The 72,089-nt window shown below is 34.5% G+C and overlaps 3 protein-coding genes and 1 long non-coding RNA gene across 6 annotated transcripts; all 4 read left to right on the top strand.

Moving 5' to 3' along the window:
• The first annotated feature begins 22,613 nt into the window (after nt 1–22,613).
• Nucleotides 22,614–35,320, top strand: LOC139884677 (uncharacterized). 3 transcript variants are annotated; one of them, XR_011771932.1, is made up of 4 exons: nt 22,614–23,142; nt 23,408–23,472; nt 33,431–33,472; nt 34,400–35,320. It is a non-coding gene; the product is annotated as an uncharacterized lncRNA (long non-coding RNA). The 3 variants fall into 3 exon arrangements; XR_011771930.1 differs by having other exon boundaries at nt 33,431–35,320; XR_011771931.1 differs by having other exon boundaries at nt 22,614–23,133; nt 33,431–35,320.
• A 3,798-nt stretch (nt 35,321–39,118) lies between these two features.
• Nucleotides 39,119–40,859, top strand: LOC139847636 (uncharacterized). Its single transcript, XM_071837352.1, has 5 exons — nt 39,119–39,298; nt 39,373–39,516; nt 39,857–40,258; nt 40,486–40,743; nt 40,842–40,859. Exons 1-5 carry the CDS (start codon nt 39,119–39,121, stop codon nt 40,857–40,859), a joined length of 1,002 nt encoding a protein of 333 aa, XP_071693453.1.
• A 2,264-nt stretch (nt 40,860–43,123) lies between these two features.
• On the top strand, nt 43,124–44,035 carry LOC139847641 (uncharacterized). Its single transcript, XM_071837363.1, has 2 exons — nt 43,124–43,705; nt 43,784–44,035. Exons 1-2 carry the CDS (start codon nt 43,124–43,126, stop codon nt 44,033–44,035), a joined length of 834 nt encoding a protein of 277 aa, XP_071693464.1.
• Nucleotides 44,036–66,331: 22,296 nt separating this feature from the next.
• LOC139847650 (uncharacterized) lies at nt 66,332–67,264 on the top strand. Its single transcript, XM_071837374.1, has one exon. It carries the CDS (start codon nt 66,332–66,334, stop codon nt 67,262–67,264), a length of 933 nt encoding a protein of 310 aa, XP_071693475.1.
• The last annotated feature ends 4,825 nt before the right edge of the window (nt 67,265–72,089 follow it).

Below are 72,089 nucleotides of genomic sequence, written 5' to 3' on the forward strand. Positions count from 1 at the left end.
TAAAAAAGTAAATCCTGAGGGCTGTTATTCGGGTACTAGTGTTGGGTCAGCTCACTTCAACTTAAATGGGCCCAACTTTCATGTTGATAAATCTGGCCCAGTACCTCGTGATAATCCAGCAAAGGTGCTTAGTGTTGATGGGCCTATTAATCAAAATAAGTTTAATGTCATTAGGTCGGCCGATCCAAGAGATAATGTGGTGATAGAGGATCTCGGTGATACCGATTGCTCATCGGATGAAGAAGAATGTAAAAGTCCAGTTAAGAACTACGGTGGTGACGGGGTGGAGAAGGCTAAGATTTCCGGTGATACATCCTCGTTGAATGTTATGGATACCGCTAACAACTATTTGCCTAAAAAAGCAAGTAAAGGGGTTGTTTATGCTTCTGATTCGTCCAATTGCTGCTGGAATTCCATCGGCAACTGGAAAGCTTCATCGAAAATTTTACATGCGAAAAAATCGACTAGGAAAGGGAAAGGCGTTGAGGATCCAAGTGGGATTAATTGTGTGACATGTGGTAGTAGAAGATCGAAACTGAGTAAGAAGCCATCGTCGTCTAGGAATAGCAAGAAGAAGGAGGTGAGCCAATTGATATCAGAAAACAGTATTGGAGTTGAGGAATTCGGCACCAATCTTGGTCTAAAATGGACCAAGAAAGATATGTAAGTGTCTTCTTTCTCTGTTTGTATCTTCTTTTTATTTATGAAGATTATTTCCTTAAACATTCGTGGGTTTGGGTCCGGGAAAGAAAGTAAGTTTGGTGATGTTAAAAGCTTATGTTTGGTCGAAAGGCCCTCTATTCTAGCATTTCAAGAAACTAAATGTCATAACCTTGTCGACAATTGGATATTCGGGCTTTGGGGTTCTAATGATTGTGGGTATGTTCAAAAAGAAATGATTGGTAAGTCGGGGGGACAATTAATAATTTGGGATAAAAACATCTTCGAGGTTTATAGTGAGCTAATTGGTGACTTTTTTATTGCTATACGGGGGAAATGGAAACAGTCGGGAAATGAATCGATTATTGTCAATGTGTACGGTCCGCATGATGACGCCAATAAATGTAAGTTTTAGGATTCGCTTGACAAGATCTTGTGTATTGATGGTGTGTCGTGGGTCATTTGTGGGGACTTTAATGAGGTTAGAGAAAAGTCGGAAAGATTGAATTGTGAATTTTTTTATAATCGGGCTAGGAGGTTTAACGAGTTTATTGATAGAAATAGTTTAGTGGACATTCCTTTGGGTGGGAGGAAATTTACTAGGGTTAGTGATGATGGGTTGAAAATGAGTAAACTAGATAGATTCTTGGTTTCGGACGACTTTCTTAGCTTTTGGACCGATCTAAAAGTGGTGGCTTTAGATAGAACTGTATCGGATCATTGTCCTATTATGATGTCGGATGGTGAAGTGGATTTTGGGCCTAAACCGTTTAAAATCTTTGATGATTGGTTCGTGGTTGAGGGTATTGACAAGGTTATTGCCGATTCTTGGTCTGGTCCAATGGGGGGTAACCGGAAGGATTGCGTTTTTCGTAACAAGTTAAAAAGATTAAAAGGAGACCTTAAAGAATGGAGTAAAGTTCACTTTGGCAAGCTTGATTGTGAGATTGAGTCGGTTAAAAAGGTGGTAACGGATCTTGAAATGAAAGCAGAAGTAGGTAGTTTAAAGGATGAAGAGCGGACTAAATGGCTAAACTCGAGAAAAACATGGATGGAAAAGGAAAAAATCAAGACAGGGATGCTAAAACAGAAAGCTCGTGTTCGTTGGATGATCGATGGAGACGAAAACTCAAAATATTTTCATAATTCCTTAAAGAGGAAATATAATAAAAACAACATCCGGGGGATTAATGTTAATGGGTCTTGGTGTGAAAATCCTAATACAATCAAAGAAGTTGCTTTCAACCATTTTAAGAGCATATTCGAGGTACATAATTCGGATGGACCAAGCCTTGAAGGGCTGTTTTCTGAATTGATTACATCAGCGGACAACGAGCTCTTAGAAGCTCCTTTCACGGAAGGGGAAATTTGGGAATCGGTCAAATGTTGTGGTAGTTCGAAGGCCCCGGGACCGGATGGGTTCAACTTTGGTTTTTTCAAAAAGTTTTGGTCCATAATCAAAGATGATTTGGTAGGTGCTATCAACTGGTTTTGGGTTTTTGGCGAGTTTTCAAAGGGTTGCAATGCCTCTTTTGTTTCCCTTATTCCGAAGAAATCGGACCCGCTGAGTTTTAGTGATTATCGCCCGATTAGTCTTATTTGCAGTTATTATAAAATTATCTCGAAGATGTTGTCTTTGAGAATTTGTAAAGTGGTACCTAGTCTTGTAGGGAAGGAACAGAGTGCGTTTCTTGGGGGTAGATATATTCTAGACGGTGCGTTAGTTGCAAATGAAGTGGTCGAAGATCTTAAACGAAACAAAAAGCACGGCCTAATTTTTAAGGTAGACTTCGAGAAAGCCTTTGATTCGCTTAATTGGGATTATCTTCTTGAAGTGATGAAATGTATGGGGTTCGGTACCAAATGGTGTAAGTGGATTTCCTCGTGTCTTAAATCGGCTACAATCTCCATTCTCATAAACGGGTCTCCGACAAGTGAGTTTAATCTTAAAAGGGGCGTTCGCCAAGGTGATCCCTTATCACCTTTCCTTTTTATTATTGCAGCGGAGGGACTTAATATCCTAACGAAAAAGGCGGTTGAGAGAGGGATGTATAAAGGGGTGGAGGTGGGTAAAGATAAAGTCGTCATTTCTCATTTGCAATATGCGGACGATACGATTTTTTTTGGCGAATGGAGTAGACGTAATGCGCGAAATTTAATGTACTTGTTGGAATGTTTTGAACGGGCTTCGGGGTTGAAGGTTAATTATAATAAAAGTCAATTATTTGGGATAGGCATTAGTAATGATAACGTGGAAGCTCTTGCGTCTTGGTGTTCATGTCTTGCAGGTCGGTTGCCTTTCATGTATTTGGGTATTCCCGTGGGTAATAAGATGAAGAAATTGAATGATTGGTCCCCGGTGATCGAGAAATTTAACAAGAGGTTAGCGGACTGGAGAGCAAAAATGATTTCATTCGGTGGACGGTTAACTTTAGTTAAGTCGGTTCTCTCTAGCCTACCTCTCTATTACTTCTCGCTCTTTCGTGCCCCTACTTGTGTGCTAAATTCTCTCGAGAGTGTGAGACGGAAATTTTTTTGGGGCGGGACGGGTTCTAACTCTAAAATGTCATGGGTTAAGTGGGAAAAAATCCTTCTTCCTCACGAAGAAGGAGGTTTAAATATCATGTCCTTAAAAAGTAAAAATTTAGCTCTTCTTTGTAAGTGGTGGTGGAGGTTTAAAACCGAAACTAACACTTTGTGGGTCGCCGTAATACGTAGCATTTATGGTTCTAATGGAGGTCTTGTGCTTGGAAACGGGCTTGTCCGAAAACCAAACGCTAGCCTTTGGAATTCTATTTGTGTTGCAGGAAAACATGTGGACGGGTTAGGGATTTCTTTCTCTAAGTCTTTCATACGCTTGCTCGGGGACGGGAAAAGCACCTCTTTTTGGAATGACATTTGGGTGGGGAACGCAAGCCTCAAAGACAAATTCAAAAGATTATACAGGCTCGAGATTGACAAAGATATCAACATCAGTAACAAAACCGAAGAATTTAAGGGAGATGGGCTCGGCAATTGGGCCTATCCACCTATGGGACGAACGAATAGTGAACTAACTGAATTGCGAGATACTGTTCGGAACTTGCAGCTGATCGAAGATAAAAAAGACTGTTGGAGCTGGAATCTCAATTCGAAGGGTACATATATGGTCAAGGACTGTTCGGTTCTAGTGGACAAAGTCATCCTACCACGTGCGGTTAATTCAATTGAGTCGTTGCGAAATGGTTTGGTTCCAAAAAAAGTAGAGGTGTTTATTTGGCGGGCGAGATTAGGTCGTATACCGGTAAGGTTCGAGTTAGATAAACGGGGCATCGATTTGAACAGCGTGAGATGTCCGATTTGTGATGGTGACATTGAGACGGTGGAACATATACTTTTTTCTTGTCAAATGGCCAAAGACATATGGGCGAAAGTCCTTAAATGGTGGGGGTATAATTCGGCTTTATTCGGGTATGAGGATATTTTTAATGGTACCTTCGGCTACGTAGCACATGATCACAAAAGGAACCAATGGCAAGCGGTTTGTTGGGTGGTTTGTTACATTATATGGAAGAATCGAAATGCAAAGGTGTTCAAGAATAAGCTCGAGACGGTCCCATCTTTATTTAGCGAGGTTCAAGTTCTTTCATACGATTGGATTTCACGACGTTGCAAGGGTCATATTATGGATTGGCTTCAATGGTTCTCACAACCTTAGTTTCTCTCTTTTGTTAGTTGCAATCTTTGCAATTAGCTTAGGGCGGTGTAATTTGTTTTCTCTATTTCTTTCGTGATGTATTGTGTTGTTAAGGTTGCCCAGTCAACCATGTACTATTCGTGATTGTTTAATATAAGTCCTTCTTGCTTTTCAAAAAAAAAAAAAAAAGGAAGCTTATATCGGTCGCTCAATTGGATGAGGAAGGTAACACGGTTACTTTTGAAAAATCGCCAATGAAAGGTGGTTAAGTGTAGTCGTGTTGTGGCACGTGGACATAAAACGGGAACACTTTATATGGTTGTGGTGTTTGATGGAGACAATGTGGTTGCTACGGTTGATGTTGGAGCGAACTTTACTCCGTGGCATTGAAAACTCGGGCATATGAGTGAGAAATGTATGAAGATGCTTGTTACGTGTGACGATCGCTCCAAATCCATATGGACGAACACGTCATTCATCGATTTCATTGCGAGGTATTTGACCTCTATATGATACGTTTTGTAAACATTGCATTCTTTTGAAAAGGCACACCATAAATGAATATTTAAATCAAAGGTTTTCGACATCTGATGATTTCTACATATAGACAATCACCGTAAATAATAGTTTACAATAGTACTTCCGTTGACAATGCAGTCAAAATAAGATACATGGTGATGATTTGGTGAATGCAACGTTTCCTTGAAAAATATGCCATGTAAGACTCCATGCACATAGCTTGCCTAACATATAAGCAAACAGCGGAAGACTTCTAGGGAACCTGAGAATAAACATGCTAACAAGTGTCAACACAAAGGTTGGTGAGTTCATAGTTTTAATGTTTTGCATAATCTGTACATAAAGGTGGATCACAAGATTTCAGTTGTTTCATCCAGAAACGTTTATCAAAATATTCTACAAGATTGAGCACCCTGGTAACTAAACTTTAACGTTATAATAAGTACCCCTGTTTTAACATACATGCAACTAATATGTACAATACACGCAATCCAACGTGTACTAAACTCAAATAGCATACGTCTGTTTTATAGTTCAGGCTAGGGTTTCTATACCTGGAACAGACGGGGATGTCAAGCCTTATGGATCCATATACCACTATTCGCGCCCACCGGTTCTTATAACCGGTAGCTACTAGTTACCAAAGCTAAGGGATTTTCGGTTCAAACTCAGTGTAGAATTAAGTATGTACTTGTATCCATTGCGTTTAAAATAAAGTGCATGTATTCTCGGCCCAAAAATATAGATTGCAAAAGCAATTAAAAAGGGAGCAAATGAAACTCACCTTAGCAGCACGTAAAGTCGTTCACCGAAATGTGACTGAAACTCGGAATACCAAATAACCGTAGATCTCAACCTAGAGAACATATGTTGGTCAATAAATGTCTATCAAGCTAGGTCAGGTCATAGTGTATCACAATCCTAATGCTCGAGATTGACATACAAAAGTTATCAAAAGTCATTTCAAAAAGTCAATTTGACTCGATACTATAGTTGAATGATCATGTCAATCGAAACATTTTAACATTTCACATAGTTTCCCAATTCTTGTAAAATTAAACTATAGTTTTTATAAGGCTTTTAAAATATGATAAAACAATCAGTTTTGACAATTGCTCAACAAGACGAGACGTGACTTGTATAAAAATTCACTTACTCGATTAGTAATATTTGAAAATTCAATTTATCAATCTTATAAACAAGTTGTTTAAATATCTATAACAACCCTCACTTTTTGACTTCTGAAATTACTGAAATAACCCTAGGGTTTACTGTCTGACTATACGTATTAATTATTTAAGGTTTGTTATATACACAATCAATTTAAAGTTGACCAAATAATAAACTTTTATTCGACACTCACTGCTAATTAAAATTTATGCATTTCAGTAATATTATGTTGACTAAAAATAAAGTATAAACTAGTACATCCTTATGTTGACTAATTATAAACTAGTACCACCTTTTGTTGACTAAAAATTATAAAACAAAATAAAATCATTAATTAGAACATCCTTATGTTGACTAACACTCTAATACTTGCACTATATAAACTCCTAGTTTCTCATTCACAAATCACACCAAAATCCTCTCTAAAAAAAAACAATCTCTCCCTCTTCCTCTCTTGTGGTATTCGGATCTTCAAGCTTGTTCTTCGTGTTCTTCAAGAATCTTCAAGGAGTTCTTCAAGATTTTCAAGGCTTTGATCTTCCATCTTCATCGTGTTCATCTTTTCTTTGTTAATTATCTTGAATCTTCAAAGGTATAACATAAACCCTAAACTATTTACATAAACTTTAATCTTTGTTAATTCATATTCATATTATAAACTTGTTATCCATAAACACACCTAGATTTATATATACATATATACATGTAAAAAAAATATATATATATATATATTTATATATATATATATACATATATACATATATATATAAATTATATATACATATACATATTAAAACCTTAAACCCTAATACTACTTATACTAGTACTTAACATGTATAGACTATTACTATTACTAGCACCTATAACCTACTACTTATATTGTAGCACAAAAACATTTTGGGATATGTATTAGAGATGTATAGATCCTCGAACTTTCTTGACGAATGGTTTCTACGAGATTCTAGGCAGAGGGTTTGGATTTCCGATTTAAAGGGTCCTATGGCTCAAGCCCCTAGATCTAAATTAGCCATTCGAAGGGAAAGGGGTGATTGGAAGCTTATCTAATACGGCAAGTATCCTAAAATGAAAAACACTCATAAAAGTAGAAACTCTCTAGTCAGAGAAACTTAGTAAAATAAGAAACTTTCTAAAGATGGAAACTTTATAAAAATAGTAACTTACTAGGAATAGAAACTTAGTAAAACAAACTATACTTAAACACATACTTAAACTTAAACATGGGCAAAACACTTAACTACTCTTAAATGTCAATAGGTTGACTTTCCTGCTCACTCGTTCAACTCTTTATTCCGAGGAATAACTCTCTCTCTACTTACTAAGGTGACTTTCATAGCCCCACTCTTATTGCTATAGAACTTTTTATACTTACTGGGGTGAGACACATGCTGCTTTTATACTTTAAACAACTTAGACACAAGTACGAACCTAAACTGTACTATGACTAGCTTATGCTACTAAGACCCCACAGTGATATTTTTTAATTGCTTTCAGGATAAGGCATTCTTAATTATTGGGGGTAGGCCTATCGGGATTAACTTCCCCGATACATTTGATCGTGATGTCTTTGTATTACTTAATAATGATTTAAACATGGTGATAAGGTACTGCCAACTTATCATCGGGGCAACAAAACAAACGTTTAGTCTAAAATATCACGAATCAGTACTACTTTTGGATCTGCGAGATCTACTTTTTGATCCTGCGGGAGATCAACTTTACAACTAAATCTTGTGGTCTAAAACAACGATAACTACTTTTGTTAAACCTATGAACTTCACTCAACCTTTTTGGTTGACACTTTAGCATGTTTTGTCTCAGGTGTCGTTTGATTCAAGCTTTCTTATCTACTACTTATGTGATGCTACTTGGACTTAGGATCAAGAGATATCGCATTTATTACTTCTGCATATGAACAATTACTTTATCGTTATTTCCATTATTGTAATGACATTTCATTTTCCGCTGCGTACTCAATAAAGTTAAATTTTCTCATTTAGTATTGTTCTCGTATTATAATATGTTGGTTTATTTGATATTAGTAACGTTTCTTCCAGACCCTATTGGGAGGACATTACAGATTGGTATCAGAGCATAACCAGGCTGTTATAGAGAACCAGGATTGCATTTTTATGTGTGCCTTACTTGCTAGCTAGGGTGCCTTAGCAATCTAGGAAACTATAACCTTTCCTGCCTTAGACTTAAAGCACTTAGGATTGCCTTATAATCTTAACAATCATGCTTTACCAAACTTGACTTAAAGATTCTAATCAAAGTCTCTTTCCTAATGTAGGACTACAACTTTCCTTGACCATAGTGCCTTTAATTATTGCCTTTAACTGTTAAATGCTACACTATATTTTAGAAACTTTACTTATCTTAGAATGCCGAGCTATTCTAAGAACTCTGCTCACTTTCCTGAGTACTATCCAATTACACCACCGCATCTAAACGCGACACAATGATTTCAGAAATTCTTGACATTCATAAGTCATCTATCATGGTTATGTGTATTACATATGTATTACATGAAATATTATCCATGATTTTGAAATTCTTATAATTGTTACTACTCACACTCAAATGTATATAACTCTCTGTTATATCACGTACCTATATGCCTTATGCCTTTATGCATCGGTTTGCGAATTGAAAAATATCATTGGGTTATCACAGTATACGAATTGAAAGTCTTTAATCAAAAGATTATTAGATTACATACTTATCACTTTATGATCTCGACACGTCATACTGCCATTATTAAAGTAAAGACACATTATATCTTATTATATCTTATCGTATCTATCCTAATAGATTTTGTCTAACACTTTTCCTAAATTCCCTCCTTAAATTACGGAAATCTTTTTGCTATATACACGTATTCGAGGAGACGAATATATCATCCAGTATTCAAAACTAATCTCATATCAAAAACCCTAATTCCAAACACATAATATGGATTCCTCGAACTCTTCGAGCTCCAATGGCAGTGTAACCGGAATGAACCAACCAATCAGCCATCATCTATTTTGGATGAATTGGGGATGGGTTCGTAGTAAACTTAATCAATGGAGACAAGAAGAAGGTGATCCCTTCCACCAACCGAATTCATCTCTTGGTGAAGAACCTGAAGCACTTACTGGCAAACCCGTTCGGAACACTATTTTCACCCTCATTTCCAGGATATCCAGTCACGAATATATAATATCTAAAATTTTTGATCTTATTCATCCACTTGTCCGAACCGCCAATCATCCCGGAATAATAGAAGAAGTCAACGAGCTTCGCACTCGAGTAGTGGCTCTGGAGAATATGGTGCGAAACCTACGAACACCAGCAGCATAACCAGTACCACCAGTACCATCGGCATCACCACCAACATCACCAGCTTCACCAACGAAAACATCCGCATTCCACGCCTCAACATCACACTCAGTACCTCAAACATCAACATCATACGCCCCATAGATACCAAGGAATATTAGTAATAATGAGTTAAGATGTATTGACTCATTCTTCCTGAAGAATTACATATGTATACTTTATATATATGGATTGGAACAATAATAAATCTTTTCATACTAAGCTATTACGTGTGAATCTTAACTAGTATGTACTACTTGATTAATTCATATCATTAGTATGCTATGATGTACATCCTTCGTTAATGACTTAACAATCGTTAATCACTGCTTCAACACAATAAACTCCATTTCATAATAAACCAAGTGTATTACTCAAATACATGATTGATTGTATACTTTCATTTTCGATGTACTCGAAACTTTCTAGAAAACATCATTCGTGCCTTATGAATTTCACAAGAATTCCACGAGCACCAACATCATATACTGAGGTATATCAATAACAATGAACGATGAAGTATTGATTCATAACTTCATTAGCGAAATATTTCGCGACAATTATGAAATCTCTAAGGTTTTGGAGATTATTTATTCTCGTTTCAACCGCAAATCAAATGAGTTTAATATTATATTAACTCATTAAATCTATATTATATCTGAAGAATACATATATGAACGTATATCTTCTCTTTTGTACAAACTGTTAATTGTGAAAATATTTTAATGGGTAGGTAATACCCGAGAAATATTTATATCTCACATTAATATGTTACATTGTACATTCTTCAAATTCTGAGTCAATAATCAGTAACTATACTACTTACATCCACATATGTATCCGCGCACCAAAGAACAACCATTTTCATTCAAATCAAATTACATATTCTGAATTTGACATATCAGAATTCAAGTAAAGCTATAGCAGATGTTATCTTCCTAAAGATCACTACATTCATGAATTATATTCATTCGTATTCTATGATGAATTATCACATCAAACCACCAAAATTATCATTCATTACTTTTGAAATCAACAACGCCAATTCGTCAACCATTAGATCTATTGACGATTACAATCAGCGTTTAATCATCTAAAAATAAAATTTCTTGAAACCATCTCGGGTTGTCAATCAATGATTCAGATTCGTTAACCTTGAGAATGCTGACGAAGCAGCAAATGCTATAGATGTTCTTAAGGGCTAACAGTTTGATAATAAAGAATGGTACGTTGGAAAAGCCCAAAAGAAAATCTGGAACTGAAAAATGGATTGAGCTAACCATGGAGGAGACCAAGGACAAACACAAGGGCCAAACCCTATATTCAAAGAATCCAGGAAATTCTGAATCCGGTGAAATCTTTAGAGAATATCTTGCTCCAAAGTCATGTTAAAAGCTTGCGAAAAATTTTTCTTTATCAACTTTCGAACTTAGAAATTCCAAAATATCATCATAAATATCCTCTATATTTCGGAAGATATCTTCATAACGATTCATGTCCGCAATTAAGTATCCCTTTGCGATATCTTTATAAAGGAAACTGTTTTAGTTTCTATATTCTGTAAAATTCGAGTTTAAATTATAAATGCTTTGAAGAAGTGTTGGCAATTGAAGCATGAGTTAGTATAATATAAAGACCTCAGGCCAACGTGATTATATTACAGTAAGTCATGCTAAGTTTTTAATGGAAGATGATGATTCATAGATTTTATAATCATCATTTGCCATGTTACACGACTCTTACATTCTGTTTAACCTCTAAACATATCAAGAAAATATTTTTCTTGATGATTCGGTCTTTTCCGGATATTCTGGTAATATGAAAAATCAAATCGTGCTATTACCTTTCCTTTCTACTTTATATATTATGATCATTCGAAACTTCATACCTATGAATTCTGGACCATTACTCGCTTGACTTGAAGTCGGGAAGAAGAAACAAAAGCATAAAGCTCCGACATATAAGGGAAAATATAAAGCCCGATAACGACTCCGAAATTACAAACCGTGTATATCAATACGTATAGCAATATAAAGACACGGGATAATTAAAAACACTATAACCCCAAGAGCATAGAAGAAGTAAACAGATTCCTCTGGCGGTAAAAGAAAAAGAAGAATGACTGCATAGATGGTCAATATAATAACCAGGATCAGAACTGGATTTAGCATTTTCTTAATCTTTTGGAAGTTTGAATTGAGAAAGAAAGTATATAAGTGGTGAAGATAATGAAACGGAAGAAGCTAATTTATAGCAAAATTCCAAACACATCAATCGAGGCAAATCACCGCATTTAATCAAACAAATCTCAAAATTTCGTAAATACCGGAGAATCAAATCTTATAGATTACGAAGATTTCCTTTAATTCCTTGAATTCCGGAAATCAATCGTGACTACGTCAAAAGTTAAGGCAAACATTTAATTTTCTCATTTCACTCTTTTATGATAGCTTCGTTTATACTCTTCCTATAAACGAATCGTTTTATCCATATTATTCAATAGTGATAAAACTTTATTTTTCAACTTATATTCATCATTAAAATATTCTTGTTGTAAACAATGAAGATCTCTATCAAATTTCATGACTGTGATTTTCACGAACTCCTCTCTGTTTGTCTGCCCTAATATTGTGGCATAAAATGCTCAAGGTTTTAAATGAGCTCAATACCATTCATAACACATTTCATGTATCCAATTTACTGAAATGACTTGTATAACATCATCATTTTGAATGATCTTCGCATTAATGATAAAATGCACTTCGTTGAAGAACCTATAGAAATCATGGAAGGAGAGGTCAAACAAACGCGTAAAAGCAACATACCTATCATTAAAGTCTGTTGGAATTTGCGTAGAGGCCCCGAATATACCTGGGAACGCAAAGACCATATGAAACGGAAATATCCCCATCTCTTCTCAACTGCTGATGCATCCGAGAAGTCTACCTAAAACTTCGGGACGAAGTTTTTATTAACGGGGAGGTACTATAACAACCCTCACTTTTTGACTTCTGAAATTACTGAAATAACCCTAGGGTTTACTGTCTGACTATACGTATTAATTATTTAAGGTTTGTTATATACACAATCAATTTAAAGTTGACCAAATAATAAACTTTTATTCGACACTCACTGCTAATTAAAATTTATGCATTTCAGTAATATTATTTATAACTATTAATCTATAAGTAATAAATAAAAAGTGTCATTTATATAAATAATAAAACAATTGGGAACTAAATAAAAATAAATACAAGTCATGAATTAGTAAAAAGAAAATAATACTTATCATGTAGTAAATGTAATAATAATAATAATAATAATAATAATAATAATAATAATAATAATAATAATAATAATAATAATAATAATAATAATAGTAATAATAATGAGACTAAAGAATCTTAAACAATTACATCCTTATGTTGACTAAAAATAAAGTATAAACTAGTACATCCTTATGTTGACTAATTATAAACTAGTACCACCTTTTGTTGACTAAAAATTATAAAACAAAATAAAATCATTAATTAGAACATTCTTATGTTGACTAACACTCTAATACTTGCACTATATAAACTCCTAGTTTCTCATTCACAAATCACACCAAAATCCTCTCTAAAAAAAAATAATCTCTCCCTCTCCCTCTCTTGTGGTATTCGGATCTTCAAGCTTGTTCTTCGTGTTCTTCAAGAATCTTCAAGGAGTTCTTCAAGATTTTCAAGGCTTTGATCTTCCATCTTCATCGTGTTCATCTTTTCTTTGTTAATTATCTTGAATCTTCAAAGGTATAACATAAACCCTAAACTATTTACATAAACTTTAATCTTTGTTAATTCATATTCATATTATAAACTTGTTATCCATAAACACACCTAGATTTATATATACATATATACATGTAAAATATATATATATATATATATTTTTATATATATATATATACATATATATATAAATTATATATACATATACATATTAAAACCTTAAACCCTAATACTACTTATACTAGTACTTAACATGTATAGACTATTACTATTACTAGCACCTATAACCTACTACTTATATTGTAGCACAAAAACATTTTGGGATATGTATTAGAGATGTATAGATCCTCGAACTTTCTTGACGAATGGTTTCTACGAGATTCTAGGCAGAGGGTTTGGATTTTCGATTTAAAGGGTCCTATGGCTCAAGCCCCTAGATCTAAATTAGCCATTCGAAGGGAAAGGGGTGATTGGAAGCTTATCTAATACGGCAAGTATCCTAAAATGAAAAACACTCATAAAAGTAGAAACTCTCTAGTCAGAGAAACTTAGTAAAATAAGAAACTTTCTAAAGATGGAAACTTTATAAAAATAGTAACTTACTAGGAATAGAAACTTAGTAAAACAAACTATACTTAAACACATACTTAAACTTAAACATGGGCAAAACACTTAACTACTCTTAAATGTCAATAGGTTGACTTTCCTGCTCACTCGTTCAACTCTTTATTCCGAGGAATAACTCTCTCTCTACTTACTAAGGTGACTTTCATAGCCCCACTCTTATTGCTATAGAACTTTTTATACTTACTGGGGTGAGACACATGCTGCTTTTATACTTTAAACAACTTAGACACAAGTACGAACCTAAACTGTACTATGACTAGCTTATGCTACTAAGACCCCACAGTGATATTTTTTAATTGCTTTCAGGATAAGGCATTCTTAATTATTGGGGGTAGGCCTATCGGGATTAACTTCCCCGATACATTTGACCGTGATGTCTTTGTATTACTTAATAATGATTTAAACATGGTGATAAGGTACTGCCAACTTATCATCGGGGCAACAAAACAAACGTTTAGTCTAAAATATCACGAATCAGTACTACTTTTGGAACTGCGAGATCTACTTTTTGATCCTGCGGGAGATCAACTTTACAACTAAATCTTGTGGTCTAAAACAACGATAACTACTTTTGTTAAACCTATGAACTTCACTCAACCTTTTTGGTTGACACTTTAGCATGTTTTGTCTCAGGTGTCGTTTGATTCAAGCTTTTTTATCTACTACTTATGTGATGCTACTTGGACTTAGGATCAAGAGATATCGCATTTATTACTTCTGCATATGAACAATTACTTTATCGTTATTTCCATTATTGTAATGACATTTCATTTTCCGCTGCGTACTCAATAAAGTTAAATTTTCTCATTTAGTATTGTTCTCGTATTATAATATGTTGGTTTATTTGATATTAGTAACGTTTCTTCCAGACCCTATTGGGAGGACATTACAATATCAATTGCAGATTCAAAAGCAATTTCAATTAATGTTAATCATAATTCAGTTGACCATATCTTTAAATTCGTTCATCGAAATTACGCAATTTCTAAATGAAAAGTTATTGATTTTTCGCCAGCTTTCCAAAAACATGCATATCATATACCTTTTATCAGTAATATATGTATTTAATTCGTGATTCATCATAAACTGTTTAACGAGGAAATTTAGTATACAAGCATGCATAAATATATATACTCAAGCACTAGAAATGGATACACAATTAATATATAAAAGATAAGATATGAATACTCACGTATCAATATTGTGATTTAATATTGTAGGAAAGTACGTAGACGTAACAGAGATGATAAACACTAGGTTTGATTTGCAAACAATACCCACGAACATTACCCATAACCTCCATAGCTATAACCCATAGTTTCCTTAGCTCTATCCCGTTCGAAAACCCATTTTTGAAAGTGACACGCTCATAACCTCGTCGTAGTATTTTATGTATACTACTAATTAATAATACTAATAATAATAAGATTAATAATAATATTATTCTTAATAATAATAATAATAATAATAATTTAAATAAATAAATAACTTACGGAGTAATATATAATAGAGTGAAGTGAACGAAACGCAAATTCGATCGAATTTATAGCACTTGAGCCACCAACTTTACCCATGCGATCGCATGGGATTCATGGGCTCTAGCCATGCGATCGCATGGCTCATGGATCCAGCTCACACTCGATTGTTTTGTAGTTCGTCGACATATTATTATATTTATATATAATATATATAATTTATATAATTAATTATATATTATATTAAATTCACGTGCATAGTTGACTTGTAATTTTTGGTCCGATGACTCGTACGCTGTTACTCGACTTATGTCCCGGTTCCGATTTCTCGAATGCATTTTCGTACGCTTAGAAAACTAGTACTTTTCGTTACGCGATGTGTACCTTTATCAAAAATTAAACTTAATCATTGATAAACTATGTCACTCGAAGTGTAGCATTAATCAATTAAGTGTTTTGGTTATTTGCTTCTATAAATCATCGTCTCGTAGTATATACATATACATATATACATTTTCATTTTGAAATAGTGTTTTACTGTAGCAAAGTTTTTTTACTGTAGCAAATAGTGATTCTCGAAAACACTGTAGATTTTCAGGTACTGTAGCAATTCGAAAATACTGTAGCAAATTAGTGTTTTACTGGTTCATCTTAAACGTTTTAGTTAACTTATCTAAATATCAATCGAATCAATAATCGAATGTTACTATCGTTTACTAAATAACTTGAAATCATATATATATATATATATATATATATATATATATATATATATATATATATGCACATTAAGTTTTATATATATTGTTCGTGAATCTTTGAGAACAGTCAAAGAATAATTGATTACATGAATATAGTTCCAAAACTTTGAGACTTAACATTACAGATTTCGCTTATCGTGTCGAAAACATTAAATCATTTAAAGATAAAGTTTAAATTTAGTCAGAAATTTCCGGGTCGTCACATTACGAGTGGGAGAATTTCGGATTTGAAAAAGGTAGCGCTTGGGTTTTGCGAACCATGTGTATATGGGAAGCAAAAAAAGGCGACTTTTGGGAAATCGGGGAATGCACCCAAGTTGGAGACATTGGATCTAATTCATATGAGTGTGTTTGGTCCAACAAATATAGAATCACACGGAGGTTCTTGCTATTATGTCACCTTCATTGACGACTCCACTCGAAAGGTATGGATTTATTTTCTTAAATCTAAATCTAGTGTGTTTGATACTTCTGTGAAGTGGAAAACTATGGTAGAGAATGAAACTATTTTAAATGTCAAGTGCTTGAAGTCGGATAATGGCGAGAATATGATAGTCTTGAGTTTAAAGACCATTGTGTTAAGCTCCATATTAAAATGTTGAAAACGATACCGGAGACACCGCAACACAATGGGATCGCCAAACGTATGAATCGTACGTTGAACGAAAGGGCTAAGAGTATGACTCCATGCCAGTTTGCCTAAGAAGTTTTGGGCGGATGCGGTCAATATGATCAATAGGGGAACCTTGAAACCGTTGGATTTTCGAATACCCGAGGAAGAATGGCAAGGTAAAAAGGTGAGTTGTGGTCATCTTAAGATCTTTGGGTGTAATTCTTATGTGAAGACCAAATAATCAGATAGAGACACGCTTGAGGCTAACTCATATAAGTGTACTTCCGTTGGTTATGGTTCGGGTGAAATGGGTTACCGATGTTACGATAACGAGGCTAGTCGCTTTAGCGATGTTACTTTTGATGAAGACTCGGTTTATAGAAAAATCAGAAACTATGGACCCTAAACCGAATTATGTTACTTTTGCGATGTTTCTATTGATAATCTTGCAGGTTCTAGTGGGAGTTTAGAAAACAATCAATTGCCGAATAATGCTCGACTTAAGGAATGGTTCACACACTTTCTAAGCATCATCTTAAACCTATCCCAAGCTAAGCACAATGACTCGTTATCATTTTGATGGAAGTTAACTATGTTATTCATTAAGCATGTATGTAAGGAAATATGATAGAATTTGGTTAAACACCTTGTTACTAATTCTTCCCATGTATGGACTGAGTTGGATTCAAGCTCACCAAACCATGCTAAAACATGCGTATACAAATAATATCAGAAATGATAAAGTTTTAAAATATGTTTGTTGGTATTATTATGCCTGATGCACTTACGCATATGAGAGTTTGGATTTTCAGTTAAGAGGCTTTGGAATTGGCAAAACGTATTGGCCATTTTAATCAAGCGCGGATGGATTTTCGGGGCTCCTTCGGCTGTTAAGATGATTGGTCATCCTCATTTTTATAAGCCCGACTTTTGCATATAAGCGAGAGTAACGTGGTTTTCCATTTTATAGATTTTATGATTTTCTGAAAAATATTTCAAATGCTAAATGTAACTTTGGATGATATTGATATTCAGAAAGGATTGACAATTTAATTAAAAATAGTTATATTTTTAGAATTGGTCATTAACCTTATCGATATGATAATTAATAAACCTTTGCACAATTCAGTTCGTAACTTGGGTGGCCAGGCAAAACTATCGGAAAGGCAAGATTCTTTTGGAATTAGTAAAGAGTTTGTGTTGATGTGACGCTGACGTGGCGGGAAAAATGATCGGGAAAGAGTTATACCATAGGAGTGGCCTAATAGTTTTAATTTTAACGTTAAAATTAAACTGTAAGAAGACGCTGTGAAAACTATTATAAAAACACCCCAAAAAAAGGTAACCTACCTTCTACACAAATTGTTGTAAACCACTCCCCACCCCAACCCAAAACCATCCGATCAATAAAAACCGGTGATGGTCTCCGGTAAGTCACTTCTCCTCGGCCACCATAGTCCACGATATCAGGCGGTTCTAATCCTCCATAGCCGTCTAAATTGTTCTAAACCACCATTAATTGAGTCCTTTAATTAATTAAGCCACTGCTTTCCACCATAATATTAGGGCAAACGTTTCCCCTGCAACACTCTCCTTAATTTAAGCCACTGCTTTCCATCATAATATTAGGGCAAATCTTTCCCGGAAGAGTTACTGCTTTCCAGCTACTATTATGTTCCACTCCTGCTGGTACTATTTTCCAATATACACGTTTATATCTTTATTTTACAATAATTTTTATTATGCCTTTCTTGAATGTTTGATCTGTCTTCCTTTAATGTTTTTAATTCCGAATTTCTTGAATGTTTGATCATGATTTCTTGAATGTTTGATTGACTTTCTTGTATGTTTGACTCTGACTTTCTTGAATATTAGATTATGACTTTAGTCAATTTAGGTACACGTTTGAATCAAATCTTTTTTCTTTAAAGATTACTTTTGGCAAAACATCCAACCCTTAAGTAAATGCGGATTAAATTTTGTGGCTTTTGTAACCTGTGTGTTCTGCCACAATTTTGAGCCCTAATTTCTATTGTGCGAATATATTGTTGAGACTCAAGAATTTGTTTCAATCGATTTTGAGTCCATTTATGTGGGGTTTTTTTTGGCTATGCTGATCATCTTTATATTGTTCATCTACGTAAATATAATTTGTTGGTCACTCTTTGTGTTTTTAGTCTGTTGGTTAGCCAAAATTTGTTTAAGTTTGACGGTTGCCGTATTGGTTGATGCTTTCTTGGCTTGAAGTTTTTTAGTTTACCGTTTTGATGTGCGTTCATGCCATGGTTTGTTAAAAAAACGTTTTTTTGTTGGTTTGGATCCTTTGTTGCACAAATCTTTAGATTGACAGGTTTTATAAAACGTTCCTTGTAGGTTTGTTAATTTTGTGTTTATGATTGACGGTTTCGATTAGCTTTTACCTAAATTTGTTTTAAATTGTTGGTTTTGATATTTCTTGGCTTGTAAAAAGTTCCTTGTGGTTTCGATTTTAATACTGGTTTGCCTATCTGTTAAATATTGTCAGCTTTGATATTTTTGATGTTGGTTCCTATCTGTTAAATATTGACAGCTTTGATATGGCTTGTGCTGTAGTTAGTAATACACTACCCTTGATGGTTTAGATGTCAGTTTACATAATTTTGTTCAAATATGATTTGTCTGACTTTCATGATTATTTGATTATGATGTCCTTGAATGTTTGATTTTGTTTGATTCTGACTTTCGTGAATATTTGATTATGACGTTCTTGAATGTTTGATTTTTACTTTCTTGATTGTTTGATTCCGACTTTAGTCAAAGTAGGTACATGTTTGAATGAAATGCTAATTCCTTGAAATGCTTACTACATTGTCTGCAACAAGTGATATGGATGGAGACATATAGATATATGTTGAGTTTGTACATACTTGATGTGAATATTAAATATTGGTATATTGTTGTACTGGTACTGGTAAGGAATAAGTAATTTGAATGTAACATATACAAATAGTTAGATCTAAGGTCATTTAATAACTAAACTTGGTACAGTGAAGTAAATTAGAAACATGAGAAACACTTATTCTGCGCTGTTATATATAATTTGATATTCAGTGGTCTGAAAAAGAAAAAGAGCAAGTTGAAAATTTGTATATATTTTGCTTGAATAGCTTTTTAATGTGTGTTTATGTGTAATATCTTCATTGGGATTTGGTATGTGCGAAGATTGAATTGGTTAAGTGGTTGAGTTTATTGATAAGTACTTTTTCAGGAAGGTTGTACGTTTGTTTCACTGTGAACTTAACTGGTATGTTAGACAGGTTTATTGGTGGCATCTTTTCATTTATATATATGATATATGATATATGATCATGTATCATGTACGTGGTCTATTTTCCCTCATTTCGTGATGTTCAAATAGAGTGGTAAACTTTTTCTTCACCTGTCACGATTGCTGATGTGGATATAATATAAGTATTCTGTTTACTATGGTTATTTAACATATACTTAGCTTGCTATTTTCTCTTATTCTGCTCTGTATAGAAGTTCGGATTATTTAGTAAGCATGTATGTTCTTCATTTCCGTTCATAAGTGTTTAACTTGATGATTGGTCCCATTTCGTGACCTTACACTTTTTGATTTTTATCACAGATAGATGATGTGCTATGAACATATGTGAAATTTGCTGGAGTGGCTCATGCATATTGATTGTGAGACACGTGTTGCATTCTTTAAAAGGCTTAGTATTTCTGTCACAGATTAACTTTCATATTTCTTTCTATTGCTTCACATGTTGCCTATTGTTGTGTTCTATGGTTCTTTGTGTATTTGATAATGACTTTTATTCTCGGTTTTCTTAATTTCAAAGATATCATTTAGGACAGTTTGATTTTCCAGTGATTGTTGGCCCTCAAGCTGGGCACATGATGGGCTCTCAGGTTTGTCTTGTATTGATCTTTCAAACACTTTTTTTTCCATATACACACTTTGATAACTGGAAGTTTAAATGATCTAACTTGTACAAGTTTTTATATGAAATTTGAGATAAAAAAAGAAGAAGCAAGAACCGAAAACCACCCATTTGTCATCTTATTTCTGAATCCATTAAATGTAGGACAAACAACTGTATAGGGACGTAGGTTGATTCTCATACATTTGTCATCAAATATTTCTTTACATGTTCTCTTTTACTAATTGATTATTTTCCTGTGAACTTAGCTGCTTTCTTCTGCTGATAAAGAGGCAAACTTTTTGTTAATTTAAATTCTGTCTGTCTGCATTGCTTGTGTTATATCTCATATCTGATTGTTATATATGCATCATGTATATTTAGTGGAAACTACTTGTTAGCGAAGTTTAGTAGGTCAGTCTAATTACTCATTCTGCCTTCTATTAAAGATTCACATGATTAGATTTTGAGTTCATTTGTTGGGCAGTCTTGCTGTATTGCAAGTCACTATTACTCACCTTAAAGCTATACATAAATAGTTCTCACGACTGCGCTTTTTTGCTATGAATATACTCTACGTAATTAGTTTGTTTGCTTTGTGATATACACTACAAAATGGCTATTTGATATATCTTTATTAGGTTTCCTTTAAGCTGCCTTGAATGAAAGTTTGGTTTCTTTAGTATGCATTTCTGTTCGTTCGTTTCCGTTTTTTTGAGATTTATACATGAAGATTACTCTGATTTGGAAATCCCTGCCGTTTTTTATTTTTGTCACTGAATGAATGCATCAACTTTTATGGCGCAATGATGTGCTTTATACATTTGTGATGTTTCCTGCAGACAATCAACTATGGCTGTTGATGATTCATCTTCCACACTTAGCTTTTGTGAGCTTGATGATGTATTCTTAGTTCTTACAGGTACTCTCTTTGCATGGTTTTAGTTTTATACAACCCACCAACTATTTGTGCTAATGTTTCTATCTTACATGAGTATTTACACGAGTATCATGGGAAATTGATTGTTGACTTTGTGGTCAAACTTAGCAGTTTTAAGATGTAAAAATTGATCCAGATATTCTTACTATTTAACACAACCTAGATTTATACGTGTTTGATGGGTTTCTAGTTAAATGGTGTTATTGAGGTTTTTGTTAACAACAATGTTAAGTTTTAGGGTACTGATGTGTGTGTTTACTTCAAAAGCCAAACTGCACATTATTTAATAACTAAGGAAACTTATTACATTAGCTAGATTGTAAAATTTAGGGTGCGTTTGATAAAACTGAATGATTTAGCGCTGAATGGTTCATAATCTGAATGATCCAGAGCCTCTGAATAAACATGGTTCTGAATGAAAATAAGCTGTTTGATAGTCATTTTGAATGAACGATATTAAAAAGATAAAACTACCTTATTAACGTGTTACACGAATAAAACATTCAATATACATGTTTATTAAGTGTTCTGGATATGATTTGAGATGGATATTACAGAAAATTACGTGCTTAATGGTTAAGAGAGTGTTTCAACTCTGAATGGTTCAGCGATGAATGCTGAACCATTCAGCATCATATGTCATTCAGAAGTCAAAAACAAACGCGCTGAATGCTGAATGGTTCAGCATTCAGCGCTGAACCATTCAGTTAAGAGGTAAACAAACGCACCCTTAGTGAAAGGAATACAGTTTTACTTGGACCATAGTTTGGAACAAAAACGTGCATCTGGTACTCATATATATGCAATATATGCATATACACATATACATTACATAGATACACACAACTAAACCTGATCGTTCTTTGGGGTGAGGATTTACTACTGACCTTCACTAACTAGAGTCATTTATTTTGTTTAATTTCGGGTGCTAGAAAACTATTGATATTGTAATGATCCTATCATGTGAAGCAGGTAGCAATTAGTTATGTTCATTCCGCATCATTTATTATGAATGTAATTTATGTTGTAGCACCAGTTTAGTTCATGTTCAGGTGGTCAAGAAATGAAGAAGCTTTTTGCAGGTATGAATAACATGAACTTTGATCAACTGTCAGATACTTTCTTTACAATTAGATCATATGTTCTAGTAACATAAACAATTCTACAGCCTGGTATGAAAGAAGACAAATGAAGAGATTATATTTTCTCCATAAGGCAACACAAATTTCCCTAATTACGATTTTGCCTTCTTTTTATGTCGCTCCCATTTTCAGAAATGAAAGATTTTTTGTATGACGAGCTTTTACCAGTCTGAACTTGGGGTTCACCCCAGAACCTTTTGAGGCTTCACGTGTTATAAATGTAGATTTCTAGGTATCCACAAAGGTTTGTTAAATTCATGGTATTCACAAAGGTTTTCTTAAATTCGTAATATTTGGTGATCTAACTAATTCTATTATAATATTACTTTTACCCTTCTATCTGCAGCTATGGGCTGGTGTGATTCTCATTTGTTGAGGTGATCACTATTTAAATGCAAGTTACAACCCCCAACAGTGTGTCCAAGTGCAAACAGAAAACTTGCCTGCTGAAGCATTTTTTCATGTGAGACATTCAGGTCATCATAGTAAGCTTATTTCTTTTTATATCTTGAGGTGGTTGTGGAATTATCAATAAAGTAGCATCGAGTTGGTGAGTTTCTGGTCATGATTTTTGGTCCAGTCATAAGTTATAAGTGTAAGTTACAGTTTGTTTGTGGTTCGTGCATACCTTATGGATAATGATGAGCCTCTGTGGTTGTGATATTGGTTTGTCAATTTTTAATGGTTCATCGGTGATTCTTGTAATTGTTTATTTGTCTGACTATAAAACCCTCATTGCTTTGTGTACAGAATGCTCTTGTCCTATCTTGGAAGGAACTTACGAAGTTGTCCCTGGTGGATGCCTTGGATGCCTGGTATGTTTCTGAGCTATAAGCATTTGGGGATATTGCGCAGTCCTTGATCTCAAATAAGCCAATGGTCTCACATAATGCACATAAGTTTATTTTTGCCAAGGTTGTGTTTTTTGTTATGTAAATTATACCGTAGCTTATCAATTACCAGAGATGAAACGATAGGTGTTTAATAGAGGTGGCATCATGGGTGGGTCGGTTAATGTGTTAAAAAAAGGTGACTTATATACCGGGGCATACCTTCTTGTTTGCGCTTAATTTTACTTGGGACTAGTTTTACAAAAAGTTAAAGAAGTCGGCTTAAAAAGGCAGTAAGGGTCTAACGTCAACCAAATGTTAGTTTAAAGAGTAAATAACGTAGTTTAAGGATCGTGGCTAAATAGAACGATATATAAATGATTAAAACCTTCACGGCTTAATCGAAACACAACCTTCTCGGTTGACAAACAAAACCTTCACGGTTTAATTTCATGAACTCACAAAATAAATAATATTAAACTGCCTAAAAACCTACACATACGTCTTTAAATACTATCTAAACCAATACCTTACATGTAGGGAACTAACTAACTATAGATAAACATAAGATAAACATAAAAGCTTCACGGCTTAATCGAAACACAACCTTCTCGGTTGACAAACAAAACCTTCACGGTTTAATTTCATGAACTCACAAAATAAATAATATTAAACTGCCTAAAAACCTACACATACGTCTTTAAATACTATCTAAACCAATACCTTACATGTAGGGAACTAACTAACTATAGATAAACATAAGATAAACATAAAAGATAAGAACAAATAAAATAATTTAAAATTCAAAGTAGACCATTTAGACTTTAACTCCAATTGGTTTGTGACTTGCTCTCTATGTTTATTTACCCCACTCCCATACGTACAAGCCTGAATGCTACCAAATTTTCATTGAGCTTTTTTGATGGACTTGAACATGTAGTTGTTTGACTTGGGCCCTTATAATTTATGTCTAACTCTACATCATTCTCCCCTTTTTCGAAAAGACTCGTCCTCGAGTCTACAACATTAATGATCGCAACATCCATCTGATCCTCAAGAACTACACAAATGTTATTGAACTGGCTTTTTAACACGTTTATCAAATTAACATCAACATCTTCGCAAGAGGACATTTAAAAACTTCGTTGGACACGTTTGTGGCTTTATTACTGACCGGAGTGCCAAATTCAACGATTTCATAATTGATGCCAATATTATCAACATCATTGCAATTCATAAAATCTGCATCCTTTTCACAATTTGTATCATAGATAGGTTCTTCATCCTCACCATCCGTATCATGATGGGTTCAGAATCTTCATCCACAGTAGGTTCTGGAACGTATTCCAGATTAAAAAGTTGTTCAACCTTCATACCAATGGTCCGAAAGAGATCATCATGATGGTCCTCTCTGAATTCGCTCGGCACATCGGCAAATGGATTCATACTTTCCCACCGGTTCTCTGTTTGATACGAAGCATAGCGTTCATCATATTTATGATGTCGGCCCCGCTCTAAATTTGTTATTCTTCGTTGCAAACGCTCGATTTCAGCATCTCGCGGATCAATATAACTGCCTCGTTCGGCGTATCTGCTATTGTCACCTCGGTAGCTGTTGTTAGCCATGCCTGGAATCTGATACCACATAACGTAGTTTAAGGATCGTGGCTAAATAGAACGATATATAAATGATTAAAACCTTCACGGCTTAATCGAAACACAACCTTCTCGGTTGACAAACAAAACCTTCACGGTTTAATTTTATGAACTCACAAAATAAATAATATTAAACTGCCTAAAAACCTACACATACGTCTTTAAATACTATCTAAACCAATACCTAACATGTAGGGAACTAACTAACTATAGATAATGTTAGAATACGTAGAAGATATATATGCATTTAATGTAGTCGACGCATGCAGTGTATTAAATGTAGTTAGGTGCAATTTAATGTAGTTAGGTGCAATTTATTATGTATCGTTGTTAGATTTACTTGGGTCTATATATACCCGTCTAGCTAACAGGTTGTAAATGGAATTAAGAGACAATTGAAATGAAATACAGATAGTTTATTCTCTTGATTACAATTCTCTTGATTACATGGTATCAGAGCAAGGTTAGAGTGGTTCACCTGTGAGATTTGAGAGTTGAGAGTTGAGTTTATCGTTGTACAACCATCCACCGCCGCTTCTATTTCAAATCACCCCGGAGAGTGATTGTTGAGTCCTTTCAAGTCATCTAAATCAACTTGTTCTGTTTCGTGACCACCCTTACTACGAAAAAAAAAAAAAAAAAATATTGTTCCGCCATTGCCATCTGAAATCACCCACTTCGAGTCATTTTTTAGTCTCACCACCCCTTCCAATCGATTCATAGTGTCCCTAATTGCAAACCCTGAAAATTTCAAGCATTTACGATCACTGTGTATACCCCACGCGCCGCCAATCACCGTTGCCGGAGTCCCACGCGCCGGAGAGTGACGGCGCGTGAAGCCTTTTCCCCGCCGTCGTTTTCTTTTCCGGTCACTCCTGTGAACACTCCGACCATACTCCGTGAGTATTGGATCGTGTTTTGTACTTTGAAATTCTGGTAGTATTTGCTTGGTCTTCTCAATTCTCTTTTTGAAGGGAATATATTTTTCTGCATAACTATCCATTTTACTTGTTCTTTATCTGCCAACTTGCTTTGGCTTTTACACTTTTGCTTTACATCATTTGTCCCATTGTCGAGTGGTATATATAAAATAAAATATATATCACACATCATTGTCTCTAGTTATTTTTTAAATAACATCTTGTCTCTCGAAGGAAAAAAAAAATGTTCAGTTTACGTATCTCTATAGCTAGATATTTATTTGGGGTTATTTTGTTAATGGTCAGAAACTCCATCCTATACTTTGAAACATTTTCGGATTTGATTCAATACCCCTTAATGATTCTTACTTGGTTCGTTGGGTTCTCTCAATTATTGATTATTAAATTTATAATGAGTAATGTCAAGAAAATTTATTCGCCTTATACGTTCACAATCTCTGCGGAAGATTATGAAGAATATGTCCGATTAAAAGAGTTCGTGAAGCTCAAAACACCAATAGCCGCTTTTGCTGAATCAGGTAAGTCAAATACATGCCTTTTATCATCCGCCTCTAAATGGGTCATCGATTCTGGTGCTTCAGATCACATGACAGGTAATCACCATCTATTCTCCGATTTTAAATCACAACCATCTCATGTAACAATTGCAAATGGCACCACCTCTCCTGTCCTTGGTTTTGGTACTGTCAACGTCACCCCTTCTATTTCATTGTCATCGGTTTTAAGTCTACCTAACTTCTCATTTAATTTGTTGTCCGTTAGCAAAATTACTCGAGACTTGAATTGTGTTGCTTTACTCTATCCTGATTTTTGTGTCTTTCAGGATCTATCGACAAAGCAGATTATTGGTAAAGGGCGGGTATCTGATGGCCTATACATACTTGAATCCGAAATACAAATACCACGTTCTTTGGTATGCTCTAAGTCATCATCCCCTTATGAGATGCATTGTAGGTTGGGACATCCTTCTCTCCAGAGTATGAAAAAATTATGTCCTGAATTCTCTTATTTATCATCTCTGTATTGTGAACCATGTCAGTTTGCCAAACACCATCGAATCCACTTATCTCCCAGAGTCAATAAACGAGCCTCGTCTCCATTTGAATTGGTCCACTCTGATGTTTGGGGTCCATGTTCAGTTACTTCCAAACCTGGTTTTAAATACTTTGTTACCTTTATCGATGACTATTCTCGTGTTACTTGGCTTTATTTGATGAAAAGTCGTTCTGAAGTATTTACTAAATTTTGCTCATTTGTTACTGAAGTAAAAACTCAATTTCAGGTTCCGGTTCAAACTTTGAGAAGTGATAATGCTAAAGAATTTCTTTCCGAATCATTTTCCTCATATATGCTTCAGAATGGTATCCTTCACGAGTCATCTTGTGTTGACACACCAGCCCAAAATGGAGTTGCGGAACGAAAGAATCGACATCTTCTTGAAGTAGCCCGAGCACTCTTATTTCAAATGAACGTTCCAAAACCATTTTGGGCTGACGCTGTATCAACTGCATGTTTCCTTATTAATCGAATGCCATCCGCTGTCCTTAATGGTGATATTCCATATTCAGTTTTGTTCCCCACAAAATCTTTATTTCCGATTGAGCCAAAGATTTTTGGTAGTACTTGCTTTGTGCGTGACACTCAGCCTCACCGCTCTAAATTAGATCCTAAGTCCATCAAATGTGTGTTCCTTGGATACTCCCGCCTTCAGAAAGGTTACAGATGTTTTTCACCAACTCTCCAGCGTTATATTGTGTCCCGCGATGTCACATTCCAAGAAAAGTTACCTTTCTTTCCAGTGTCCACCTATCACAATCATGAAAATAGTGATGACTTATTGGTATATGTACCCATACCAGCTCCCACACCAGCTCCCACACCAGATCCCACACCAGATCTCACACCAGATCCCACACCAGATCCCACACCAGATCTCACACCAGATCCCACACCAGAACCCACACCATTAGAACACACTGATCCCACACCAGATCCCACACCAGAACCCACACCATTAGAACAAACTGATCACTTTCAGTATGTATACAGTCGGCGTTCCCGTCCTACATCAGAACCCGCTCCTGTACCACAATCGTCGTCGATAGATCCTCCCAGTGAGTCAACCTATGAGGTTTCCACTAATATTCATGACACTCAATCTTCAGATTCTGATTCCGATATTCCCATTGCTCTTCGAAAAGGTAAACGTACATGCACTTATCCTATTGCTTCCTTTGTCTCTTATGATAAATTGTCAGTATCTTCTCGAGCTTTTGTTGCCACTTTAGACTCTGTCACTATTCCAAAAACTGTTGGTGAAGCTTTAACTCATCCTGGATGGCGGGCCGCCATGATTGAGGAGATTAATGCACTTGATCATAATGGCACTTGGGCATTAGTTGACTTATCTGTTTCCAAAAAGGCAATTGGTTGTAAGTGGGTTTTCACAATAAAGGTTAACCCTGATGGTTCTTTGGCACGGTTGAAAGCTCGGTTAGTTGCTAAGGGTTATGCTCAAACATATGGGGTGGATTATTCTGAGACCTTTTCTCCTGTTGCTAAACTCACATCTGTTAGATTATTCATCTCTTTAGCTGCTACGTATCAGTGGACACTTCATCAACTTTATGTGAAGAATGCATTTTTACATGGAAATTTGCAAGAAGAAGTCTATATGGAGCAACCACCTGGGTTTGTTGCTCAGGGGGAGTCTGGTAAAGTATGCAAATTACGAAAAGCAATATATGGTTTGAAGCAATCTCCTCGTGCCTGGTTTGCAAAGTTCAATGAGGTAGTTAGGGACTTCGGTCTAAAAAGGAGTGCATATGATCACTCGGTATTCTTCGCTTCATCAAGATCTGGGTGCATTTTACTTGTTGTCTATGTAGATGACATTATAATTACCGGGAGTGATAAAGAAGGAATTAACAGATTGATAACATTCTTAAGCACTCAATTTCAAACAAAGGATCTCGGCCCTTTGAAATATTTTCTTGGTATTGAAGTCTCTCGAAATAAAAAAGGCATTTTCTTATCTCAGAGAAAGTATTGCTTAGATGTACTCAGTGATTCCGGTGTGATTAGCGGAAAACCTTGTGAAACACCAATGATACCGAATTTTAAGTTGAAGACTGATGATGGAGAACTGCTCATCAATCCAGAAAAGTATAGAAGAATCGTCGGCAAGTTGAATTATCTTACTCTCACCCGTCCTGATATTGCCTTTCCAGTGAGTGTTGTTAGTCAGTTTCTATCATCTCCAAGAACCTCACATTGGGATGCCGTCACTCATATTTTGAAGTACTTGAAAGGTACTCCGGGTCGTGGTATCCTGTACCAGAATCATGGTCATCACACTATTGAAGGTTTTTCTGATGCTGATTATAATGGTGATCCCGCGACTAAACGGTCTACAACAGGTTATTGTGTCTTTGTTGGAGGAAATCTTGTATCTTGGAAAAGTAAGAAACAGAAGGTAGTATCTCGTTCAAGTGCGGAATCCGAGTATCGAGCAATGGCACAAACTACCTGCGAGCTTATATGGGTTCGTAATATTCTTGACGAGATTGGTTTTGCTCAATCCGAGCCAATGAACTTGTGGTGTGATAACAAAGCAGCCATTCATATTGCAAACAACCCTGTCTTTCATGAAAGAACCAAACATATAGAAGTTGACTGTCATTTCACTCGAGAAAAGTTAGAAGAAGGAATTATCAGAATACCTCACGTCAAAAGTAATGAACAGTTGGCCGATATCTTCACCAAAGCATTACCTGGAAATTGTATCCGTCGGTTTTGTGGCAAGCTGGGCATAATCAATATCTATGCTCCAGCTTGAGGGGGAGTGTTAGAATACGTAGAAGATATATATGCATTTAATGTAGTCGACGCATGCAGTGTATTAAATGTAGTTAGGTGCAATTTAATGTAGTTAGGTGCAATTTATTATGTATCGTTGTTAGATTTACTTGGGTCTATATATATACCCGTCTAGCTAACAGGTTGTAAATGGAATTAAGAGACAATTGAAATGAAATACAGATAGTTTATTCTCTTGATTACAATTCTCTTGATTACACTAACTATAGATAAACATAAAAGATAAGAACAAATAAAATAATTTAAAATTCAAAGTAGACCATTTAGACTTTAACTCCAATTGGTTTGTGACTTGCTCTCTATGTTTTCTTTACCCCACTCCCATACGTACAAGCCTGAATGCTACCAAATTTTCATTGAGCTTTTTTGATGGACTTGAACATGTAGTTGTTTGACTTGGGCCCTTATAATTTATGTCTAGTTCTGCATCAGTAAAACTACTTAGTTTAAACGTAAATGATCCGAACAACGTACAAATTCAATAAGAGACTACTTAGCAAAGAGAAAAGGCGCGTGCAATGGAAGAAAGAACTCAATAAGAGACGCAACTTTAGCCGTACCCAATGGAGAATAAGAAGCATATGATGAAATTTATGTACCTTATAATACCATGCAGAGCATGCCCACTAAGTGTAGCCGAACCTCATGGAAAATTAAAAGGATAACATGAAGATCAGGTACCTTATAAGGTGATCAAGAAAACTAAAACTAAGTCATCTTAATAAATCTCAACCATTAATTGATCTACTAAGAGTGCTCCCAACCATGACAAGCTTCGTGAAATCAACTTAGAGCCTTTTCTTTGCCTAAAGTAACAGACAAATAAATAATATATGAAACAAAAATATGATAACCTGAATGTCTCGCATGAACAACTGCTTCAGATGGTTACTTCAACTGGCACGTGGTCACACACTGTTGGGGGTGGTAACGTATATAACTCACACATGTTGTCCAAAAATGGGCAATATAATGTGGCAAAAAGAGCAAGTAGAATATCAGGTTAAAACATTGAAAGGATTAGTAAGTCGAATATTGACTCAAATGCTTTCGGGTGAATTTGTCATTTCATTTTACTCCTTATTGGTAGACATAGGGAGTCCAACAACGTACGTCCCCTGTACTAATTGTTTTAAGCACTGCGGGAAACATGAAAATCCTAGGTTTGACCCAAGTGATTCATGGACATATGAATCGACGTCATGCCTAGATTATCGTAAATCCTGCCTTTGTGATGAAAAGAACAATTGCTAGCATACTACTACATATGCAGATCACAATAGTTATACCGCTACAATTGGTCGGGACCGATTTTTGTTTGGATCGTTTGAAGCAGGCTTGATGTTCGGGTGTGTTACCAAAGAAACTGGTAACATACTTGAACAATATGTTGATGGCATGTTTGGGTTTGGAGCTCATGGATCTTTTAGCACATTTAGACAACTGGTAGCTAATAGAATCATTATTGAAAAATTTAGTTTATGTCACGGGCCATTAATGGATTTTGATGATGTTGGTGGAGGACTTATGGTTCTCGGTGATATTGAAAACTTCATTGATACTGTAACTGTCTATACCAATATAACTAAGCCAACGAAAGAAGCGTAATTTTCTGCTTTTTTTATCTCTTTATTTTACATTTACATTGTGGTGTCCTAACCTAAATTTATTATTTCTTTTTTATAGTCCACATTACAACATAAAATTAGTAGAGATGCGTTTCGGTGACAAGACTATTCCAGTCAATTCCAGGACAATTGTGGATAGTGGAACTACTTTTTTACTGCTACATTATGGATGATATAGAGACTTATGTAGCAGCAAAAGAGTAGTTCCACTGTCCACAATTGTCCAAGAATTGACTGGAATAGTCTTGTCACCGAAACGTATCTTTACTAATTTTATGTTGTAATGAGGACTATAAAAAAGAAATAATAAATTTAGGTTAGCACACCACAATGTAAATGTAAAATAAATAGATAAAGAAAGCAGAAAATTACGCTTCTTTCGTTGGCTTAGTTATATTAGTATAGACATTTCCAGTATCATTGAAGTTTTCAATATCACCGAGGACCATAAGTCCTCCACCAACATCATCAAAATCCATTAATAGCCCAAAACATAAACTGAATTTTTGAGTAATGATTCTATTAGCTACCAGTTGTCTAAATATGCTAAAAGATTCATGAGCTCCCAACCCAAACATACCATCAACATATTGTTCAAAGTATGTTACCAGTTTTTTTGGTAACACACACGAACATCAAGCTTGCTTCAAACGATCCAAAAGAAAATTGGTCCCGACCAATTGTAACTATTGTGATCTGCATATGTAGTAAGTAGTATGCCAGCAATTGTTCTTTTCATCACAAATGCAGGATTTACGATAATTTATGCTTGACGTCGATTCATATGTCCATGAATCACTTGGGACAAACCTAGGATTTTCATGTTTCCCGCAGTGCTCAAAACAATTAGTACGGGGGATGTACGTTGTTGGACTCTCTGTGTCTACCAATAAGGAGTAAAATGAAATGACAAATTTACCCCCAAAGTTTTTGAGTTAATATTCGACTTACTAATCCTTCCAATGTTTTAACCTGATATTCTACCTGCCCTTTTTGCCACATTATATTGCCCATTTTTGGACAACACGTGTGAGTTATATACGTTACCACCCCCAACAGTGTGTGACCAGGTGCCAGTTGAACTAACCATCTGATTAGTTGTTCATGCGAGACATTGAAGTTATCATATTCGGGTTTTATATACTCCGTATTATTTTAGGCAAAGAAAAGGCTCTAAGTTGATTTCGCGGAGCTTGTCATGGTTGGGAGCACTCTTACCTGATCTTCATGTTATCCTTTTAATTTTTCATGAGGTTCGGCTACACTCGATGGAATGCTCTGCATGGTATTATAAGGTACATAAATTTCATCATATGCTTCTTATTCTCCATTAGGTACGGCTAAAGTTGCGTCTCTTATTGAGTTCTTTCTTCCATTGCACGCGCCTTTTCTCTTTGCTTTCTTACTTTTATGTTGAAGATGGGGCACACACATGTGAGAATCATCGCGGGGTTTACCAACTAGAGGGGAGCCATTATGGCTCGTCGCTAGGGGGTTCCTCGTAAAAAAAAAAAAGTCAAAGGTGTTGCTGTAACTGTAAGCTGTTTATAGATTAACTTTTAGTTTTTCTCTATGTCTTATCAATTTACTAATGGCTAGAATTATCATCTGATCAGCAACTTGTAGCTTTAACATTTTTAAATTTACAAGACCTTATCAGCACTGTAACTCCTATAATTGAATTCACCTAATGTGTACGATCTTGGACGAATTATGAAAATTACTAAAAATAGAATGGCAATCAAACTATTATTAGTTTTCTAGAATAGTTAATATTGATTAAGGAAGTGCATATTTCTAACTCACAGGCATTTTTCTTCTTGTCCATTTGTTTGACAGCTTAAACTAGACCCAAGTCATGGTGCGGATAAAAGCTTGTAGGTAAGTATGATTTGAAAATAGACGGGTTATTTTTTTGGTCCTTTTAACTCAACATCCTACTTCCTCCTTAATTGACTCGGCTAATTACAAAGAATATAAAGACACACAAGTGTTTCTGGTTAATTGACTCAGCACATAATGTGTTTTAACTTTTAAGCCAGCTTTTGAGGAACAATTCTGGTGGCAAAACAAAAAGCTGATTAATCTTTGTTTAATACTAGAACCACTAGGTTTGCACATACTAATCTCTATATTAGAGTTTTTTAAGCTTGTAAACAATCATGGTGGAAATATTTGGCCATGTTATGTCGATTTTTATATTCAAATGGCATCGAGCAGTTGCAACAATAGGAAACTTGGCTCTATTAATTAGCCAGTATCTGACTAATTCTGATCCAAACAGAAGTTTAACAATTCGCTGACAGTTGTAAATAGTTGTTGACATTTTGAGTTACGGGTTTATAATATTAAAGTTGCGACTAATATGAACACGTGCATTTAAATGACTACATTCTCTCAGGTTGGTATCTGTTACGTATACTAATTGGAACACACATTTTGGAACAATATGCTATATGATTTAATCTAATATCGATGTGATTTAATCTACTCATTTTCATGCCTCTAATTTAGAATCATCTTTGGAGTCTATACTTCACATAATTTGTGACCATAACATGTAACATAACTTGATGTATCCCATACTTGAGCAGCTACATCAAGCCCATCCAAACATTGGTTTCCATTATGCGAGATAAATCAAAATACGGATATAAATGCACATGGAGACAAGTACACAGATACTTGTATTTTTTTATCTAACTTCAGACCAGAAGTTGATGTCCATATCTTTTTGTACTTATTAGTAAAATGAAATCACAAACTTTTGTTAATGTTTTTTATTATGCACATGTCTATTTACTGCAGTTCCCGCTTTAGACCCATTAGCTCAGAATTGGGGTGACTTAGCAATCTACAAAGAATACTTTGTTTTTTTTAACAAGGTATGCTCAGCTTCATAAACATGTTATAATAATACAAAAATTACCATGCACAGATTATCATAATAAAACATTACCGTGCACAGATTATATACATGTTACAAGGATCTACCATAATAAATTACTCATCTACAAATGTTTTGATTTTTAATATAATGAACCCCTTTTCATGTGTCTTTGTTAGCTGAATGTTTCAATCTGGTCATGCAAATAATGTGTGGTTATGCATGAGCCAGCCAGTCACCTAAGAGAGGACTTGCAAAGTCTCGGTCAATGTTATAATGTATTCTCTTTTTAGATTATTTATGTTTCTGAATTTCCATTAAGTTGTTTTGGTTTATTTATTAGACCTATCTTCAAACTATGTAGACACTAAGGTGTTGGTGTTTGTATAATGATGAAACGTTTTTCTGCATTGGAAAGACAACTTAGTCTCAAAGGGCCTTTTGTACGATACTGAAGTAACCCATCAACGATGAGAAACTGTGGGTTGATCAAGTCTGACTTCAGATAATGTGTACATACCATGTCTACAAGTCTCACTTCATAGGAACCTGATTGGGTGAAAGCAAACCGGACGAAAGAATGCTACTCAAGCACATATTATGTGTTCTAAGCCAGCTCAATGGGTATTTACCAAAAAGCCGATAAATCGTTGTTTAATACCAGAGCCACTAGGTAAGCTCATACTGGTTCCTATATTAGACTTCTTAACTTTTGTATTTACTGAAAAGATGTCATCTTTGAGGACTGTAGATTTGTAGCATGCTCAATTCCCGTCTCCTTGACCTTTTTTTTTTTGTCTCTCTAAACTTTGTTTAATCAATTATAGAATGCATTAGCAAACGATAAACTTATGAAATGTAGCAATAATCTTGATTGCATTGAAATGATTGTGGAGTAATTACGGTCATGAAGTTCAACACATGCGCATATAGACTAATTGTTGTTTTTCTAGTCGGTAAAGAGATTGGCAGAGTATTCATCTTTTAGATAAGCACCAACCTGATCGTTGTTTTGGTAGGCGTATCGAACAACTACTTTAGCCCATGTCCCATCTTTGTATTTCATTCGTGAAGATGGTAAGCCGTTCAGCATTTTCCGCTAAGGTCATAAAAAATTACACATCTGGTCGGGCGCTCAGCATTTTGTGTAAGCCCGAAGTCTGCTAAACGGAGCGTAAGCCCTAAATATCTATACATAAAGCGCGTGGACAACTTGCATGCCGCATTAGCGTAAAGCTCAAAGTCGGTTACACGTTTTTCGCATAAATCAGTCTATCATAATGTTGTTAGACTATCAAACAAATGTGACACGTGGGCCATGTTTGTTTTTAACTTAATTGAATTAATGGTATGAAACTTAATTTAATAAGTCATGGAATGGTGTTTATTTTTAAGTTATTAAATAAGACGTGTCTTAACAAAAAAACTTAATTAAGTGTGAATTTCCAATTAAGTTCTTACTTTTTAATAACTACTCTTATAACTGCTCACATAAAGGGTTAATTTAGTAATTTTAATCATTCAGACAATTCTTTAGCACATAAAACAAACACTAATTATTTATTCATCACTTATTCCTCACAGACATCGTATATCCGTTCAGATTCAGGACTTAATAAGAAAAAAAAACAAACAGGTCCCTCGACTAGTGGACCATCACTTTTAGACACTTAGGGTGAGTATTAGAAGGTGTGGAATGAAAATAATAATGATTAATGATGCTTGGTTGTAATAAGGTAATATTATCATTACCCACAAGTAAGTAATGCATCATTCCGCACTAAATTGAGGGTAATGAATCAAGTAATGAAATAATCATGTTAATTATATTTAGACAAAATTCCTCAAATCGTCCGTTTATTTATGTATTTTTGTCCAAATAGTCCCCGTGTTCACAAAACTGCAATAATCATCCTTAAATTCCAAAATACGTCCCAAACTATTTGGTCCCTGCCTTAACTTCTGTTAAATCTCGCTAGTCTCAGGGACAATTTTGTCTAAATATTTCTATTTCTATTTTTATTCTTTTTGTCAATAAACACCAATTTAATCCATACACGTTGTATATAAATAGAAATAGATTTGTGGAGTTGTTGCTTTTAAACAATCAAGTCTAAACTAGTCTTCCATCCTCTGTTTTCCCTTTTCCCCCTCATCATTCTCTTTTTCATATCAATGGATGATGTAGCTGCTGAAGCTGTTAATAATTCTTACCCAAATTGCCCTACTTATCCTTGCAGTAACTTCAACATAAGCTACCCTTTTCATAAGTTAGGTACTGAACCTTCTAACCACTTTTGTGGTTATCATGGCTTCGGAATCAATTGCTCCAGCTACAACGGCACAGAACGTCCCATCTTTTACATCGACCAGGATTCTTATTTCGTCCGTAACATTTCCTACGAACCCGTGAGTATCCTCCTCGTTGACTACGATGTTTCTCCGGCTTTCACCGGTCCCGTCGGCCCAACTTCTGTCCTATAGTGCAACATGGTATTAACACTTCCTTTTGAGTTTTCACCGCTCACTTTAAATTTAAGTTTTCATTTCAACTGCACGAATAATCAAAGATTCCCTGATTTTGCAACTGAAATACGTGTTTACACGATGAACAAGATAATAAGTCGTCGTGTGTAATGTGTTACTATTGAAACTTCGGATACAGAGAATTTTAATTGGACTGATTACTCATGTGAGGATCACGTGGTAACGACTGTTTATAGGTTTTGAATCTAATCCAAGTTCAACAAATTAAATGGGGGTGTTTATACGTTTTAATTTAGAGCATTTTATATGAATTTGGTTTTTATTTTGATTTTGAGGAACTTAGATTGATTCGAGTTCCTAATTTGGAATAAAGATGGAGATGAGGTTAATTAATGTCATGTGACTAGCACAAGAGTGAGACTAACGGTGAGATTTAACATAAGTCAGGGACTAATTTGGGACGTATTTTGGCATTTAAGGATGATTATTGCAGTTTTGTGAACACAGGGACTATTTGAACAAAAATACATAAACACATGGACGATTTGGACAATTTTGTATTATATTTATTGGGAAATTCCCCAAAATACACTTTTTTAAAAAGTTTTATTCCAAAATACACTTTTAGAAAAAAAAATTGTCTATTTACACCATTAAGTCGACCACCCGTTGGGTCGACTACCTCTATACCCGGTCGACCACACCAAATTTCAATGTGGTCGACCACCGTTTATAACTGTCAAGGTCGATTTTTGTTGGCTATCGGTCGACCACTATATTCGACTCCAAAAAACACGGGCGACCTTAATGATGGTCGAGTATACAAAAAGACACTGAAATAGCGAGTTGGGATAACAAAATTCAAATTTCAACTCTAACAAAAATTCGCTCCACAAGCCCTAGTTACGAACCCTGATTCATCAACCCTCATTCATTGCAGATTCAATCAAGAGATCACTTCAATAGTTTGTAGATAAACCCTAATTCCATCGTCAGTGTATCTATTTCGTCCCTAGATTCAATCAAGAGTTCCCTTCAAAGATGACAGATATTGAGGTAAAACCTATTTCGTTGTTGTATGTATATGTTAGTTTATCTGTATGTGTATATATGTGTATATATGTATATCTATGTATGGGTCCCTGTATTTATATCTATGTGTGTATGGATGTATTTGTATGTGTGTACATGTCAGTATATGATAGGTATATGTATATGTATATGTATATGTATATGTATATGTATATGTATATGTATATGTATATGTATATGTATATGTATATGTATATGTATATGTATATGTAACTATAGATATACAATTCTCCCATTGTTTTTGCTAAAGTGTATATATCTGTATATGGTTATGGGGATGCCTTAGGTCAGAAGATCACTTGCATACACGACCATTCAAAGGGTCGACTTCCAAAAACATACACTATAGTCAACCCCATTTTGGGTCGCCTATAGTTGAATAAAACTGTAGTCGACCAGAAAGAAGGTCGACTATAGTGTATTTGCTTTTCAATTGTATGTACCTGTATGTATGTGTATGTATATTAACATTTATGTATAATGACATTATCATTGTCTGATTACAGGTTTGGTTCGAGGCCAAGGTCACCATTCGAAGCAAGATGTCTCTTATAAGGGAGATTAAGAACAAACTCACTCCGGCTCAGACAAAGATTTTCAGAGAGACGTGTTTCGGTCATTGGTTAGATATAAAGTGTGATGACAATGATCCGGGATACATACATTGCTTATTAATGAATCAGACTGACCGTCCGAAAAAGTTTGTAATCAACGGACGCGAAATATGTGAGGAGCCAGAAGAGCTATGGTTTCGAGTTACCCGAGACCATGTCATTAGGTGTGGTAGACGTGAGTTTTGCTTGGTTACCGGGATGCGGTTTGGTCCAGTTACATCTTTTATAGATTGGATAGGTCAAGAGAGGTCGGATTTTGACCACTCGGTTTCATCTCGTGTTTTTATTAAACGACATAGTGGTCAACGTCATCTTTCGGAGTTTCACGATGCCTTTTTTAAAGATGAGTTGAAAGGAACTGACAAGGATAAGGTCATAGTCGCCATTGCGTTGATAATTAACTTATGCTTCCTTGGGAAGCAGTTGCGGGATAGCGTACACGATGACATGCTTCTTTTATTAGAGGACTTTGAGTTGATGAACAAGTATCCGTGGGGTTCTTTCTTATGGACCAAACTTTACAATAGTTTGCATCACGTGTTAGTACCTTATAAAGAGAGGGTAGCAGATAAAACCCGGAAGGGGGTAATGACATACCATTTGAGCGGCTTCACTTGGGCGTTTAAGGTAGTAATCCGTACTTATAAATTTTAAGCAATTAACATGTTTCATATTTAACCAAATTTGGTTTTTGTTTGTAGATGTGGATATGGGAGACATACAAACACCGAATAGAAGCATATGCTTTCAAGCCGGAAAGTGAAGGCATACCTCGTGGAATCCACTGGAAACGGAAGAAGAAAGTCATGGGCTGGAATGAGTACGTTGAGTTGATGCAACTCCCGGTGAGTATAATTATACCAAAATATTTATGTATGTGTTATGTTTATATGTATGTGTATATCTATATGTATATGTAACTGTATATGTATGTGTATATGTAACTGTATATGTATATGTATATGTATCTGTATTTGTATATGTAACTGTATATGTATCTGTATATGTATATGTAACTGTAACTGTATATGTATATGTATATGTATATGTATATGTATATGTATATGTATATGTATATGTATATGTATATGTATATGTATATGTATATGTATATGTATATGTATATGTATATGTATATGTATATGTATATGTATATGTATATGTATATGAATATGTGTATGACAGGATGATATCCCGGACGAAGAACGACCTCTCAATCGTTTGAGGCCCACCAAGACAGAGGTTAAGTGTGAGTGGTGGGTTGCTAGTGTAAACTATTTCAAGAACCCCGATGCTAAAGTACCGGTGAAGAAAGTTGATGATCCGAAGAAATTTGATGATGAGACGAAGAAGGAGTTGACGGATATGATTAAGAATTTGACAAAGAGATTAGATGACCAGGAAAACAAACATGCCAAGGAGATTAAGGAGATGAGTGATCGGGTTGAGGCTGGCATCCGTGTTACACGTGAGACACTAAAGATAGTGCAGAGTTTATATGTTTCTAGAGGCGTCCACAAGACAAGTATTTTAAAACTCCATTCTATGATACAAAACCTACAACAACATATCTGTCAACAAGAGCAGGTAATTTCTTATTATATAATTCATTTATGCAAGTTGGTAAGTTATATAAACTGTCCAGTGTGCAGATGAGTAGTCGACCCTTCATTGGATCGACTATCACCATGTTTACATTGTAGTCGACCATTACCTAGGTCGACTATATTAAATTTATACTATAGTCGACCCTTGTCAAGGTCGACTATATAACTGACTTTCTGATGACTTATTGCTGTGTGTTTCTGTGACAGGATGATGGTGGTTTCATTGGTGGATATGTGTCAGATGTTGAAGTTCAGACAACCAAGAAAGATATGTTTGATAATATGAAGGTTGCTTCACCGGTTTATGTGAGGAGAAGCAAAAGGGACCGTCGGGTTGCACGGGCAAGGATGTCTCCCTTCGTTACATCATCACAAATGATCAAAAAGGGTGCTAAAAGAAAGCCTGACATGCCAGAGAAAGAAATCCTGATAAAACAACAGAAGACGGGGAGATTGAGTGCTCCGGTAGTGCCTGATAATATTATTCTAGAAATCATTGACGATTTGATTCATAAGTCTGGACTTATCTATCCCGGCCCTTCCACATTATATGATGATGAAAGGAATCTGGACGGCCCTAAGACACCGGAAGAGATGATGACTCCACATTACGAGTGCTTATCGGTATTTGTTCGGGGCCTATCCGACGGATTTATATTCATCACTGACGAGTTTTGGGAGCGGATCTACAACAAATTTGAAGGCGGTTACTTAGATAACTTTGTAAGTGTTTTATAAACTTATTATTAAAGTGGTCGACATTTAACTTCGCTAACTTGAGATTGACTAAGTGATTGTTAATTTCAGAATATTAATGGTTGGGGATCTATGTTGTTGTGGTGGAGCTACCGTTTAGATCAAATGGATTTTCAGCCACTAAAGGACCGCCAAAGATGTACGATCATGCCGGTCGACATGATTAAGTGGATGGGGATTTTTAAAACGGGTGTAACACTTGACCCGAATTACACCAATCCCAATATTACTTGTTATGCAGACGGATCGAGACTCCCTTTCCCACATTGGTCGAAGTGTCAGAAGGTTACAATATCAAATACATATACATATACAGTTTAAATATACATAGACATATACATTCAGATTAGAGTTATCTGTATAACTTTCTAACTTTAATTGTAGGTCCTATTCCCAACATTTTTGAAAGATGCGGATCACTGGGTGCTTATTGTGCTTGATCTTAAGGACTTCACCGTCGTCATTTACGATAGTTTTGTCAAGCACAGCTCAATTGACCACCGCGCTTATTATGTTTTCGAGTTGGGTAAGTGTCTGCCAGAGTTTTTGAGGGCAATTAACTACACTCCTCCACCACACGTCTCGATGCCATCTACATTTACGTATATCGACTCACCTCAGCAGTCAAGATATTACGGTGACTGTGGTGTATGGGTTTGCATAAACATGGAGTGTGTATTTTGTGAGCTAACCTAGCCATTCGAGAAAGATACTGCGAAGGTTGCATTAGAATACAGACATAGGATGGGGAAGACATTCTTTAAATCTCGAATCGAAGTACGTAAAAGGTAGCTCTAATGTTTGTGTTGGTATTGTATTTTGAACAGGCTCCACTGTAAAAGGTAGCTCTAATGTTTGTGTTGGCATATTAAGTCAGCAGGTTGAACATGCTCCACTGTAATCTTTTGACAGTCACCGTTTTCCTGGTCGACCACTGGTGTAAAATGTGGTCGACCACTGCTTAAATACACTGTGGTCGACCCTGATGTGGGTCGACCACTTAATAAAAATGACTTAGTCGACCACAATCTATGAAGTGGTCGACCACAGTGGACTTTCATGATTAAAATGGCAACCTAGGTCCCACCTTTAGATAACATTTCGCGCCAAACAAACCCTTAAATCGTACGCTTTTGTTAAAATATGTGTTAAAAAAATCGATGTTTCACAAGATTTAGTTATATCTATGAAATACGTTGTCGATAACTGTGTCTTGGATATCACTGATGATGAAGATGATTTTAATGATTTTATGAATTTCGCCATCTCAAATCAACCCGTTCACATATATCTAGAAGATATTACGAATTCAATGCATGTTTTAGGTCGAAACCTTACTAATCCTAATGATCAGTTCAACGTACAACAACAACACAATAATCGGTTAAACCTACAACATCCGACCAATAATCAGTTCAACCTACAAAATTCTTACAATAATCAGTACAACCTTAATCATCCATCCAATAATCAGTTCAACCTACCTCAGCAATCCAATAATCAGTTCAACCTACATCATCCATAAAATAATCAGTTCAACCGACAACAGTCATCCATCAATCAGTTCAACCTACAACAGTCAACCATCAATCCGTACGACCTAGAACACCAAAGTAACAATCAGTTCAACCTACACCACCCATACACTGATCAGTACAACCAACCACATCCATACACAAATAATTCAAACCTACAAAATCAATCTGTAAATCAGTTCAACTTACAAACTCAAACCACAGATGAAATCAACCAACAAATACAATACACCAATTTGTTGAATGATAAACAACCACCTTTTGAAGGTAACGAAGATCCTTACATCGTTGACCTACCTACATCTGATCAAAGCGGATCTGAGCATGATGATATGGAAAATGTGAATCCAATCAAACCAACAAAACACCCTTTTTCTAACTACATAGTTGATGAGGATGATGTTCCTGATAGTGATGATGAATACGAAGATGAATACGTCGACCAAACACAAACTTATGACCAGCCAATTAAGTATAATCCCTAACCAGATGATATATTTTGGAACATGCCACCGTTACTGTCGAACACCCAACCCGAAATGAAACCTAGATCAATGACAATATATGAAACCTCAGATCTAGTTAAATTGAATCAGACTTTCGAAAACAAGGAAGATTTTCTTATGCAATTACGTACAAAGTGTGTTACTGAAGGGTTCCAGATAAAACCAAAGTACTCAGACAAGTCAAGGTATACAGCTACATGCATATCACCAAATTGTTCATGGCAAATTACTGCTAGGTGTATACAAGATAGCAACAACTTTCAAGTACGGAAGTTGAATGATCTACACACGTGCTCAAATACCCAAATTCTTCCGAACAATAAGCATGCCACCAAGAAGGTCCTAGGGAATATACTGAAAGAGGTGATGAAACAAGAAGGTCGTGTCTATCAACCGAATGATATAAGGACTGATATGTCGACGGGATTTAAAATAAGTCTATCATACCACCAAGCATGGAAAGCCAAATGTTACGCAATTGAGATGTTGAGGGGTAGTCTTGAAGATGCCTTTCAAATACTACCTAATTATCTATATAATCTTAGATTGTCTAACCCAGGTAGTGTAACCAACATTCAAACGGACAACAAAGGCAGATTTGTTATGAGTTACATGTCCATTGGTGCAGCGGTATGTTTAATGCTCTCTTTATTTACTTATTAATTTAACTCGTATTTAAAAATAATGTTTCAATACTTTAATATGCAGACACGTTCGTTTGTTAACTATGCACGACCAGTAATCATAGTCGATGGGGCTCATTTAAAAAGTCGTTACTTGGGGACTAACTTGATTGCTGTGGCTATGGATGCTAATAATGGAATCCTTCCATTAGCCTACGGTATTGGAGCAGGAGAGACCACCGATCATTGGACATGGTTTTTTGGTAATCTAAGAGACTCTCTACAGTCTTCGGGGTGTTGTATTGTTAATCTTACCATTATATCTGACAGGGCATGATAATGCTAAAAACGAACATATATTTCATAGCATTATTCCTCAAGAAAGACAAGCTTTTAGTTGCAATTGTTCTATTTACAAGTGATATTCGTTTAAACAATAAAAGGTGAAGACAAAAGACAGATTCGACGAATTGAAGACGCAAAGGTCCAAAAAGCTCAAAAGTACAAAATACAATCAAAGAAGTTCCAATTATTGATAAGAAACGTCTCGAAATTACAAGAGTACAAGATTCAAAACGCAAAGTACAAGATATAAAATAGTACGCAAGGACGTTCGAAAATCCGAAACCGGGACCAGAGTCAACTCTCAACGCTCGACGCAACGGACTAAAAATTACAAGTTAATTAAGTATATAAATATAATATAATATATAATTAATTATATTAATTATATATATATTATATTTATAAAATAAACCGTCGGCAAAGAAATAAGCCAAAGTTGTGAGCTGGAATTTCAAACTCCGCGACTCGCGGAGTTTGAAGGAGGAAATGGCCGCGACTCGCGGAGTTCCCCTCGACTCAATTCCCTATAAAAGCCAACGCAGTTCGACGAATTTTAATATCCATAATTCAATCTCTCTCTTAATATATACGTAATATATATATATATATATATATATATATATATATATATTTATATTTTAATTTTAATTTTAATTATAATTCTAATAATAAGGGTATGTTAGCGAATGTTGTAAGGGTGTAAGTCAAAATTCTGTCCGTGTAACGCTACGCTATTTTTAATCATTGTAAGTTATGTTCAACCTTTTTAATTTAATGTCTCGTAGCTAAGTTATTATTATGCTTATTTAAAACGAAGTAATCATGATGTTGGGCTAATTACTAAAATTGGGTAATTGGGCTTTGTACCATAATTGGGGTTTGGACAAAAGAACGACACTTGTGGAAATTAGACTATGGGCTATTAATGGGCTTTATATTTGTTTAACTAAATGATAGTTTGTTAATGTTAATATAAAGATTTACAATTGGGCGTCCCTATAAATAACCATATACACTCAATCGGACACGATGGGCGGGGTATTTATATGTACGAATAATCGTTCATTTAACCGGACACGGGAATGGATTAATAGCCACTAGAATTATTAAAACAGGGGTGAAATTATGTACAAGGACACTTGACATAATTGTTAACAAAGTATTAAAACCTTGGGTTACACTCAGTCGACATCCTGGTGTAATTATTAAACAAAGTATTAAAATCTTGTTACAGTTTAAGTCCCCAATTAGTTGGAATATTTGACTTCGGGTATAAGGATAATTTGACGAGGACACTCGCACTTTATATTTATGACTGATGGACTGTTATGGACAAAAACCAGACGGACATATTAAATAATCCAGGACAAAGGACAATTAACCCATGGGCATAAAACTAAAATCAACACGTCAAACATCATGATTACGGAAGTTTAAATAAGCATAATTCTTTTATTTCATATTTAATTTCCTTTATTTTATATTTAATTGCACTTCTAATTATCGCACTTTTATTTATTGTTATTGTATTTAATTGCACTTTTAATTATCGTACTTTTTAATTATCGCAAGTTTATTTTATCGCACTTTTATTTATCGCAATTTCATTATCGTTATTTACTTTATGCTTTAAATTAAGTCTTGTATTTATTTTTTTTTACATTTGGTTTTAACTGCGACTAAAGTTTTAAAATCGACAAACCGGTCATTAAACAGTAAAAACCCCCTTTATAATAATAATATTACTTATATATATATTTGTATTTTTATAAAAGTAAACTAATATAGCGTTAAGCTTTGTTTAAAGATTTTCCCTGTGGAACGAACCGGACCTACTAAAAACTACACTACTGTACGATTAGGTACACTGCCTATAAGTGTTGTAGCAAGGTTTAAGTATATCAATTCTATAAATAAATAAATATCTTGTGTAAAATTGTATAGTATTTAATAGTATTTCCTGCTAAAATTTAATAGTATTTTATACCCCTTAGCTATAACTATCAAGTTATTTTTGGCGCCGCTGCCGGGGACAATCTAGCTTAAAAGCCGGAAGCGTAACGCTAAATTTTAAAAAAAAAAAAAATTATTTTTAGTTTACTTTTATTAAAATACGCTTTTGTAAAAATACGTTTTTAATTATTCGAAAATATAAAAAGAAAAACAAAAATATAAATATTTTTAAGATTTTGTTAAATATTTAAGTTTTATAAAGTTTCTTTATTTTTATTTTACAAAAATATAAGTTTTATTTAAATTTTTTATGTTTATTTAAAATATAAAATTAAAAACCGAAAAAGAAAAAAAATTATATATATATATATATAAATCTAGTTTTAAGATTTTTATTTATAAAATTATAAAGTAGTTCTATTTTTATATAAGTTTTTATTATATAAATATTTTTATTTAAAACAGAAAATATAAAGCATAATACAGAAAAAAAAAACAAAAACGCGTCGAATTAAATCCTGTACCTGAGTTGAATTTTAGAACCCCGCGACTCGCAGAGTTTTCCTGCTTCGGGCACCGCAACTCGCGGAGCAGCCCTGACACACGTGACAGAAACCCTAATCAGCATTAATTACGGGTTTTATATTTATTAATTAACTTTTAACCCTAATTAGGTTTAATTTTAATATATTAATTAGTTTTACTTTTTATTTAATTTATATATTTAGTTAAATTAGTTTAATTAATGTAAAATTAATAGTTTTAATAAATAAATAATATAAAAATAATATTTTTATAAAAATTGTAATTTTTACAACTTTTTGTATATATTTATATTTTCTCCCTTTTTAATTGTTTTAGCGTAATATTTGTATTTTTCGCTAGTTTTTAGTTTTAAACTTAGTTTTTGCCATAGTTATATTTTTATTTCTAGATTTTTAGGCTTTGCCGTAAAATCCCTTAAGTGCTTTTTCTTTAGACTAAGATTTAGGTGCTTTAGAATTTTGCGACGCCTTTTTAAGTTTTAGTTTCTTTTTAAGTTATTGCCATTTGGGATATAGTTTTACTTGTAAGCTTTAATATTTTTAGACGCCTTTTACCTATGTATCAATTATCATTCCAATTAGTAATCTCAATTTGCGATTATAATTTTAAGTTAGTGATAGTAATAAGGTTGGGTTAGTCGAGTGTTTTTAAGTTCTATAAGTCACTCTTTTTCTTTCTTATTTTTATTTTTCGATCTTTTTCCGACACGCTCTTTTTCTTTCTTATTTCTCGCTATTCTAGTTTTTAGGACATAGATTTTTTATTCTACTTCTTATCTAAATTTCTTAAAATTACGAAAATTTATTTTAAGTGGTTAAATTGATAGACATCAAAATTTTCTGGTTCGTAGTAATAGTTGGATTTGTACGTGGACCGGGTTATTGGAGCCAAACAGTCCTCAATTATATTGAGACCAAACGAATCCTGCCCCTCTGCTGCATCTTTTGGCTATTCGAAACGTGGGCAAAATCAGAAAAGTCTATTAATTGGATAACTTATATAATTTTTCTTTCCTTTTTAAAAACTAATAGGATATTCAGTGAATGCACCGAGCAAGACGTTCACCACCTATTGTACGTTCACCACCTGTAACTAGATCAAGACATTTAGCAAATATTACCGCCGTTGATTTTTCTTTAGAATCGTCATCCAGTCGACCAAGTACTCCAGTTCAAATTTCCGATAATCCATTTTTTGAACCCGACCTCACAATTGAGAATCCGGAGAATATTCAGGGACGATTCATAGATCCTGAACCATTAAATTTTCCTCCGGAACCACCAATCATTCAAACAGAGATTGTTGAGGAACGAACCATTAAATCAGAATCCTCTAGTGATTCCGATTCAACCAATTCAATTATGGAGAATCTGGAACCTTTAAGTATGGAAAACCGAATGAGAGCTAAACGCACTGGCCAAGGTCACGCAATTACTCATCCTGACATTAATGCGCCAGATTATGAAATCAAAGGACAAATTCTACATATGGTGACTAATCAATGCCAATTTAGTGGTGTGCCGAAGGAAGATCCAAATGAACATCTTCGTACCTTTAATAGGATCTGCACTCTATTTAAAATCCGAGAAGTGGAGGATGAACAGATATATCTCATGTTATTTCCCTGGACTTTAAAGGGAGAAGCCAAAGATTGGTTGGAATCGTTACCTGAAGGGGCGATTGATACATGGGACGTTTTAGTTGAAAAATTTCTTAAACAATTCTTTCCGGCATCTAAAGCCGTAAGACTTCAAGGAGAAATTGTTACGTTCACACAGAAACCGAATGAAACTCTATATGAGGCGTGGACAAGATTTGGAAAGTTATTAAGAGGATGTCCGCAACATGGTTTAGACACCTGTCAAATAGTACAAATATTCTACCAAGGATGCGACATCACTACAAGAAAAGACATCGATATAGCAGCTGGTGGTTCCATTATGAAGAGAACCGAAACTGATGCTTATAAAATTATTGATAACACTGCTTCCCACTCACATGAGTGGCACCAAGAAAAAGATATCGTTAGATCATCTAAAGCAGCTAGAGCCGATTCTAGCCATGACTTAGATTCCATTTCAGCAAAGATAGATGCTGTCGAGAGACGAATGGAAAAGATGACTAAAGATATACACTCAATACGAATTAGTTGTGAGCAGTGTGGAGGACCACATTTGACAAAAGATTGTCTCAGTATTGAATTAACAATGGAACAAAGAGAGAATATTTCATACATAAATCAAAGGTCTGGAAATAATTATCAACCGCCAAGACCGATTTACAATCAAAACCAGAACTATAACCGAAATATTCCATACAACAACCAACAAGGTCCTAGCAATCAATAAGTATCCAACAATACTTACAATCAGCAAAGACCTAATTTTCAAAACAAACCACCACAACAAACTGATGATAAAAAGCCAAATTTAGAAGATATGATGACGAAGCTAGTTGAAACTCAAACGCAGTTTTTCACATCTCAGAAACAAACAAATGAAAAAAATGCTCAAGCATTTAGAAATCAACAAGCTTCTATTCAAAACTTGAAAAAAAAGTAAGTAACCTAGCAAGGTTAATAGGTGAAAGAAAACCGGGAAGTCTACCTAGTGATACAAATGCTAACTCCCGGAATGAAACAGCTAAAGCTATTACCACAAGAAGTGGTACAACACTTAAACCACCTGAAATACCTGTAACTTCTGATGAAGCTATTCCTACTCCACAAGAACCACAACCTGAACAAGATAAGGAAACAGAACTGGTAGTTGAGAAGGTTAATGAAGATAACACAGTTAAGGCTAAACCTTATGTTAAATCATACCAACCACCACTTCCTTACCCGAGTAAGATGAAAAAAGAGAAACTTGAAGCCGAGCAATCCAAATTCTTGGATATGTTTAAACAGATAAATGTAAATCTTCCTTTCATTGATGTGATTTCAGGAATGCCTAGATATGCTAAATTTCTGAAAGATCTAATATCAAATAGAAAGAAAATGGAAGAACTCTCGGTCGTTACTATGAATGCTAATTGTTCAGCAGTGCTGTTGAATAAGATACCAGAAAAACTATCTGATCCAGGAAGTTTCACAATTCCATGTTTTCTGGGTAGTCTTAGTTCAATAGAAGCATTAGCAGACTTATGTGCTAGTATAAATCTAATGCCGTATTCACTATACGCTAAACTAGACCTTGGAGAATTGAAACCAACAAGAATAAGTATACAACTAGCAGATCGATCAATAAAATATTCTAGAGGGATAATGGAGAACATGCTAGTTAAAGTTGGTACTTTAGTATTTCCAGTAGATTTTGTTGTTCTGGATATGGAAGAAGATTCTCAAGTTCCTCTCATATTAGGAAGACCATTCTTAAACACGGCTAAAGCAATGATAGACGTGTTTGAAAAGAAATTGACCCTAAGTATAGAGGATGAGAGTGTTACCTTTTCAGTTGATAGAGCAATGCAACAACCGCAATCTGCAAATGATACATGTAATTATATTCAAACTATAGATGCACATGCAGAATTATTAGAAGAATTTCCAGAATTAGAAGGAACAGGAGAATGTTCTTTAGGAGAAGGTAATGAACCAATTGATGAAGCTGAAATGTTAGCTACACTTATAGCTAATGGATATGAACCAATAACAGAAGAAATTCAAATGCTAAAAGAAGAAGACAGATATCGATATAAATCATCGATAGAAGAACCTCCAAAATTAGAGTTAAAGCCACTTCCAAACCATTTGGAATACGCTTATTTACATGGTGAATCTGAATTACCTGTAATAATATCGTCTTCTCTTACTGAAAATGAGAAATCACAACTCATTTCTGTGTTGAAAGCTCATAAACCAGCCATTGCATGGAAGATTCATGATATTAAAGGAATAAGTCCTTCGTATTGCACACATAAAATCCTTATGGAAGAAGGTCATAAAACGTATGTGCAACGCCAACGAAGACTAAATCCTAATATGCAAGATGTAGTTAAGAAAGAAATTATTAGGGCACCTGCAATAGCTGCTGGCATATCAAACGTATTTCCAGAAGTATTTCATGCACTATGTGCTAGACATTTGTTGGGAAACCTCAAAAGTATGTTGATGTGTGCGAGGTGTACTAGGAAATAGTATTATTTTTACAACAAAATACTATTAAATACGATACAATTTTACACAAGATATTTATTTATTTATAGAATGGATATACCTAAACCTTGCTACAACACTTATAGGCAGTGTACCTAATCGTACAGTAGTGTAGTTTTTAGTAAGTCCGGTTCATTCCACAGGGATCTTTTAAACAAGCTTAACGCTATATTAGTTTTAACTTATAATTGTAAAAACACAAAAATATATATAAGTAGTATTATTATTATAAAGGGTATTTTTACCGTTTAATGACCGGTTTGTCGATTTTAAAACTTTAGTCGCAGTTAAAACCTAATGTAAAATATTAAAAATAAATATAACTTAATTTAAAGCGTAAAGTAAATAACGATAATGAAATTGTGATAAATAAAAGTGTGATAAAATAAAAGTGCGATAATTAAAAGTGCAATTAAATATGAAATAAAAGAATTATGCTTATTTAAACTTCCATAATCATGATGTTTGACGTGTTGATTTTTAGTTTATTCCCATGGGTTAATTGTCCTTTGTCCTGGATTATTCGATATGTCCATACGGATTTGTCCATAATAGTCCATCAGTCATAATCATAAAGTGCGAAAGTCTTCGTCAAATTATTCTTATTCCCGAAGTTAAATATTCCAACTAATTGGGGATTCGAATTGTAACAAGGTCTTAATACTTTGTTTAATGAATACACCAGGTTATCGACTGCGTGTAAACCAAGGTTTTACTACTTTGTTAACAATTACACCAATTACCCTTGAATGTAATACACCCCTGTTTCAAAAAGTCTATTAACTATTAATCCAGTTCCGTGTCCGGTAAAATGAACAATTATTGGTATTTATAGATATCCCGCCCACCGTGCCCAGTCAAGCGTATGTGGTTATAAATAAATACGTCAAATTATAAGTCTATATATTAAATTAACGAGGTATCGTTTAGTTAATATAAAGCCCATTAATAGCCCATAGTCTAATTTCCACAAGTGTCGTTCTTTTATCCAAACCCCAATTATGGTACAAAGCCCAATTACCCAATTTTAATATTTAGCCCAACATCATGATTACTTCGGCATTAAATAAGTATAATAATAACTTAGCTACGAGACATTAATTTAAAAATAACATTAACCATAACTTACAGTGATTAAAAATAGCGTAGCGTTACACGGACAGAATTTCGACTTACACCCTTACAACATTCGCTAACATACCCTTATTATTAGAATTTAAAATTAAAATTAAAATTATAATATATATATATATATATATATATATATATATATATATATACATATATAGAGATAGGATGGATATATATGTAAACTAAGCCAAAACACGCGAATTTATAGCATGTGGCCTGAATTTCAGGGCCATGCGATCGCATGGAAAATAAGCCTACAGGCCATACGATCGCATGGGGTAGGTATCAGCTCACACTCCTCTGTTTTCTTGTTTGCCGACGTTTATAATATATAATATAATATATAAATAATTTATATAATTATTTAAATATTATATTATATTCTTGTGCATAGTTGACTCATAATTTTTAGTCCGTTGCGTCGAGCGTTGAGAGTTGACTTAGGTCCTGGTTCCGGATTTTTGAACGTCCTTGCGTACAATTTATTATCTTGTACTTTGCGTTTTGTAACTTGTACTTTTGTCATTTCTAGACGCTTGTCATCAATAAATTGAACCTCTTGGATCGTACTTTGTACTTTTGAGCTTTTTGGTCATTTGCGTCTTCAATTCATCGAATCTGTCTTTTGTCTTCACCTTTTATTATTTAAACGAATATTACTTGTAAATAGAACAATGCAACTAAAAGCTTGTCTTTCTTGAGGGATAATGCTATGAAATATATGTTCGTTTTTAGCATTATCAAATATTCCCACACTTGAGCGTTGCTTGTCCTCAAGCAATATAGTCTTGAAATAAAAATACTAAAATCACTTCTTTATTCTTCACACTTTGTACATCAGTGATTTTTATACGGCGGTATGAACAATGGTAGTAACGATGTGGTTTACAGTCCCACATGACTATAAAAATTTAGATCCCTTAAGGAAATTGGATCTTTATGAAAACATTTGATCTTTTAAAAATTAAATCTAGCTTTTACCCTAGATAAGTTTTTCAGAATATCCCTTCACCGGTGTTTGCAAAATGTTTTTGTGGGTTTGGTGGGTTTCAGATTTGAAAATTTTAGCTCAAAATTTATGGTTTTGTGTCACCCACTTGCTAACCTTGTATTAGGAAAGCAACACGTCCAGTATACTTGTTCCGTATATTACCTTTCGGTAAACTACCGTCCGGTTGTAAAGGAAAGCGTTGAACAAGCAACTGTTAAGGCATTGTCCCCTGACATGCTTTTAATTATGGTCTATAACGTGTCGGATGCAATTACTATCCTTGGTAGGAGCAATAGTAAAACTCACCCTTATAATTTTTTGGTCTGGCATAGGGTCCTGTCTTTGACCATACTATGCAACCACCGTTCTTACGGTTGACACCCAATTTGGTTCAGGTGACCTAATGAATTTCAGGTGAATTCCTAGGATTTTACGTTCAATGGTAATGAACGCATTAAAAATGAATTTTTCAGAAAACAAATTGGTTTGTAATTTTGATCAAAATATTTTCTCGTTCAAGCTCGAGTTTAGATATCATCGAATTCCATGAGTTTGAATTCTCAATCTTTCAGGTCAATCTCAAGGATTGAGTAATATCAGGCTTAAAAGCTGATTTTTAATCTTTAAGGAGATTATCTTTACTGGGGGTCTGATTCATTAGTCTTATCAAGCTAATTTGCACGCCGTCCTCCCCATTTTACGAGACAGATCCTCTCATGGTTAGGATAAGTCTGACCACTTGGCGACCCTGTTTGATGCTGAGGTCCGTGGATTTTCTGCTGATTTTAGTGATGACTTTTCTAGATTTTTTGTCAACATACAACTGGTCTGGACGACAACTTCATGACCTAAATCAAGAAGCGCGTGTCTTTTTCGGAAGACTTTACTTCCTTTTAATGATGGAATTGATTCATCGTGTAGATCCATCTTTCTTTCAAATATATTATAAGAAATTGGGTAAAACGGTTAATTTTGTCCAAAACAAAAGTATCTTCAATTATTTGTACAAAAATATGTGATATATGTTTTTAAATAACTTGGTAAATTTTTCCCACACTTGGCTTTTATTTTCCTTTTTATTGTCCTCTATTTCATTTTAAATGAATTCTAACATTTTGGTTTGTTTCTCAATTTATGTCCTTTCCGAGGTAACAATAATTTCGGTGTTAACACCTAGTTTTATCGTTCATAAATATGTATAAACATGATTTTGAATTCATTTAATTGAAAATTTTGAAAAATTTTACTAGAATTGGGTAGTCAGTATATAAGACTAGGGCTGTTCTTTATTATCAGAGAGCACTAGATTCTAATACAACTACTGCGTTACTAGTATTTCTAATGGTAACCAAGTGTATAAGTCAAAAATTTTAAAAATCCGAAAGAATTTAACCTCTTCCCACACTTAAGATCTTGCAATGCCCTCATTTGCAAGAAATCAGTAATAATTAAAATTATTGAGGGTGATTAGCGTAGAAAAATGATTAAATTTTACTAAAGTTTCCAAACATATTGGCGTTTGTTTGCTGAATGATAAATGGTGCACATCATTTGTTCATTCCGTCTTGTTGTTACATCACATTTGTTATTCGTTTTGTCGTCAAAATTAGTAGCTTTTGCTGAACTTAATGCCAGTCTTTGAAAATGCGCTGTTTTACCCTTCGTGTGACCATTTTCCGCATTTGTGACATCTTTCAAGGTGTTGTGCTCTTCTTTTCTGTAACATCCCGCGTTTTTCCGTTAAATTTAATTTTAACACCGTCTTTTTTTTTTAAAACATAATCTTTCGTATTTAAATTAATAGTTTCCGTGAGTAACGTTCATTATATTCCCGCTATTTAATTTTGACATCACCCGTTTACTCGAGCGTTTTAAAAATATTCGTTTGGTTAATTCCCGCACCCGCTTTGAAACTTGAGGGACTAATATTGACACGGGGCAAACTAGTTGACTAGGTCAACTAGTCCACCCCAATCACCACCATTCAACCATCTCCCTCTCTCTCTCTTTCTCTCTAGCAAGAACACACACACAAACCCCAACTTCATAGAATCATCATCTAAATTCGGGATTGGAAGCAAACTTCAAAACAAATTACATATTTGGAATCCTCTCTTCATCCTTTACAATTTGATACCAACTTCATCTCGTTTGGGTAACATTTCTAAAACTCTAGATTTCTCTAAATTCGTGTTTTTGATTTGAAATGGTGTTAGTTAGTGTCTATGGCTCGTGTCTAGCATGAATATATGATTTACTTGCTCGATTTGTTGTTTTGAGTAACTAGTTTGAACATTTGAAATGGGTTTGCTTAATCCTTGATTTTGGATAAGTTAATGTTGTTAGATTGTTAAAGTGCATGTTTTAATTGTGTTACTAGTATCATTAGCCACATTTTGATGTGTAGGTTGATTAAGAAAACTTCAAAAACCCGATTAATGATTTTGTGATGTTTGACTAGGGTTTGATAGTTCTTGACATGAACTTTTGATGCTTGAATGCCATGGAATGTTAATTGTTAGTGATTAGTTGTAATGTATGCTTAATTACCTTCGAAACGGCATATCGTATGTGTAAATTGGATTCCCGAATCATAAAATACGTTTTACGAACTTGAGACTTTGAAAATAAACCTTTCTTGATCAATTGACGAGTTTTCGGTTATTGTAAATGATGTTTTTGATTGATGATATGTGGTTAGTTGTATTCCTCGTCAAAATACCTTTTCGACGATATATGATAGGCATTATAAGTGTTTGCGGGTCAAGTGTTGTGTTAGAAAAGGTTTTGGTTCGTGCACACTTGGAAAAACTGACCAGAATTCTCTGCCCAGGTAGTGGCGCGGCGCGCCACATCCCCGCGCGGCGCGCAGAATCACCTGGCCAGATTCTGACCTCTTGGACCCATTTCACGTGAAATGTTTGACTAGCTATCGACCTCCGATTCACATGAAACTTGTTCTAATATACTTGTATATGAATAACTAGCATAGAAAAATAGTCCGGGACCCGACCCGAACGTGTTGACTTTTTCGTTGACTTTGACCAAGTTTGACTTTTAGTCAAACTTAACCAAACTTTTATGCAAATGTTCTAACATGCTTTTATACGTGATTCTTGCATGAAACTTGACAACGTGATTCACATGCTATACTATTCGAGTCGTAACGAGCCATAGGACTAATTGAACACATTTCACCCGACCTTGTGTCGTAACCGGTTAATTGATACAACTTACTTGTTTAGGTCAAGGCTAAGCAACATTCATGCACACGTTTACTTTGTGAAGTACATTTATACTCGTGCACTCGAGGTGAGATCATAGTCCCACCTTTTCAACAACTTTTTATACTTTTAAATTGTGGGCTGAGAAACATATATTTTGTTACATTTTGTACTACTTGCTTTTATACTTTGAACACAAGTACAAGGAAAACAAACATTCCACAGCGAGTTAGAACAAAAATCCTCAATTCGATTATCATTAGTTACACTTGCAGGGTGTAAGCGAGAACTTATATTGTGTGGCCATACGGGTTTGACAAACCCTCATTACGGACGGTTCGCTACCGTCTACGGATGAAATATATTTTCGAGAAACAGTGTACGTTCTAACACTATTGTGATGGGGTTCTATGGAAGGAAACGTTAAGTCTTGATAATTGGGTGCTCGCGAACCATACTTTTGGAATGCAAACGATTTTGATAATCAACTATGGGAATACTAAATCTTGTGGTTCAAAAACAACGTTTACAAACACCTATGATTTCACCAACGATTTTCGTTGACAGTTTTCTATATGTTTCTCAGGTTCATACGTGGCTATTTGATACATGCTTCCGCGTACACTCATACTTGCTTGGGGTCAAGCATACATGCATACACTTTGATTACTTGCTTGGAGTCAAGCATACTTGCATACGCTAGGGATAGCATTTTTGGATTCAAACTTTTGTCTACTTACTTACGCTATTTATAGCAACTGTGGTTTCAAACTAATTATGTCGCAAGTTATTTCATTTATACTTTATGAATTTTGTAAACTTAGACTTGTTGTCGAACGGTTTTGTAAACTAAACTTGCAAGTCTTGTACCTTTCAAATGAATGCGACATAATTTTGGTCAAACGAGTCTCATATAGGGACTACGACCACGCAACGGGACCTAAGTTAACGGCGCCGTCAATAACGGTTTTGGTCGGGTCGTTACATTTTCGTTGCGTATTTTGATTTTCCTTTACCAAATTGTAACTTATTATTTTCGTTCCTGGATTCTTTTCTTACTCCGTCCAATTTGCCTCTGATTAATGATACCAATTCACTTGGAAGGGTGTCATTATTACGTTTAGTGATCAAAGCGTGTAGCATTAGACCATGGTTTAGTTCACAGGAAGTCTTCATCTCGTAAAACCTAAAAAAAAAATATTCAGAATGGGGGGAGAAGACTAGTTCTTTAGGGTCTGCTAGGGAAAGACCATTCGGATTCCATTCTCGAGAACTACACGAAAACAGAATATCTAACTCTAACAAAAATATATATTATCCTTTAAAGACTTGATTCTCCCCACACTTAGTTAGCTGTGGTGTTGAAATTGTGATTAACTTCATTGTCAACTTCCATCGGATCATGTATGTAATGTTTAACTCAGTGACCATTAACTTTAAATTCAATCCCATTTGAATATATTAATTCTACTGTTCCGTACGGGAAAACTCTTTTGACTATAAATGGTCCAGACCATCTTGATTTCAATTTTCCAGGAAATAGCTTCAATCGTGAATTGAAAAGAAGAACTCTATCTCCTTCTTTAAATTCTTTTGAACTTTTAATTCTTTTATCATGCCATTTCTTCGTTCTTTCCTTATAGATTAACGAATTTTCGTATGCTTCAAGTCTTAATTCTTCTAATTCGTTTAGTTGACTTAATCGTAGACGTCCGGCTTCATGTAAATCAAGATTACATGTCTTCAAAGCCCAAAATGCTTTGTATTCAATTTCTACTGGAAGATGACATGCTTTTCCGTAAACGAGTTTAAAAGGTGTGGTTCCAATTGGAGTTTTGTAGGCTGTTCTAAAAGCCCAGAGCATCCTCCAATTTCATGGACCATTCCTTCGGATTTGATCCTACGGTTTTCTCTAGAATACGTTTTAAAGCTCGGTTGGTATTTTCAACTTGTCCACTTGTTTGTGGATGATATGCAGTGGAGATTTTATGAGTTACTCCATATCTTTTGAGAACTTTCTCAAGTTGATTATTACAAAAATGAGTACCCCGATCACTTATTAAAGCTTTCGGTGTTCCAAACCTTGCAAAAAGACGTTTTAAAAAATTGACTACAACTCGTGCATCGTTAGTTTGGAGAGCTTGTGCTTCCGCCCATTTAGATATATAATCAATGGCAACGAGAATGTAGAGATTATTATGAGATTTTGGAAATGGACCCATAAAGTCAATACCCCAAATGTCAAATACTTCACATACTTGAATGACATTTTGTAGCATTTCATCACGTTGACTTATTTTTCCGGCCCTTTGACAAGCATCACAGGATTTGCAAAGAAGGTGTGCATCTTTGAAAATTGTAGGCCAATAGAATCCAGCATCGTAAACTTTTCTTGCTGTAAGTTGAGGCCCATAATGCCCTCCTATTGGTCCTGTGTGACAATGATTTAATATTTGACTAGCTCCATCGGCGTATTATTCCATCGGGACAACTTTTAAACAAATGTGGATCTTCCCGGAAAAAGTGTTTTATATCATTAAAGAATTTCTTTCATTTTTGGTATGATAATCCTTTTTCAAGGAATCCACATACTAAGTAGTTTGCATAGTCTGCAAACCATGGAATTTCATTATAATCTATCTTCAATAGATATTCATCAGGAAAGTTGTCTTGTATGGCCGATTCATTTAGAACTTCTAATTCTGGATTTTCAAGACGAGAAAGATGATCAGCGGCGAGATTTTCTGCTCCCTTTTTATCTCGGATTTCAATATCGAATTCTTGTAAGAGTAAAATCCAACGGATTAATCTTGGTTTGGCATCTTGTTTCGAAAATAGGTATCTAAGAGCAGAATGGTCGGTATAGACCACCGTTTTAGCTAGAACGAGATATGAACGAAATTTGTCAAAAGCAAAGACAATAGCAAGGAGTTCTTTTTCAGTAGTTGTATAGTTTGTTTGTGCTCCTTGTAACGTCTTACTAGCGTAATAAATAGGTTGAAATCGTTTTTCAATCCTTTGACCTAAAACGGCTCCCATTGCAAAATCACTTGCATCGCACATAAGTTCAAACGGTAGATTCCAATTTGGAGTTATCATGATCGGCGCATTAGTGAGTTTTTCTTTAAGAATATTAAAATATTTGATGCATTCATCTGAAAAGATGAATGGAGCATCCTTTTCTAGGAGTTTATTCATAGGAGTGGCAATTTTAGAAAAATCTTTTATGAAACGTCGGTAAAAATCGGCATGCCCTAGAAAACTCCTAACTCCTCTAACATTGGTGGGATGTGGAAGTTTAGCAATTACATCTACTTTAGCTCTATTCACTTCAATTCCTTTCTTTGAAATTTTATGACCAAGAACGATGCCTTCTTTAACCATGAAATGGCATTTCTCCCAATTAAGTACTAGATTTGACTGTTCGCATCTAATAAGCATTCGTTCAAGATTAACTAGACATGATTCAAATGTATCACCAAAGACTGAAAAGTCATCCATGAAAACTTCCATGCATTCTTCTATCATTTCGTGAAAAATCGCCATCATGCACCTTTGAAAGGTTGCAGGGGCGTTGCAAAGTCCAAATGGCATGCGTTTGTAAGAAAAAGTACTATAAGGGCACGTGAATGTGGTTTTCTCTTGGTCCTCGAGTGCTATTGGTATTTGAAAATATCCGGAAAAACCGTCAAGAAAACAATAGTAACTATTTCCGGCTAATCTTTCTAACATTTGATCAATGAAAGGTAAGGGAAAGTGATCTTTTCTGGTGGCGTCATTTAATTTTCTATAATCAATACAAACACGCCATCCTATTACAGTCCTAGTAGGAATAAGCTCATTTTTCTCATTTGTGATGACAGTCATGCCACCCTTCTTAGGTACGCATTGAACTGGGCTTACCCATGGACTATCAGAAATTGGATAAATTAAACCTGCATCTAGCAGTTTAATAATTTATTTCTTAACAACATCTTGCATATTAGGATTTAGTCTTCGTTGGCGTTGCACATACGTTTTATGACCTTCTTCCATAAGGATTTTATGTGTGCAATACGAAGGACTTATGCCTTTAATGTCATGAATCTTCCATGCAATAGCTGGTTTATGAGATTTTAACACAGAAATGAGTTGAGATTTTTCATTTTCAGTAAGAGAAGACGATATTATTACAGGTAATTCATATTCACCATGTAAATAAGCATATTCCAAATGGTTTGAAAGTGGCTTTAACTCTAATGTCGGTGGTTCTTCTATCGATGATTTGTATCGATATCTGTCTTCCTCTTTTAGCATTTGAATTTCTTCTGCTGTTGGTTCATATCCATTAGCCATAAGTGTAGCTAACATTTTAGTTTCATCAATTGGTTCAGTTCCTTCTCCTAAAGAACATTCTCCTGTTCCTTGTAATTCTGAAAATTCTTCTAACAATTCTGCATGTGAATCTATAGTTTGAATATAATAACATGTATCATCTGCAGATTGCGGTTGTTGCATGACTCTATCAACAGAAAAGGTAACACTCTCGTCCTCTATACTTAGGGTCAGCTTCTTACCAAACACGTCTATTATTGCTTTGGCCGTGTTTAAGAATGGTCTTCCTAATATAAGAGGAACTCAAGAATCTTCTTCCATGTCCAGAATAACAAAATCTACTGGAAATACTAAAGTACCAACTTTAACTAGCATGTTCTCCATTATCCCTCTAGGATATTTTACTGATCGATCGGCTAGTTGTATGCTTATTCGTGTTGGTTTCAATTCTCCAAGGTCTAGTTTAGCGTATAGTGAATACGGCATTAAATTTATACTAGCACCTAAGTCTGCCAATGCTTCTATTGAACTAAGACTACCCAGAAAATATGAAATCGTGAAACTTCCTGGATCTGATAATTTTTCTGGTATCTTATTCAACAACACTGCAGAACAATTAGTATTCATAGTAACAGCCGAGAGTTCTTCCATTTCCTTTCTATTTGTGATTAGATCTTTCAAAAATTTAGCATATCTAGGCATTCCTGAAATCACATCAATGAAAGGAAGATTTACATTTATTTGTTTAAACATATCCAAGAATTTGGATTGCTCGGCTTCAAGTCTTTCTTTTCTCATTTTACTCGGGTAAGGAAGTGGTGGTTGGTATGGTTTAACATAAGATTTAGCCTTAACTGTGTTATCTTCATTAACCTTTTCAACTATCGGTTCTTTTTCCTTATCTTGATCAGATTGTGGTTCTTGTGGAGTAGGAATAGCATCATCAGAAATTACAGGTATTTCAGGTGTTTTAAGTGTAATACCACTTCTTGTGGTAATGACTTTAGCTGTTTCATTCTGGGGGTTAGCATTTGTATCACTAGGTAGACTTCCCGGTTTTCTTTCACCTATCAACCTTGCTAGGTTGCTTACTTCTTGTTCCAAATTTTGAATCGAAGCTTGTTGATTTCTAAATGCTTGAGCATTTTGTTCATTGGTTTGTTTCTGAGATGCGAAAAACTGCGTTTGAGATTCAACTAGCTTCGACATCATATCTTCTAAATTTGGCTTTTTATCATCGGTTTGTGGTGGTTTGTTTTGAAAAATAGGTCTTTGCTGATTGTAAGTATTGTTGGATACTTGTTGATTACTAGGACCTTGTTGGTTGTTGTATGGAACATTTCGGTTATAATTCTGGTTTTGATTGTAGATCGGTCTTGGCGGTTGATAATTATTCTGATAATTATTTTCAGGCCTTTGGTTTATGTATGAAACATTTTCTCTTTGTTCCATTGTTAGTTCAATACTGAGACAATCTTTTGTTAAATTTGGTCCTCCACACTGCTCACAACTAATTCTTATTGAGTGAATATCTTTAGTCATCTTTTCCATTCGTCTCTCGATAGCATCTATCTTTGCGGAAATGGAATCTAAGTCATCGCTAGAATCGGCTCTAGCTGCTTTAGATGATCTAACGATATCTTTTTCTTGATGCCACTCATGTGAGTGGGAAGCAGTGTTATCAATAATTTTATAAGCATCAGTTTCGGTTTTCTTCATAATGGAACCACCAGCTGCTATATCGATGTCTTTTCTTGTAGTGATGTCGCATCCTTGGTAGAATATTTGTACTATTTGACAGGTGTCTAAACTATGTTGCGGACATCCTCTTAATAACTTTCCAAATCTTGTCCACGCCTCATACAGAGTTTCATTCGGTTTCTGTGTGAACGTAACAATTTCTCCTTGAAGTCTCACGGCTTTAGATGCCGGAAAGAATTGTTTAAGAAATTTTTCAACTAAAATGTCCCATGTATCAATCGCCCCTTCAGGTAACGATTCTAACCAATCTTTGGCTTCTCCCTTTAAAGTCCAGGGAAATAACATGAGATATATCTGTTCATCCTCCACTTCTCGGATTTTAAATAGTGTACAGATCCTATTAAAGGTTCGAAGATGTTCATTTGGATCTTCCTTCGGCGCACCACTAAATTGGCATTGATTAGTTACCATGTGTAGGATTTGTCCTTTGATTTCATAATCTGGCGCATTAATGTCAGGTTGAGTAATTGCGTGACCTTGGCCAGTGCATTTAGCTCGCATTCGGTCTTCCATACTTAGAGGTTCCAGATTCTCCATAATTGAATTGGTTGAATCTAAATCACTAGAGGATTCTGATTTAATGGTTGGTTCCTCGACAATCTCTGTTTGAATGATTGGTGGTTCCGGAGGAAAGATTAGTTGTTCAGGATCTCTGAATTGTCCCTGAATATCCTCCGGATTCTCAATTGTGAGGTCGGGTTCAAAAAATAGATTATCGGAAATTTGAATTGGAGTACTTGGTCGACTAGATGACGATTCTAAAGAAAAATCAACGGCGACAATATTTGCTAGATGTCTTGATCGAGTTACAGGTGGTGAACGTACAAAAGGTGGTGAACGTTTTGCTCGGTGCATTCACTGAATATCCTATTAGTTATAAAAATAAAAATTATTTAAGTTATCAATTTAATAGACTTTTCTGCTTTTGCCCACGTTTCGAATAGCCAATAGATGTAGCAGGGAGCCAGAACCCTTTAAATCGGAAGCTCACAACTCAGCCACTAACAAATCCAACTATTACTACGAAGCAGAAAATTTGGATGTCTATCAATTTAACCGCTTAAAATAATTTTTCGTTGAAATTTAAAGAAATTTTAGAGAAGAAATAGAAAATTCTAAGTCCTAAAAACTAGAGCGGCGAAAAATAAGAAAGAAAAAGAGCGCGTCGAAAAACGTCGAAAAATAAAAGGTCGAAAAATAATAGAAAGAACGTAGCGCGTCGAAACTTAAAAAGGAACTAAAAACTAAGAATTAAAAGTTGCGTCTAAAAATATTAAAGCTTAAAAGAAAAACTATATCCCAAATGGCAATAACTTAAAAAGTACTAAAATATATAAAACGGCGTCGTAAAATTCTAAAGCACCTAAATCTTAGTCTAAAGAAAAAGCACATAAGGGATTTTACGGCAAAGCCTAAAAATCTAGAAATAAAAATAACTATGGCAAAAACTATATCTTAAAACTAATTACGAGCGAAAAATACAAAAATTACGCTAAAACAAATAAAAAGATACAAAATATAAAAATAAAACTTAAAGTTGTAAAAAGTACAATTTTTGTAAAAATATTATTTTTATATTATTTATTTTATAAAAGTATTACTTTTATATATTTATAAAACTAATTACACTTAATAATACAAATTAATTAAAAACTAAACTAATTAATTAAATAATCTAAACCTAATTAGGGTTATAATAATAATTATAAATTAATTAAAACCCTAAACTGGTCGGCTGAGGTTTCAGACCAGTCAAATCAAGCCATGCGATCGCATGGATTGATAGTTAAAATCTCGTGCGATCGCATGAGGTAGGGTTTCGGGCCAAAAGTTGGGCTGCTACAGTACCGGGCCTCGAGTGTTTTTATTTTTTTTTCTGTTTTAAATTTCTGTTTTATATTTATAAAATATTTAAATAAAACTTATATTTTTACAAACTAAAATAAAAATAAAGAAACTTTATAAAACTTATATATTTAACAAACTCTTAAAAATATATAAATTTTGTTTTTCTTTTTATATTTTTTGTATTAAAACGTATTTTTACAAAAGTAACTAAAAATCTTTTTTTTATTAGCGTTGCGCTTTCGGCGTTTAACTTTCCCCGGCAGTGGCGCCAAAAATACTTGATGTGTGCGAGGTGTACTAGGAAATAGTATTATTTTTACAACGAAATACTATTAAATACGATACAATTTTACACAAGATATTTATTTATTTATAGAATGGATATACCTAAACCTTGCTACAACACTTATAGGCAGTGTACCTAATCGTACAGTAGTGTAGTTTTTAGTAAGTTCGGTTCGTTCCACATGGATCTTTTAAACAAGCTTAACGCTATATTAGTTTTAACTTATAATTGTAAAAATACAAAAATATATATAAGTAGTATTATTATTATAAAGGGGGGTTTTTACCGTTTAATGACCGGTTTGTCGATTTTAAAACTTTAGTCGCAGTTAAAACCTAATGTAAAATATTAAAAATAAATATAACTTAATTTAAAGCGTAAAGTAAATAACGATAATGAAATTGCGATAAATAAAAGTGTGATAAAATAAAATTGCGATAATTAAAGAGTACGATAATTAAAAATGCAATTAAATAAAATGACAATAAATAAAAGTGCGATAATTAAAAGTGCAATTAAATATGAAATAAAAGAATTATGCTTATTTAAACTTCCATAATCATGATGTTTGACGTGTTGATTTTTAGTTTATTCCCATGGGTTAATTGTCCTTTGTCCTGGATTATTCGATATGTCCATACGGATTTGTCCATAATAGTCCATCAGTCATAATCATAAAGTGCGAAAGTCTTCGTCAAATTATTCTTATTCCCGAAGTTAAATATTCCAACTAATTGGGGATTCGAATTGTAACAAGGTCTTAATACTTTGTTTAATGAATACACCAGGTTACCGACTGCGTGTAAACCAATGTTTTACTACTTTGTTAACAATTACACCAATTACCCTTGAATGTAATCCACCCCTGTTTTAACAAGTCTATTAACTATTAATCCATTTCCGTGTCCGGTAAAATGAACAATTATTGGTATTTATAGATATCCCGCCCACCGTGCCCAGTCAAGCGTATGTGGTTATAAATAAATACGTCAAATTATAAGTCTATATATTAAATTAACGAGGTATTGTTTAGTTGATATAAAGCCCATTAATAGCCCATAGTCTAATTTCCACAAGTGTCGTTCTTTTATCCAAACCCCAATTATGGTACAAAGCCCAATTACCCAATTTTAATATTTAGCCCAACATCATGTTTACTTCGGCATTAAATAAGCATAATAATAACTCAGCTACGAGACATTAATTTAAAAATAACATTAACCATAACTTACAGTGATTAAAAATAGCGTAGCGTTACACAGACAGAATTTCGACTTACACCCTTACAACATTCGCTAACATACCCTTATTATTAGAATTTAAAATTAAAATTAAAATTATAATATAAATATATATATATATATATATATATATATATATATATATATATATATATATATATATATATATATATATATATATATATATATATATGTTTATAGATAGAGAGATATGATGGATATATATGTAAACTAAGCCAAAACACGCGAATTTATAGCATGTGGCCTGAATTTCAGGGCCATGCGATCGCATGGAAAATAAGCCTACAGGCCATGCGATCGCATGGTGGTAGGTATCAGCTCACACTCCTCTGTTTTCTTGTTTGCCGACGTTTATAATATATAATATAATATATAAATAATTTATATAATTATTTAAATATTATATTATATTCTTGTGCATAGTTGACTCATAATTTTTAGTCCGTTGCGTCGAGCGTTGAGAGTTGACTTAGGTCCTGGTTCCGGATTTTCGAACGTCCTTGCGTACAATTTAATATCTTGTACTTTGCGTTTTGTAACTTGTACTTTTGTCATTTCTAGATGCTTCTCATCAATAAATTGAACCTCTTGGATCGTACTTTGTACTTTTGAGCTTTTTGGTCGTTTGCGTCTTCAATTCGTAGAATCTGTCTTTTGTCTTCACCTTTTATTATTTAAACGAATATTACTTGTAAATAGAACAATTGCAACTAAAAGCTTGTCTTTCTTGAGGGATAATGCTATGAAATATATGTTCGTTTTTAGCATTATCATGTGTCTAAAAGGGTTAAAAGTTACGAGTGGCACTACTGTAAAATGTGCAAAGCGTATAGAAAATATGATTTTGATCACCACTATGGTATACTAGCACGACGTATCCCAAACAGTGCACGTACACTCACTACTGTTGGCCTCAACAGATGGTCTAGACATCATGCAGATCGTGTTCGGTATGATTACCTAACTTCTAATAGTGCAGAGTCAATGAACGCACTGTCAGTTCATGCGAGGAAACTCCCGATTACAATGCTTCTTGAATTCTTTAGAGCTTCAGTTCAACAATGGTTTTGGGAACACCGAAACACTGCTGATGGTTTAACAACACCTGTCACACCATATGCAGAGCGTAAGCTTGGTAAAAGAAATCGTAAGTCTATTAGTTGGACTGTCAAACCGATATCACAAGTTAAGTTTGAGGTATTGGATATGAAAAAAGGCGGTAAAGTCAATCTACAAGATAAAACTTGCACATGTAAACAATGGCAGTTTTTCGGTATACCCTGTGGACATGGAATGGAGGTAGCAAGGTATTTTGTCCTATGTAACGTTACTACACACGTTCAGAAGTATTTCCACACTGAAACGTACAAGTCGGCATACATGGAAGATATTAACCCGCTAGATCATATTTCTGAATGGATAGATCCAGGACACCTACAAACCGTCCTACCGCCATTGGTTACAAAGCGACAATCGGGTAGACCGAAGAGTACTGCTCGTATACCGTCCCAAGGAGAGGACAAAGACAATTTTAAATCTAAAAGAAAATGCAGTCGTTGCTTGGAATATGGACATACTAGATCAACTTGCACCGCACATTATGATCTTTCTGAAGGTAAACAAAAGTCCAAGTGTAACTCAAAAACAAAGGCAAAGCCGAAGGGGTTGGTAAAGGGCAAGGGTAAAGGAAAACGTGAAGACTCATGCTCAACACAATTTAGCTCCACTTACAATTTGAGTGATGATTAGCTTCTTCTTTGTGTTTAAAATGTGTTTAACAGTCATGAATGTTAGGTATGTGTGTTCGTACGTTTTCTGTTTAACTGTCGTGTATGTTATATGTCTGTAAGTTGTGTTATTTGTTGTGTAATCCATAAATGTAGTATGAGATAATATATAATATTTGTTGTTCAAATTAAAGTTTATTTCACTAAATTGGATGGTAACACAACACAACACAACACAACACATAATGGTAAATAAATCTCCAAGGTACATTGAAGGTACATTGCTAACACAGTAAACTTAAATAAAAACTTTATCTAAATTCGCAATAATCTTATCTGATATATCTTATCCACTAGTAGTATGTTTTTATGATTAGTCGACCAACTTATCGGTCGACTACAAAGCAACTGTGGTCGACTATGTTAGTCGACCGAGTTTAGGCCTACAATTCGGTCGACCCTTAGGTCGACCATATAACTGAAGTAATCGACCAACAACAATGAAGAGTGGAGGTCGACTACCTTGAAAACTAAAGTGGTCGACCGGGTAAAGGGGTAGTCGACCCACTGAGTGGTCGACCTAACGGTGTAAATAGACAATTTTTTTCCCGAAAGTGTATTTTGGAATAAAAGTTTAAAAAATAGTGTATTTGGGCGAATTTCCCATATTTATTAGCAACTCCTATTTTTTCTCCCCACTAACTTACAAAATAACTATATCCAAATCAAGTCATCCTCATCATCGTGTAAACATTTCTATCTTGTTCAGATAATACTCTTATATTACTTAAAATCTAAATACCCTTTAATAATCAACTAGTGAAATGACCCGTGGAACCACGGGTTTGTTTAAATGAAATAGTTTAATAATATGTTTTAGGTATTAAGTGAACGTAAATGCTAAAGTTATTTAGTTTAATGACCCGTGGAATCACATAGTCCGACTAAGAAACTTGTTAGCTGAACATTTATCAAATACCTAAAATGCATATTAAACAATCCTCATCCAATCATAAGAGATAATATTGGTTGTTATTTTATTTTAAAAGTGTAAATTAAAAATATAAATATAAAATTGGTTTCCTTCTGCCTAACTTTTATACCTTATCGTACTCAATTCAAAATAATTAATTACAATAACTTAAAATTATTTAATTTTAATAATTAAAATAATTATTAATAGGGATTTAATAATAATATAATTAATTAATAAAAAATTAATTTTAATTCAAAAATATTTAGATTAATGACATCACCCACCATGCTTAGATTTTTTTCTTTTTCTTTTTAATTTTTTCTTAACAGAGTAATTAGCCTAATAATGACATCATCATTTTATCAAGTGACCCGAGCGAGGTGGTAAAAAAGGCCCCAATGAATACAAATCAATGGAAATTACCAAGGAGAAGTATAACGTATTGAAAGGCCCTTAGATTCTAAAGTTCCTTTTACTTATGAATTCGTGACCAATATAGATCCTATCCTTTCCACACTTGCACGTAATTCATCTAAGCTCTTCATCTTGTTGCCTGAAAGTAGCAATAATAGCCATAGTTTGTCCGGGAATAGCGCATGGCCGGGGATAGTTCGTTTTTTTTTTTTAAAGAAAGACAAAAGAATTTTATTCCTAATAATGTGATCCGGATGAAAATTGGTAACGGGTCATTGACAAAGTTTTGGCTTGATAATTGGAAAGGAGATGGGCATTTAAAGTCCAAGTTTAACAGGCTATTTCAGCTTGCATCTAATCCACATTGTACATTAGAACGTACGTCTAGTATATGAGGATGTTACACGGGATGGTAAGAAATGGATTAATAAGGATTTTTATTATTGTTTTATTAATTAAATAATAACAATTAGATAACCCACGAGACTATTTATAGAAATGTGTTAAGTTTGGGCACGTGTTTAAGTGTTTCGGTGGCAACAAGTCAACAACATATCCTCATAAGCTAATGTTTGTATTTATGGATTATCACCAAAAAGCCCATTTTTTCAACCATATTTGCGTGAAAGCCTAAAAAATAAAAAAAATTGACAATTTGCCCTCACAAGGAGCAAGGTGCATCTTGCTCCCTTGCGCCTTGCGTCCTTGCGACATTGGTTTCACCAGGGAGCAAGGAGAAAGACACCTTGCTCCTTGCTCCCAGGTGGAAGCAAGGACGCAAGGTGCCTCTTGCTCCCTTGCTTCCACCTGGGAGCAAGGTGCCTCTTGCTCTCTTGCTTCCAGGTGGAAGCAAGGGAGCAAGAAGCACCTGGTGTCCTTGCTTCCACCTGGGAGCAAGGGAGCAAGGTGCATTGCTCCTTGCTCCCAAGTGCAACCAAGGTCGCAAGGACGCAAGGCGCAAGGGAGCAAGAGGCACCTTGCTCCTTGCGAGGGCAAATTGTCAAATTTTTTATTTTTTGGGCTCTCACGCAAATAAGATCAAAAAAATGGGCTTTTTGGTGATAATCCCTTGTATTTATCCCACATCGGTGGGTGTCATAAACCATATATGCTATAAATTAAAAAGCTCGGTTAAAACCTCAGTTAAGGATGCTTGGTCTGATGTCATTGGGCTTGATTGCTAAAAGAATATGTTGGTTTTTACGAAATATTTTGGGCCTCTATAATTATTGGGCCCTGTACATATGTACAAGTTGTACAACCTTTGGGCCGGGCCTGATTGAAATTATAGATTCTTTTTAGTAAACGTTTGGTGATGAGCTTACATCAGAATGTTTTATTACGTTAAGTTATAAGAATTGATATTTTATTACTTCATAATGCAACTACTCTTAAAAAAAAAAAAATTGTTGTAAGCGTGTTTTTAATGAATAAATATATTTATACACAAAAAATAGTAGTTTAGAACAACAAGTATGTACTAATTTTTAATAAAATTACATAATATTAGTTTTAGTACCAAGCAACATTTAAGATAAAGGGAATACTATGATATAATCAGTGGCGGAACTTGACCCCGACTCGAGAGGGGGCGAAACTAATTAAAGGGAGTAAGAAATTAATCGAAGGGGGGAAAACACTAAAAAAACCTTATTTTTTCGTAAATTTTTTTTTTTTAGTGTAAACTTTTTTTTTCTCCGAAATCGAGGGGGGCGGATACCCCCTTTTGTCCCTTAAATGTTCCGCCCCTGGATATAATGATTTCATTCCGTTAGTATTCCCATTACATTTCCCATTTTCCATTCTCACTTTTCAACCAAGCACCCCCTTTTGAATTGTGACCGAGAACGCACTTTCTCTTTCACACAGTATTTTCTCACTCTAAAACTTGAAATTAATTCTATTTTATACAAATACGGAGATGATGACAAGAATTAACAAAAAAATATATTTTATTTTGTGATTCGAGTAAGTTTTTAGTTATGATAAATGATTTATCAACATACTAAATAACATAATGACACAAGATCCAAGATTTATGGATTGGAAATAGAATTAGTTTAAAACGCATGTCATGATACTAAAATATGTCATGATACTAAAATGGTAGGTTGAAATATAGGTTTAAATTGTAAGATGAAAAATCATTTTTCTTTAAATATTTATAAAATGTGATGAAATAAAATGTGATGATGACAAACTTAACGCAGATATAAAATGTGATTTTGTTCTCCATAAAGTTTTTTTTTTACATTAAGTAATTTACACACATCATGTGAAGATAAAACTAAAACTATTATGTTTTTTTTTTTTTTAACCGTTAAGTTTCATAGTAATTTAATTTAATACTACTTGTCTTTTTGAAGTTCACCGAATGAAGATAGAAAAGTTTTTCTTTCACTATTACACCACAAATAATGGCGACTGTGATGTGGACTGAAAGTAAGTGTTTTTATTTATGAATGATTGTGACGCGGCAAAGTTGAGAGAAAATGGAAGTTGTAATGGGGAAGGTTGTTTAGGAGGGTTATTGAAAGTTTTAAGTGATGGATAAGTTATAATTGGAAGTTAAAGTAAAATGTGTGAGACGTCTATGGTGACAAACACCCCACTACGGGCATTTGTGGGACGATTGTGGTGACACGTCAAAGTGGGTAGGGGCCAAATGTCCCATTATCTGTGATCTTAGACCATAGATAATGAGCGGTTGTCTCCCTCATCTCTTACGATATGTCACTACAAACGCGTCACAAACGCCTGTAGTGAGGCGTTTGTGGCCAAAAAATGTTGGGGTGTTGGTCAATAACCTTCCACAAACACAACAAGGGAAGAAAAAAAAAGGTGATGCGGCGATTGGTGATTGGTTGAGGTTATTTATCTCTCCAACTTTTTATTTTTCACATTTCAAATATCAAGAAAATTTTAACACGTCACTTACAAAATTCTACAACCCTCTCAACAACATTCTCCATCACAATTCACTTCCCATCATTACCATGACACAAATACAACAACAAAATCTCTTATTTACTCCACGTCAGCATCACCATTATCTATAGTCTTACAAAAATAGACACATAGCCAAAGCAACAAAGATTCTTTAATCGTGTTTTTGAACACAGGTATATGATACACTGCCTTAAAACATGATGCAAATTTCTAGTAATTTGTTGGATGAACTTTGAGAGGTTAGATACATGGGAATGAGAGTATACGCTGTAGTGACCCGAACTTTTCCATGTTTATATATATTAAATGAAATTGATATTTACATGATTAAGTGTTTTCAACATGTTAAGCAATCAAACTTGTTAAGACTTGATTAACTGAAATAGGTTTTATATAGACAATTGACCACCCAAGTTGATCGGCGATTCACGAACGTTAAAACTTGTAAAAACTATATGATGACATACATATGGATATAGATATAGTTATAATGATATTATGATAAGTA

The sequence above is a fragment of the Rutidosis leptorrhynchoides genome, chromosome 1, assembly GCF_046630445.1.
Source record: "Rutidosis leptorrhynchoides isolate AG116_Rl617_1_P2 chromosome 1, CSIRO_AGI_Rlap_v1, whole genome shotgun sequence".
Classification (NCBI taxonomy): domain Eukaryota; kingdom Viridiplantae; phylum Streptophyta; class Magnoliopsida; order Asterales; family Asteraceae; genus Rutidosis; species Rutidosis leptorrhynchoides.

Excerpts from the sequence above, each read along its gene's own strand:
- LOC139847636 (XM_071837352.1), top strand. The coding sequence starts at position 39,119 with ATGCTTCTTTTATTAGAGGACTTTGAGTTGATGAACAAGTATCCGTGG. Across the intron at positions 39,299-39,372 it reads GCTTCACTTGGGCGTTTAAG|ATGTGGATATGGGAGACATA; the intron begins GTAGTAATCCGT and ends TTTTGTTTGTAG. Across the intron at positions 39,517-39,856 it reads TTGAGTTGATGCAACTCCCG|GATGATATCCCGGACGAAGA; the intron begins GTGAGTATAATT and ends TGTGTATGACAG.
- LOC139847641 (XM_071837363.1), top strand. The coding sequence starts at position 43,124 with ATGACAATATATGAAACCTCAGATCTAGTTAAATTGAATCAGACTTTC. Across the intron at positions 43,706-43,783 it reads ACATGTCCATTGGTGCAGCG|ACACGTTCGTTTGTTAACTA; the intron begins GTATGTTTAATG and ends TTTAATATGCAG.
- LOC139847650 (XM_071837374.1), top strand. The coding sequence starts at position 66,332 with ATGTGCAAAGCGTATAGAAAATATGATTTTGATCACCACTATGGTATA.